The sequence below is a fragment of the Nannobrachium achirus genome (assembly GCF_963921795.1).
Source record: "Nannobrachium achirus genome assembly, chromosome: 5".
Taxonomy (NCBI): domain Eukaryota; kingdom Metazoa; phylum Chordata; class Actinopteri; order Myctophiformes; family Myctophidae; genus Nannobrachium; species Nannobrachium achirus.
In genome coordinates, this window is record NC_137814.1 from 68,370,344 (window position 1) to 68,442,432 (window position 72,089).

The window sequence follows — 72,089 nt, forward strand, 5'->3', positions numbered from 1 at the left end:
ATTTTTTATTTTTTTTAAGACAAGTTACTTTATTATTTTTAACATGTACTGAATAGAGTAACAAAACACCCTCTCTCCTTTATTCCAACAGTATTCCATTTGTGGATAATACAGTGTACTCAGCTGCATGTTTTCATTTTTCTCCTTTTTTAAAGATATACTACCCAGGGCAATAGTGTTGTTGTACTTCTTTCTACAACAATTGACAATGACAATAACAACAAATGTAAAAGCCTGACTGAGCAGCATTGGGGCCAAATAATACTGAACTGTAAACTGAATGACAGCAAATGATAACATTCCCTTAAATTAACAATTCAAGGAGGATAAATAAAACAAAGTGCACTAGGTACATAAGAAAGATAACAGCTGCTTACTGTACATTCAAATAAACATCCCTGAGAAGAGAAACAGAAGAAATAACAAGTCAATGTCATGTCTGTGCAGCAATAAGTGTAGATGCATCTTGTGCATTCAGTGCATACTGTAACAGGCAGCTCACTGCAACAACAAAAGACAACATAAAACTCGAGTTTCAATTGAACAGTTCTTTTTGAGAAAAATCTGCCTATCAGCCTTTTCTGGTAGTATAAGTGATCTTTCTGCGGAAATAGTGTCTCCAGCTGTGGAGAAGACTCTCTCACTAGGGGTTGAGGAGGCCTGCACGCACAAATAAGAAAAGGCCACCTCCGATAGTGCAGGATACGTGGCTCTGTTTTCCCACCACCATTTAGCAGGGTTATCAGACGACAGCAGTGGTCCCATCTGTTTGTACATCTTAAGCTCTGCCTCAATTTGGTGTTTGGGGGAAGTGGTCCTGCTTTGTTGGACTTTAATTTTCTGTTTGTCTTCATCAGCAAAAAGCACCTCTAGTGGAGACATGGCAGCCTTCTTGCAGGGAGGTGTCTGATTCTCCTCTTCCTCACTCTGCTCTCCTTCCTCTTCACTCTCTCTTTCTTCCTCCTCCTCTGGCTCTGACTGTGGCACACCATCTTCTCCCTGGTCATCTGCTGGCTGCTCAGACTCCATCTGCTTTCCTTCCATCATCTTCTCCATGACCCGATCCCATACAGTGCTGCTCTCCTCTACAGTGTCTTTAAAACGAGGGTCTAATGCAGTGGCCTCTTCAAGAAAGCTTCTGATGTCAACAAAGGTGTTGACATCAGGATTTTTAGCACTTTGGTACCGCTTTGACAAGTTTCCCCATACAGCCTGCTTAACATTAATTGCAAAGAGTGTGTCTCCCTCTTGAACAGTGTAAAGCTCCTCAAGCTTGTTAAGAATTGGCAAGATCTGACCACACGTAGGGCTCTTTTCTGATGACACACAGAGTGTGGAAGTGTACAACTTTCTCATCAGATGAATGAACTCCGGCCTCTTCCTTTCGGAAATCATCCCCTCAGTCAGTCTAGCAAGCCGGATACTGCTCGACAAATCGTTCCACCATCAGGTAGAGGGAATTCCAGCGGGTCCTCAAAAATAAAAGTAAAATATGTTTTGAGAAACACGGTTTAGTTGGATTTATCAGTGGAACCATGAATGAGAGTTAACCCATTTAGGCCTAGGATTATTGACTGCTTTAACTATTGAAACATAGCAGACTCACAGCGCGGCACCGAGTGCAGCGTTGTGAGCTTGTAGATCTGCTATTTTTGAAAAATCGTTAAAATTTGAATTTTGACCTGATTCTATAAGTGTCTTTTGAATCCTTCTAAGGTTTTTTGAAAAACCTATGTTTTTATGTCAGCAATCTGGCTTAGTCATTGTCAAAGAAAAGGTCCTTTTCACTTAACTGGAGCTCAGTTAGTCTGTTCTTGAGAGACTACTATGTCAGTGGTTCTCAAACCTTTTCATGTGAAAGACCCCTGTAAAAAAATACTCATATCTCAAAATATTATAGTTCCAAGGACCACCCAGAAGCAAAATCTGAGTTACAAACGTCCGCTCTAAAAATACATATATTCAAAGATTTGCACAAGCAGTCAATAATTCTAGGCCTAAGAGGCAGAGGCCATTTGGTCAGCGGTCTTTCCCCTGAGTGTCTGCTATCACTTCCACAAACTGTGCACACGCAGTGTCGTCAGAATATGTGGGGTTAACGTTCAGTCCGTTCTTCATCAGGATGATCTGTGATTTGAATTTGGTGAACGGGAGTTCCTCTTTCGCGATGTTGTAGGCAGTGTCAAACAGTGTTAATCACCATTTCAGCATTCTCCGCTGAGCGATTGCTCTCATCTATCCGATTAAATGAGGTGGGGAGGGGCTGGGTCCTTTGGGTGATGCAGTGGTCCCTGCACGTCTTGTGCTTTTGGCTTTCGTGGTGCAACTTTAACGACTGAACCTTAAACTCTGTCGACCCGATAACAACTTGTCTGCAACGGACAGGCCACATTTCCTGCAATACACACACACCATGGCTTGTCCCTCGTATCGCATCCAAGGGAACTGCGCCAGCCGTTGTTGCTGAAAAGAGTACTTTTTCTTTTCCCCCCAGTCTCTTTCGCCAACCTGTCACTGTCCTCTTCACTCTCACAATATGAGATTCTCGTCGGTTCCTCTCCACCTTCCTCATCTCCTTACGGCTAGGGGGAGGATTTCACTCATCCTCCTGCAAGTAGCACCGGAGCGACCTCGTTAAATTTTAACTTGCACTTTAAGAAATTAGGTAGCTAAGACACCGTGCATGGCCACAAGCTCTAGAATAGATTGTGGAGGGAATTTTGCTGGAAGAACGTTATCAGATAAATAATTCCAAAGATCAGAGCAGCAGAGAAACAATCATGCTGGAGGTTATGTGGATACATGGATGCTGACCATGAACACATATTTTGGAATTGCCCAAAAATTGACAAATATTGGGATGATATATGGTCAGTAATAAAGGAGATACTGAAATATGTAATGCCGAAAACAAGTGTGGTGCTGTATCTAGGAAACTTGACGCTGGAAAACACACGTGGAGAGGACATGTATCTGGTCAAGGTGCTGCTGGCAGCCAGCAAAAAAGCAATTACAAGATTGTGGTAGAAAATTGACCCTCCGAGTCGTGAGCAGTGGCTGTGCATTGTGGAGGAAATATATGTGATGGAGAGATTTACTAAAATACTAAAATGTGAATTTTGAAATGATGTAATAATGCAAATCCTGTGCTGTATGATTGCGACAATTTGCAAATAAAACTTAAGTTAAAAAAATTAAGAAATTAGGTAGCATATGCAACCTAATAGGTTGCACTCCTGAGCCCTGGATGCAGGTGATGCACTGATGCTCATCTGTCACCAGCCAATCTTTGCCTTGATGACTAAAGGCCCCCTGTTACTTTGGGTTCTTCTGCTGCTTCTTGAGGGGAGTCACCTTTCCCTTGCCTTTAAAAGCACTGGTACAGTCCTCCTCTGAAAAGACATAGAATCCCAGCAGTGTGCCACAGTATTCAGTGCCCAGAGACTCAGCCAGTTTGGACACATTAATTAGCCTGCTGTGCTTGCCAGTACCATGGTTGAGGTATATGGTGAGGTTTATCCTGCTGGCATGGTAGAGGATCATCAGAATGTCTGTGTCAGGTTCTCGTACCACGCTCATAGACTGTATAAAAGATATGGACAAAGTGAAGCCATTGGTTTCTATGCAGCGCAAATGACACAATATGGGTCCTTGGCATGGGTGTTGCCATCATAGATTGAAATGCAACCAGAGGATGCTATTGGCTGCCAACGGTCACGTGCAACCGCAGGGATACATGGGAGAATGTGGTCGGAGCCTCCCGAAATACAGCACACGAAGAAGAACACAGCCGGCTGGTATCAGTTAGTTGGCCACGCCCCCCCGCAACTTTATAATTTATTTTAAAATAAATTGGACCAAATTTCGACAAAACGAATATGATGGTGATTGAAAGGCAATTTTTAACTAGCGATAGAACCATAAAGTATTCATGAAAATGTTAATTAAGGTTAGAACACAAAAGGGGAAAATGAATGGGGTCCAATGGAGAACAATTCTTTTTGCGATCGGCCGGGAGGGAAAACAGCGCAACTAGCGGCCAATCATAGGAAGTTTGACTTCCGTATTGTTGTCATTTTAAATCGGCAGAACTATGCCCCTGACCACGCTGGACTTGTAGCCCCACTTGACAGCCTGGTGGAGGTACAGGACAACACAGCTGGCTGTCTCCTCCTGTTTTGACCGTAGGGCATGCATCTCAGAAGCCTGCACCTGGAACAAGTACAAAGGATTCCTAAAAATGTATTTATAATAATAATTATAATAATAATGACAAGCACTAATAAATACAGTATATTTACTTCTTGGTCAACTTACTTTTCCAGTTGCTGAAGTCAGGCTATAGGCTCTCCCATCAACACACACCACTGTCTTTTTGCATTTCTCAAGCAGAGTTGCTGCCTCATTGCTCCCCCAGACGCTCACAGAGCTGCTTCTTGTTAAGCTTATTCCCCAGGAAGGCTTTGAAGTCATAGGGCTTGCGGGTGAGTGGACCTCGTCTGAGCCTCTCCTGGGCTTTGATCGAGTCAAGCTGGTAACAATCTGTAGAGAACTTGAAGTCATGCTTGGCAACCGTAAGGACCAAGAACTGCATGCAGATCTCTCCACAGTTTGGAGCGAGGTTTGCCATCATATGGAACAGGGCATTGGCATCCTGTATATGAAGAGTGCATAATTAGGTTATGCCACGTCCTCATCCCTGTCCTTGAGCAGGTATTTAAGGTAGAGGCCTTGTTTGTCTTGGCAAAAAAGACATCAGGAGTGCCAAGTGCATGGGGAACCGGAGAGGGGTAATAATAATCTGTTCATCAAGGTTGATGGGCATATCCATCATCTGGGATTTAACAAGTAGCTGGAAGGTAAAGTTGCTCTGCTCCTGGTACATTAAATATAAATTAGTTATTAATTCATTATTGAAGCCTTGGCGTAGACTAAGAGTATGATATAGCAATTTGTGAATATGGTTGGTTACAAAGTTAATATCTACCTTTCCCTGTGCAGAAATGGGATTGACCTTCTTGCTGCAGTGATCCATGGTCTTTAGCTTGAGTTTCTTGAGGCGCTCAAAAAAACATCTTCTTTTTTGCTCATCAATAAACTGCTCTTAAGCAGCCCTGCCTGCAGCCTCGGCACACAGCACACCCACCTCGACCTCTGGAGCTATAGGAGCTCCAGATGCCTACGGTGAGTAGAGATGCTGTTTGTCAGGGATTGTCCAGGGGTTGGTGAAGCCACTGATGGCTGAGATGACTCTGCACTGCCTGCATGTCCCTGCTTCTTGATCAGGTTCCAACTCACGGTCCTTCCTTACCTGCCTTCGGGCAGTCAGGGTCATCAATCATGCCGCAGATCTCAAGAGTCAGCTCGTGCACGTGCAGAGGTTGTGCGGCACCACTTCTGGTATGCAATTTTGTATTTATTTGTTTGTATTTATTTATTAGCATATAGTTGAAATACAATTAACAATACATTTGTGTGACAATATTGTGCAGGAGAAGTTAAGAAGCCTGGTGGCTTAATGCAACATGTTAAATAGGCTAAGTAGACCACCTGCATTTTTAAAGAGGGACATATAGTTCATTTTGTTCATCATATGCAAAGAACACATCTGCCATGGCACCGTTGTAGTGATGGAAGAGCTCAAAGTTGTTGGGTTTCACTGCATAATCCATCATGAAAACCAACTTTACATGATCCATCAAAGAAAGCCAGATCATGCCTGTCTTTACCGCATTCGAATGCTATCAATGCACTCAATGGGAATTTTTCATATGTACTCAGACCATTGAATGGTGCTGTAGCTGAGATACTGACCTACCAAAGTAGCTTCATTGTCATCATTCAATGGCTTGATGGCAGCAGGTATTTGTCATCATTTAGTGGGTTGATAAAAGTTGCGTGGGTGATGATTTAGATTCTGGCCCCCAGAGCTGCATCAAGGTTCTCACGACTGCAGCAGTGGATAAGACTGACTAGGGTCTCCTGTGGTATCTCTAGATTCTCCTCATCCAGGAAAACATTAATCAGCATCCGTTCAAGTGCCTCTGTGGCCACCTTCAGATTGAAGAGAGCCTTTGCATATGCTTTACCACTCAAAATACTGGCTGTGGAGCTTTCCAGGGATGATAGCATGCTTCTTGAATTCCTCCTCATACTTCCAAACTATTGGACTTCCTTCATGACCACCCCCAGGTCAAACGTGTTGATGGTGTAGTGCTGCCCAACCTCCTCTGTTGCTGCCTCAGACCTCTTGAGTAGCTCATACACCACTGCATTTTCTGTAATGGGCTGGTTGATGGGGTTGTAGAAGTCAATAGTAGATTTCCAAGGAGGCACTTTTCCTGTGCTCAAAATAAAGCCACCAAATCCAGGCACTTGCTGCTTTCCCTTGCTGCTTAAATGTCTGCAGAGGAAATAGTCATAACACTTCAACATCGAGTGATCACCTTTGGTTTTTAGCAGGAGGGGTGAAGCTGGCATCTTTGGGGAATTTGGGACCAGCTCTCTTGAAAGCCAGCTGTGGTAGCGTCTCTGGAGGTGTGCACTCAAAGAGAGGAAGGGTCTTCTCACTGGTGCTGCAGTGGTGCTCTGATGGTCCTTCTTCACCTCTTGAATCATGATACCCGCAGCATTGTTTTTAACATTGGTTGTGATTCTGTTCAGGTTTTCTCACTCGCTGTAAAAAACAACATTTGCCTCACCAGTGATTATTCGAGGTGTCAGGTAGGTGGAAATCTCATCGAAAGCCTTGGCCATTGGCAAGCTCCATACCAAAGCCATATGCACAAGGATGGTAGTGAGCTGCAAAAAGGATTTTGCTTTATCAAAGATTTCATATAACAGTATCAAACCGTAAAAGACAGGATCTGTTAAGTGATTACTCACCGAGGTGTCGAACTGTGGCACAAAGAAAGCTGTGCTTTGGCTGATTCCACTGGCTGTTTGTTGCTGCACGACACACATCTTGTGCGATTGAATAGACCAGTCTCTGAGTCTTTTCAGACTTTTCTCCATCAAGCTCTGCTTTTCCTGACAGCACCCCATTTAAAAATGTTAAAAGATCATCTGGGAGCAGCTCTTCCATTTTTAAAGCCTTTAGTTCCTGTGTGTTCCTGCATCAACTCTTCAAATGCCTTTAGAAGAAGAGCATGGAGGGTGAGGGCTGCATCGTGGAGCCGGTCTGCTGTGCCGAGCTAGTAAGCAAATGAAACAGCTTAAGCTGTGGCAATGCTGGAATGTGCCTAGTTGTACCTTCAAGAAGGAAAGTGCAGAAGATAGGTCTTTGTCTCCTTGAAAATGTTTTCACTTAGTGGGAGAATTATGTGAAAAAGGTGTTCACTTCCGGAAAATTTGCACCTAAGGGTATTTTTGTGCGCTGAATTCAAAAATTGACGGATCCAAGCACTTTTCTCAAATTCACTTTTCTCTAATTCACTTACCATACAGGGAAAAAAGACCCCCCAAAAATCTTCTTAAAGTAGCATGTGAAGGGTCTATCTAGGCCGGGGGTTTTCATGATTCTGAATCCATTCCAAGCATTTGTTTTGCACAAAAAACATTCCTTGGGCTAGAAATGGACCCCACAAAACTATGGTTTAGTGATGAGTCATCACTTTTCACAGTTTTGTAGGGTCTATTTTTAGCCCAAGGAATGTTTTTCTTGCCAAACAAAGCTTGCAATGGATTCAGAATCATGAAAACCCCCTAGATAGACACACATGCTACTTAAAGAAGATTTTTTGGGGGGGTCGTTTTTCCCTAGTATGGTAAGTGAATTAGAGCCACCAGATCCCATGGGAAAAGTGCTTGGATCCGTCAATTTTTGAATTCTGCGCACAAAAATACCCCTAGGCGCACATTTTCACGCTTTCTGCCGGAAGTGAACACATTAGCCTATTTTTGTTACATATTTCTCCCACTAACTGTGGTAATCTGGATTTGGAAATGCTTGACTCTCTAGCTCCTTGATGTACAAGTTCTGCAGGATTCTCAGCTGGATAATCTCTTTGCCATCAATAACATGTCTAAGAACGTAGTCCTTTACCATCAAATAGGATTTACGACGTGCTTCCATCTTCTGGGCCTGCAGGCTGCCTGTTGTCTTCTCTGCCCTCTCTAGCTCACACATGTGATTTTGATAATCTGTATTGAAGGTGTTCCTGCATGATGGAGAGTACATGGCTTCCATTGCAAAGAGGTCCTTGCCCTGCACCTTGTGGTAAAGAGGCTCTTTGTGCAATTCCCATGCCCTAGGCTGAATAACTTTCCATGCTGACTCCTTGTGTTTCCAACGTCCAAACTTTGTAAGACATTCAGTGTTGCCCTTGACTTTTATATCTTCCTTGTCACAGAAAATGCATTCATTCAGATCGATCCGGTTTGTGCCATCGTAGGGATTACTTTATCGATGAGGCTGAAGACTCAACAGATGTAGAAGCCTTAGAAGCTTGTAAACCATCCAGTTTCCATGTGAATGTTTTGATGATAGCCTGTTGTATCCAAATCGGAGTTCCCAAAAGTATTTTTTTCCCCTGCCACAGTTGTATCCAAATCCAAGCTGTCCAATGTGAGTGGTATCTGGTCACACATTTCCTTCATTCGGTAGAGTTAAGTGACTTCTTCACAGAGTCTCATATTACAAATACTGTGTAGATGTGATACCTAGAATTGGAAGATATACAATACAGGTGGACTCTTCTTTCCAGAGGTTTCTGTAATGTTGCAACATTTTCTTTTTCTCATGATTTGTCTGTAAGATGTTTTTATGATGAAACTGACCTAAGCACTGGCCGAGTGTGTGAGGGGAGGACAGATTTGTCCTGTGTGCATCAATTCGATCAATGGACAACAGCTGTGCAGTGACAACTCAGGCCAGGCATGACTGCTTAAATCAGCTTCCGTTTTCAAAGCCTTTATTTCCTGTGTCGACTTCGAAGCTCCGACCATTGAGCTTGAGAGGATATTAATAAATAGGGAAGATAAACGATTCCATTTTGGAAGGATATACGATCTGAACATTGTTGGCTGTTTTCGTACATTAATAAAGTCAAGTTGTGGTCGAATCTTAATAATATCCATTTCAATGAATTTCTTGGGTCCAACTTGTATGGTAAAATGTGTTCATTTGTCTCTGTGAGAATTGTCAACTTGAAAGGTTATACATTTTCTTCATTTTCTTCCATTTTCAGGTTGGTGTAATGTGTAATAAAGGGTTAAAAAGGAACCCCATGGGACATTATTTTTTTTATTATTATTTTTTTAGTTTAGATGTGCTTGAATCTTAATAATAACCACTTGTATGGAACATAGGTTAATTTGTCTGAGTAGGTTGATTCCTTCAAATCAAAAGTTATGCTTGTTCCTATTCCATCTTGGGGTTCAGAGTCAAGAAAGGGTTAAAAATGAATCCCATGGGACAATATTTCAGCTTGGCACTTGGCAGAATCTTAAAATATACCTTTCAAGGATTAAGAAAAAACATGTGGCGAAAATAATGTATAATGTATGTATTGTGTGTATGTATGCACTGCAGTTAATTGTATGAATAATATTCTACAAATCGTTTTGTTTTGTCAGCTGGAGTTACAGAAGTTGAGGCTTTACTGCGACCCTGAACAAAGTGAGAAGGAGACTGCCTGTGAGATCTACTCTGTGGTATGCACTGTACCCGCACACATGAATCCACTTCAACCTTTATTGTATGCTTTAACTATTAAAAAATAGCAGATATACAAGTGCAAGGACCCCCTAAAATTATATGTATTTGGCCGCCGACCCCTTCTCAAAATATTTTTGTATCAGGGACCCCCCAGAAGCAAATATTTGAGTGACAAATGTTCACTTTAAAAATTAGATATTCAAAGATTTGCACAAATTTTCACGACTTTTTCAAAAATAGCAGATCTACAAGCTCGCAGCGCGGCACCGAGTGCCGCGCCGTGAGCTTGTATATCTGCTATTTTTCAATAGTTAAAGCATTCAATAATTCTAGGCCTAAATGGGTTAATGTCAACATCTAATACCATCATTCTGCTTTGTTTCCTACGCAGGATGATGAGCGGGTAAGAACCTTTTAACAACAATATTAATTATAGTTTTACAATCATAAGCTCTGTCGGGTGGAAACCTAGAATGTCCAAAACCAATGGAGCCAATATAGTTACCAGTGAGACGCCTGAAGGGCGAGTAGTGAGGTCACACTGAAACAACAGAGACTGACACAATATGTCCATATATGGGCATTCCCAGATATGGGCTTATATTGATGACTTCAGGGATCTCCATATATGAGCATAACAGGGATAAGGACGGAATTCAATTGCAAGTGTGACTTGCGTTGCGACAACCACACTGGTTATCATGAGACTGACACAATATGTCCATATAATATGGGCATTCCCAGATGGGGGCTTAATATTGATAACATCAGCGATCGTGCCCATATATGGAGCGTGACCTGAGACGTGACATGAGGTGTGACCGACGGACAGGACCTGCTGGTTTTCATACTAAATGCAAACTATACGGTCGCAATTATTTTAAAGGTATTATAATCAATATTTGAAGTTCTTCAGATTTAGGTCAGGATTTGGAAGGTGTTTTTAGGATCGGCCTCAGGTCTAAATGGGTGTTTTTGTTGCAACCATCAGGTCGCAGTTACTATCAAAACCTCCAACGGCTGTCCGTCTGTCCGTCAGTTTGTCAGTCAGTCTCTCCATCACGTTACACTTTTCCCCTACTCATATCTCCACCACCGTTGCCCCCGTTTCTCAAATGGCCCTCTTCTCCTAGCACCACCATCAGGCCGATTCTTGCAAGACACATTTTTGGACACTGCTCCTACAGATTTTGCCCTAAAATCACGCAAACTGGTACACAGTATCTCTACAGTCATGTCATCAAAATGCATCTGTCCCATCTAGCGCTACCATCTGGCCGATTTTTCAAAAACATATTTTTGGACACTGCTCCTACATAATTTTGCCCTAAAATCACGCAAAGCAGTACACAGTATCTCTAAAGTCATGTCATCAACATGGATCTGTCCCATTTCCCATATTCCCTCCTGATTGGCTACCATTGCCTTCTGTTACTGAATAAACACTCCATACTACAATGATTACTATCACAATATAAAGCTAACACTTACTTTAACAAAAACATATCACTTTCCCTGCCTATAACAGGGCTTTGATTTATGGAGGGAAAAAAAAGAAGGAAATACAAGGTTTCTGCCCGACAGCGACAATACATCCACATAATAATACAAATATATTGTATTTATATTTCACTTTACATTTGAAACACATCTCAAAGTGCTACAGTGCACACAAATGCAATAATAAAAACATATAATTATTAATATAATAATAATGTCATTATTGAAATACTGAAGAAACGGTATTCATAGGCTCTCGTCACAGGACTTATTGAGAGTTATACAACTGGTAGTTTCGACAAAGCAATCTGATTGGTTGAAACTATCATGTGACCGTGATGATAATTAGCATTATGTACCGCTCTCATAAAGCAAATAAATCAGCTGAGCTGAAGCTCTGCCCTCTCCCCAGGTTTCATGTGAAGTTAAGGGACATAGTAGCTAAATGTGGCATTAAAAGATTACAAATTCCTATCGAATATGTTAATTACAATAAAATGAAGTTGACGTGTTTTTTTTTTTAAGGACAACAGTTGTATAATAACTCGAGGGTGTGCAATATGTCAATATAATCACTTCTGCGCTTCCAACGGAACTCGCCCTTCGGGCTCTTTCCTGAGGCAACGCAGGCGTGATTATATTGACGATATTGCACACCCTCTCGTGTCATATTGCTTAATTATGTGGTCTATGTTGTCACCAGTGTCCCGTCGAGCGGCAGATGGCGACGGCAGCTGACAGCTGTAACTGTCCTGTGGGAAAACCCGGCCTCCCTGGATTACCTGGACCCATGGTATGTATAAATATATATATATGTATACTGTTATATGCATTCTTATATGCTTTAGCTGCTTTAACAAATAAAGTTAGTTGTCAGTTTGAGAACCACTGACATAGAAACATGGGTTTTTCAAAAACCTTAGAAGGATTTAGAAGACTTTATAGAATCGGGTAAAAAAATATTCAATTTTCATGATTTTTCAATAGCAGATCTACAAGCTCGCTGTGAGCTTGTAGATCTGCTATTTTTTTTTTTATAGTTAAAGCATAAAATAATGGTTAAATTAATAATGTGTTCCAGGTCTAAATGGCTTAATGGGGTGCAAGGGATAGGCTAATTGTCAGCACACTGGTCGTTGTTTAAAATTATACAACAGGTAGTTCCGACGAAGCAGTCTGATTGGTTGAAATAGCTATCTACCCGTGATGATAATGAGCATTATGGAACAGGTCTCATTAAACAAAGAAATGTATTACATTATTACGTGCCGAAATTTGCGGGAAGAATAGTAATTAAGTATTGCGGATTACAATAAGTGTTTTTCCATTAATAAATTGACCCGAAACTAACAAGAAAACAATGTATTTCCTTGCTCACGGTAATGAAAGTATTCTATAATACTTCTGGTCGGCTCGGAAAACAGGAGTGTTGATCAAATAGAATCAAATTTCAGTTACTGCATCGTCTGTTTTAGAAATGTTTAAGAAAACATTCTCGAGAGCAACGTTTAGTTGTAAAAGCCATTGGGTGTTTGTTTACATGGCTGTCATGTAGGATACAGCATAAAGTCCAAACAGTACAGCCTGGTGCAGTAAGTCTATGATTAGACATCGTATGTTATTGATATTGAGCGGAGCGGTCATTATCCAGAAATAACACTCCGCTGATCTCAGAGATTGACTAATCAGAATCAAGCATTAAACCAAGCTGTGTAATAAGTAGGGATGGCAATCGAGAACCGGTTCTTGTTGAGAACCGCTTCTCGTGGATCAATTCCTTGGAATCGTTAGCCAAAGTCCTTAACGATTCTGCTATCGTTGCCGCTGTACTGCACATGCGTAGGCTGCCTTGTTTTGTCTTGGCCGCAGCCATGGACGGACAAGTCTCCCCGTTGTGCAAGCCACCTGTATGTGCCGTCATTACTAACACAAACGAGGCGCAGCTGAGCATGTCCAATGTGATCCGTGTTGTTTTCAAAATGCTCCCCTATAAATCAGATGTCCAAGAAAGAAAAGCGTGTAAATCCGTTGATCCAAACTATAATAAGATAGCTGCCTGCCAACAACTGTTTAGCTGCACAGCAGCTCCGCAAGGAGCAGCCGACGTTGAATTGAGTACACTGTAAAAAAAATAACCGTGTGCCTTCACGTTGTGACTTTACCACAAAAACGGGACGTTGGATTGAGCACACTGTACAAAGTGGGAGGAGGTAGAAACACCATTGGCCAAGACACTAATTCTGACTAGCCCCAACATGGCTGCAGTCACTATACTAATAGCACAATAGATGACCACAGGGGCTGTGTATACTGTGCATCATCTAGTCAGAGAATATCATATGAAAGAAGATGTATGCTAAATGAACCCATTTGTACAGTTTATTCAATAAGATGAGAGAATCGATAAGGAATCGGATTGATAAACAGAATCAAAAATGGAATCGGAATCGTTAAAATCGTATCAATTCCCATCCCTAGTGATAATGAGAAATACACCCCGGCAGGGTGATTAAAAGTGATATCGGAGTGGTCTAATCATTCTGTAGGGGTTATTTGTCAATAATGACCCGCTCCCCATTGATTATCCCGCTTATTACACGGCTAATGACAACAAAACCGAGGAAAAGCAGTCCATTAATTTATGCCTAGGTGTGTCCAGTGCAACAAGTCGCCCTGGAAAACAAATGTTGATTAAATAGAATACATTTTCGGTTAGTGCATTATCTGCATTAGAAAAGGAGCATCTGTTGTTGTAAAGGGTGGCAGGACTGGCTGTTAATGGTGATGCTGTGTTAACGCAAGGCTGCGGAGAGGTTGTGTGTTAGTGTGACATTTTGTCATATTCTTTGCAGTGGTGAAAAAAGTACTGAAATGTTTAAGTCTAACTATCAATACTTCAATGTAGAAATACTTTGTTAACCCTTAAGTGCTGTTCGGGTCATTTTGACCCGTTTTACATTTTCATTTGGAAAAAAAAGGTAGAAGTTTAAATTGTTTCCACCTGAAACTCACTGGCCTTAAAGATTCTTCTGAGATGAACATGTAAAAAAAATATTTTTGCACTACACCCATGCTACACCCCCCTCATATTTTTTCATAAGTGCTGTTCGGGTCATTTTGACCCGGAAGCACAGATGCACAGAAATACACAGTATTATGCCAAAACAGAGACACACAGTCACCCCCACTTGTCACCCCCACTTCTAACACCCCCCTTCCGAAGCCCCATTCCGAACCCCCCCCCCCTTTTCTGCACCCCCCCCCCTCCCCACACTTAACCCCTGATGCACAGAAATGCAAGGAATCATGTACAAACACAGATACACAATCACCCCCTAACCCCTTCCACCCCTCCAACCCCCCTCACCTCGCCCTTATCCCCTCCCCTCCAAACCCCCCAACCCAACCCCCCCCCCCACCTCCCTCCCTCCCACCCCCCCCCCCCCCGCCACCCCAGATGCACAGAAATAAAAGAAAGCATGTATACTAACACAGACACACAGTCACACCTCGTTCCCCCCCTCCCTCCTCCTATTGCCCTCACCCCCCCACACCCTTCACCCCCTCTCCTCCTCACCCCTCCCCTCCTCACCCCCTCTCCTCCTCACCCCTCCCCTCACCCCTCCCCTCCTCACCCCTCACTTATCTGAAGTTTTCCTTGTGACTGTACTGTATCTTAGGGGAAATTTTACATTATTTTACATAAACATAAGGTGCTGTAAAGTAACACTGTATTTCAGGGGTGCTGTGGATGAAAATGTTGTTTACAGGGGTGCCCTGAGACCAAAGTGTTTGAAAACCTGTCCTAGTGTATACGTTCAAGTGTATATTCATATTATGTGACGTTCATGCGTGATTATGGGTCCAACTGGGAAAGATGGATAACCACGCCCCGGACTCATTTTTGAAGCTTGTGATTGGCTGAACCGGACGTAGGGAGCGCTCCGTTGTAGTCACTTGGACCGCGCGAGGTGCACCAAAACCAAATTATCATGGCGTTTATCGTGCGCATAAATATAACGATTGCATTCACCACGGCTTCGTAACTCGCGCGGCGCTCTATGCCGTTTCCATCCATCTTTCCCAGTTGGATCCATAATCACGCAACGTTCATGTGTGTTCACATGTGTGTTCAGCTCTATGTGAGAATGATGTCCTGTTGAACCACAAGTATTCAATTAATGGGCATGTTGTTCATAAAAATATTGTCTGATTTTCATTTTGTCCTATAAGCATGAGCAATATTGCCCAGTATTAAATAAAGTAGTTTTTTTACATGAATTTCAGCTAAATCATTAAAAACGCCTAGCTCTTTCAGTGTTTAATGTGATATAGCAAAGCAAGAATGCAAACATTTACCATATATATCATATGAATTGTTTGGTATTGAGTCAAAGTCAATGTATCATGATGATTTGTTAAGTTAAAATTTATATTAGTGTTGTTTTTTTTAAACCAAATACCCCCCGGGTCAAAATGACCCGAACAGAACGAAGGTGTAGTGAATCTGAACAGAACTTAAGGGTTAAAGTAAAAGTCTGGAATCCAAAATGTGCTTGAGTAAAAGTACAAAAGTAAAAGAAATCCTGTAAAGTAAAAGTACTCAAAATTGTACTTAAGTACAGTACTTGAGTACATGTAGTTAGTTACTTTACACTGGTTGTTTGTTTGCCTTCCTCAGGGTTTCAGAGGGGAGAAAGGCAGAGAAGGCCCTCCAGGACCCGATGGGAAACCTGTGAGTATAATCAATCAATCAATCAATCAATCAATCAATCAATCAATCAATCAATTAATCTTGAAACTAAACTTTTGACTCTTCTGGTCTCCACCTACAGGGTAAACCAGGCGTAGCAGGAATGCCAGGGGAACCAGGCAAGAATGGACACAAAGTGAGTACACACTTTTTTCTTTTTCTTTTTAGTTGAAAACATCTATAAAAATTAAATTTTGAACTGTTTTGTCTGAAAATAGACATTAATATTTTTTTTTTGTATACTTTATTGAGTAAAAAATCCTTACATGTAACATTTCCTTTGACGCGTTTTACAGTAAACTATACTGTACTGTAGCTACTGCACTTGGCTGCCGCGGTGATGAAACAAACTCCATTTCCCAACATGCAGCGCGCAATTACGTCATCCGGACGCGCTGTGTGTCTCGTTGACTTCCTGTCTAACGGCTGCACAAAAACGTGGTTTTCTCCTAATCTAGCTTTTAAATCACTTTCATTTCAAAACGGCAGCCTCTTCTACCTGCCATAACACAAACAATGTGGCTTAGAAATGATAAAAAAACGGTCCTGACTGAAAGAAAAGATTTTCGTGAAATAAACAGGACATACTCCGATTACATTTACTCGGATTACTTTTCTCGCCAGTACTCTCGCCGGTAGGTAGAATGACGCGTTGCCATGGGCACCAGCAACACACACACGTCATACATCCGGGCACTCGATGTGTTAAGGACATTTTGACCCATTTTTTTTTTCTTTTTTTAAATGTGCAGACCTTCACCTACATACAAAAACTAAAGACGAAAACATTACAAAGAAAAACAAAACTACATAAACTGGGTACACGCCCCTAGTCATTTCCTTTACACATTTGTTGTATTCATATTCCAAGACGGACCCACACATATACACCAGAAAAAAAGGGGGGAGGCTTTGTTATGTAATTGTTGTCATTTCATTAAAAAGAAAAAACTGCTATTGTTTAAATTAATATTTATATCTAGAATACTTTAGGTTGAATAAAAAGCAAAAGAAAAAAAACAAAAGTAAAAATTAACTAGAAAAATATTGTTCCTTCGAAACAATTGTGGGCTCGCATCAAGCCAGAAAACAATGGCTATAAAAGTACAAAATGTCAAGATCGCAGGCAGTGCTCTCTTTGACGTTACTGACGTCAAAGATTGGTCCATTTTGTTCCAAAAATGTGTTGTGCAAAAGTTGACCCGCTGGTGGCGCTATAACAGGCCAATGTGAGAAGGTTGGTATCTGTTCCTTGACCTATTGGGAATGTGCTTGCAAGATTTCACGCACATCCCAGGCTGTGTTCATGATTTGAGGTGTTTTTGGCTTTGGACACTTTATCGCTGCTTGCAGCTATATTTATTATTATTATTTTATAATTTTTTTGTGTGCACTTCATAGGCATGTTAGATAAAGGTCCTTAGATTGTGTGTAGAATGTTTCATGCAAATTGCAAAAAAAATCCTAGAATAAAAACGGGTTTAAGCGTTTTACAAACTGCTCAAAATTATATAGCGCCCCCCTTTGGCCATTTGGGGTAAGATTGGTTTCAGTGATATTTGAACTAACCCTCTACACTATTTTGTCATGAAAATGTGACTTTGCTTGTATGTTTTAGAGGCAGAAGAATAATTTGCATAAAAATGCAATATTGTTTGAATTATTTAAAAAAGCATGTTTCAATGTTAAAGAAATCCGATCTGACAGATCTTTAGATATCGGTCCAAAGTTCACGTAAAAAAAGTTTTGTGCACGTGACGCGAAAATTCCAGAATAAAAGCGGGTTTACGCGTTTTACAAACTGCTCAAAGTGGCGGAAAATCGAAGGGCGGAGCTTACTTAACAACGACACAGATGTCTTCCGCTTGAGTCAAAGCACGCGTGTAACAAGTTGCATGTCTTCAAACGAAACGAGTCATGACTTATCCCCGTTTGAAGTTTGAATTTTCAGACGCTTCGTATAGCGCCCCCCTTTGGCCGATTGGAATAAAATTGGTTTCAGTGATACCTTGACTAACCCTCTACATCTTTGCCAAATGCCATGAACGTGTAACTTTGCATGTATGATTTAGAGGCCGAAGAATAATTTGCATAAAACTGCAATATTTATTGAATTATTAAAAAATTATATTTCACTTTAAAAGAAATCCGCCGAGATTAGTTTGACCGTATTGGTCCAAAGTTCATGTGAAAAAAAACCAGGAGGAGATAGATTTTTACTGTTTTTCATATAATTCCGAATTGTGGGAGATCTAAAGGTCAGAGGTCAAAAGTCAGAGGCTAAAAGTTGTTCGGCATGAGGAGACGCATACGTGTATACAGGTTTCATGCCTGTACCTCAAACACAGCATGAGCTATACCTGTTCAAAGTTCGCACTTTCGAAGGCTTCGTGCAGCGCCACCATTTGGCCGATTGCTATAAAAAATAATAGCGCACTTCGCCACTGTAAACTGAACACATTGATGTTTTTATTTTCATTTTCTCACTAAGTATGTAGGAGTAGAAAGGAACCGAAGTTCCCGTCTACTGTCTGACTGACTGATAGATAAATAATGACAATATCTAAAGTGTGCTCGCCTTATAGGCGAGCCCACAAATAGACATGTCATCCTTATTTAAAAGATAAGAGGCCCACCTTTTTTCGAAAACATTTTCCTTGCCATTCATTTTATAGGTCACCTTCTCATGTCCTCCATTTTTTCCCGCCATTTCTCTACCCTGGGAGGTTCCAAACTTTTCCAACTCCTTGATATTTGTTTGAGCGCTGTAATTCTCAAGATCCAAAAAAGGTATAAGTCTCGACTTTGCAGACTTTGGGGACGTGTTCCAAGGAGTATATTGTGATTTTGTAAGTTTAAAGCTCTCCCAAATATTTGTTCTATTGTTTGTGTGACTCTTGACCAGAAAGTTTGTATTTTGGGGCATGTGAGGAAAATATGGGTGTGATCCGCATTACTCTCCCCACATTTCCTCCAGCAGCCAGAGTTTAAATTATACTTAGATATTGACAGAGGTGTTTGAAAGTATTTATTTTCCAAGCGTATTCCTGCCAGAATGGAAAAAATGTCTTTGAAACTCTGATTCCACTCGTTTCCATTTATAATTCTCAGTTCTTTAACCCACTTGTCCTTAATGTAAACTTTTATTTTCCTGAAATATTTTATAAAGTTGTCCAATTGTATTTCTGTATTAATTTCTTTGATGCGATGTTATTATATATCTCAAAAGAAAATAGACATTAATATTAATCCAACAAAGAAAGAAAGAAGAAAGAAAGAAAGAAAGAAAGAAAGAAAGAAAGAAAGAAGGAAGGAACACATTTCATTTACACACTACGTACTGATGAGTGGTGTAAAATCAAAATGTTACTGTCACTGGCAGTAAAAGAGTTAATGCAGTTATATTCCCGTAAGGGTCCTTTTTGTGTCTGTAAACTGGCCAGTTTAAATAGTAAGCTCTACACAGCAGCCATATTGGAAAGAAATGGGCCTCTTCCTTACTTGCTTAACAGGTGTTAATACTAAATTAATGAAAGCTCTGTTCCATCCTGGTCAAACAGAGTCAGGGTGCTGGTGTTGTGAGCTTGTAGATCGGCTATTTTTGGCAAAGAGGTTTTGTGTAGAGGGGAAAAAGAGCAGACCAAGTACAGAGTGATAGGTCAAGTTTATAGTATAGATCAAGTATTGACGGTTCAAGTGGTTAAATATCTGAAAACACAAATTGACATGAATCCAAAATACACTGATGATTGTGCTGTCAAACAATGACACTATATGGAATCTATGAACAGGTTGTGGGGGTCCCTGCTTCATCTCTCTCTCAACTAAGGGGTCCTTGGCCTGAAAACGTTGAAGACCCCAGTTATAGTTATTAACACCTGGGAGGTGTGAGTGGGATCCATAACAAGTGGGAAAGCGGCTCCATAGTTCAAAGACTCTGCATGGGGGAGAAGCCCCCGAGGGGAGACTTTGATTGAATATTTTACGAGACAGAAATGTAAAAACAGCTCGAGTACAGTCAAACACTTTAGGGCTCTACTTTGATTGTCTTAAAGGTGATACACCATGACATTTCACTTTTCCTATTTTAAAACCTTTTTTTGGGGTCCCACTAGCACCTTCTATCCTCACAAAGTCCCATTTCTGACCGTTTTCTCTTTCTCTGGTTTTGGGAAGGTGGAGGTTAAAAGTATCCCACGGGTTTTCAAAACAGGCTGTCCAGATTTGCTGCCGATTGTGATGTCATCTGCCGATTGTGACGTCATCACAAAAAAAAATCAAAACAATTTTTATTTTCATTTTTTTTTTTTTTTTTTTTTTTAAATTGTTTTTTTTCCAAAAGGATTTTGGGGGGGGTGGCGCAGTTCAGGCCAAAGGTGGTACTGCAGCTGAAATGCTCTGAGAGCCATTCAAAAATGAGAGAGGCTCTCTATTCAGGAGTGGTAATTTAGCCTCAAACCTTTTGAAAAACGTTTTTGGGACATAAACAATATGACATAAATACTTTTTAAATGCATGGTGTATCACCTTTAAAGTTATACCATGTAACTTTTTTATAAAACAAATCTTAAAATTGTCCTAACTGTTAAATCGCTAAAGTTTTAGAACACCCACTCCGTTATTTTCAGCTTCTAAAGCCTTCTCTTTATATGTTTTCTATGATCCTGGCCGGGGTCCGGTTTTCGCGGAAAAATAGCGTCATCTGCATCATCTGTATACGTTGGCCAATCACATTGCGGATCATACACACATGATACACTACCGGCCAATCACAGCTTATCTGCCATGGTCTTCAGGAAGTAGCCTCGCTCAGCTACAGTGTTTACCATGGTGAAGGATTCTTAACCTCTTAATCCCCAAATCCTGTACAGAAAATTACGTTCTACCATGCGTTCTACCCCTCCACGGATTTGTATCGGTCGCGGTGGTTTGCGGCGCCGCTCAGGTGGTCCGCGGCGGTGGTCCGCGACGACTCCGGGCGAAAAACGGCCGAAAAAAGCAATACCGCTACTGACCACTAGTTTAGCAACTTACACAGTATAGCTTTAAGTACCAGCTCTTATGCCTTAACTTATAGGCCTGTTCATACTGTCTCTGACCACAGAACCTTTCGTCTGAAAGGTCAACTACAAAATGACGTCACTCGCATCTTCTGAAAAGCTTTACCCCGAATTAGAGTTCGGAAAGCTGCACGCCGGAAAGTCGGGAACTCTCCAACGAAAGGTTTGGTGGTCGGAGACAGTATGGACAGGCCTTGAAGTTAAGGCATAAGAGCTGGTACTTAAGACAATCAAAATACAGCCCTTTGTCTAAAAGGATTGCACTGAAAAAGGCGTTGGTTGCAGTCTTTTTTTTTTTTCCATACAAACAAAGGACACAGGGGGGAAAAGGTCAATTTGAAGTGCACGTGTGGTAGGTTGACTTAATGCCGCCATGAGAGTGTTGAAATCTATTGTTAACAATCCGGGTTTTTCTTCTTTTCTTTTCTTTTCTTTTCTTTTCTTTTCTTTTCTTTTCTTTTCTTTTCTTTTCTTTTCTTTTCCCCCCAGGGAGAAGCAGGTGCACCCGGTGTAAAGGGAGAGTCTGGACTTAACGGGGCCAAAGTAAGAGCAACAACATTAGATGAACATAGCCTACTGTAGTAATAATAATAAATGTTCCTGTAAGGTACATACATAGATTTAATACAATGCTGCATCAGACATACATATTACAATTAAAATTTAAGGGCTGATCCTTGATGATAAATACATAAGAGGTTCACAGCATTGAATGATAATGTAGGCTATATGGCTTGTGTGTTGGAGCTCACTAACGAGCCTGGCTCTTTAGTTGAGAAGTAACGCACACGCCATCGGATATCGGGGCCCCGGGTTCGCCTCCTGGCCGAGGCTACAAAAATAGAGGTTCACAATTGTTGTTTAAAATTCCCTGTCCTCCCAAGATAAATCATTGTTCCATGTGTACACTCTCAGAGTTATGGAAGTCCTTAAAATTAAAACGTTTGAGAACTACTGTGCTACACTAAACGGAACAGAGCCTTTGGCTACACCTGTCAAGGAAGAAAGGAAGAGGCCTGATTGCTTTCCAATTTGGCTGCTGTGCATCAGTGTTAATTGTGTTGACTAAGACAAAAAAAAAGATTTTTTATATTTAGTCATAAGACTGAGACTGAACAACAATTCCAGAAGACTAGTCTAAGACTAAGACTAAATGGTGTGTTATTCAAAAGACTAAGACTAAATCAAAATTTGCTGAAAGAAATGAACACTATTGTGCATAGAGCCTGTACTCATTACTTAAAGATTGCACTTTACTGATTACTGTCCTCATTACAGGGGGAGGCGGGCTCTCCAGGGAGCCCTGGACCTCCAGGTCCACCTGGACCTATGGTGAGTTACACGCACACACACACACACACACACACACACACACACACACACACACACACACACACACACACACACACACACACACACTGGGTCAGGACCAATTTGTGGGTCGCGGGCACATTTTTATGGGTCCTTTTATTTTTGTTTCCTACAGTTTGTTTTTAATTATTATTATTTAAAAACATTTTCTTCAGTAATTTCATAAAGAAATCCAAGAGAAATCCAAGAAATGCCATAAATGGGAACACAAATGTTTAATAAGTAGTGAAAATAGCCGATCTACAAGCTCTCGACACGGCGAAAAGCGGTGCGTTGTGAGCTTGCAGAGATAACACAGCATAAAGCATAAATATAATTGTGTGACACAGCATAAATGAATTGTGTGATGCAGCATAAATGGGCTGTCTCTTTCACAGGGACCAGGACTTGGAAAACTCCAACTGAGGAACCAGGAGAAAGCAGGAGCTGAGGTAAGAGTCATCCATCCATCCATCCATCCATCCATCCATCCATCCATCCATCCACCATCCATCCATCCATCCATCCATCCATCCAGGCACATGCACACATAGACAGCAAAGGGGGCTTGAGCCCCTGCCCTTTTATCCGTCTATAAAAAGTGCACTCTCCAGACCATGAAAGCGTTTTTTTTCTATGGTGAAAGAAATGCAAATGCCCTCTCTTTCCATGCCATATCTGAAGGCAGCATTCAAGAGAATTGCCTTGTCCAAACTATCCTGAACTTGAATGCAGCATCTTATGTTGAAAGAAATGCCCTCTCTGGGTAGAAGTTCATGCTGTACGCTACGTCTCCAGTATTGACTTGTTTATGCTTAAGCCTCGAACAGAGTCGGGTCCGCGGTGTAGTGCGGTGTAGTCTTTTTGAGCGTTAACGTTGTAGTTTTATGACTCAAAAAGACTACACCGCACTAGCGCGGACCCGACTCTGTTCGAGGCTTTAGTTCAGTGTGGTATCATGCACCGAAAATAGCCGACCTCCATGCTCACAGCCCGTCGCAGCGTAACGCGTTGTGAGCTTGGACGTCTGCTATTTTACATTCTCTGCATGTCCCTGCATCCATCCATCCATCCATCCATCCATCCATCACCACAACATTCTCCACTCATATGTGTATCATTTTGTTTTTGATTCATAAAGGGTCATGCAGGTGAAATGGGATCCCAGGGACAACCGGGAGAGCCAGGGCCAAAGGTATGTAGGATCTATCTATCTATCTGTCTGTCTGTCTGTCTGTCTGTCTGTCTGTCTGTCTGTCTGTCTGTCTGTCTGTCTGTCTGTCTGTCTGTCTGTCTGTCAGTCTTGGAGTTACAGTTACCTGTAAGGGTTCCTATGAATAATGTGTCTGTAGCTCTAGCTGCCTTGAATGTGACAATGTGAAACATTCTCTTGTAATCTCCTCTGAAATGTGTGTCATGTGGTCTATTATGGTCTCAGGTGGAACTGGAAAGATGCAATTCTGGGAAATCGCAAGTGTGGTTGCCCTGTCGCGAGTCACAAGGAATCTGCTGGGAAATGTATTCCGTCATACCATTTGTCCCTTTCATGCCCATATATGGATATCTCTGTATTTAGTCACTTTAGTTACTCTTCTGGGGGTCCCTTGCTTAAAACATTTTTAGATGTTTATTTAGATGTTTATTTTGCCCACATGATTACCCCGGATAAGCTCTAAAAGTGTGAAAAACACATTTTTTATTTCACTGGGTCTTTAAATTGTCACTTTAGAAACGTGCATATACCTATACACTTAAACTTTATGTTGGTTTGTTTACTGTTGAGTGAGAATTTCTTTTATATTAAGTTAATCATCTATTTGGGGTCTCCCTGGGGGTCCTGACCCACATGTTGAGAATAGGGATGGAGCTTGTTCATTTCTATTGATAATGAGCACCTTATCGATCCTGCTTATTGAGCTGAGCTTTTGTCAAGCCCACTATTGAGCGTTTTCTAATGCTTTGTGGGAAAACGTGAGACAAATTCTGAACAGAACTGGTATCTTTTATTATTGGCCAGTTGTTGTGACTGTGAGTTTGTGGCTGACCACCATCTATGAACATGGCAATTGACAAAAGTAACAAAGATTATCATTAAATATCATTAAAACAGCCATTCATTAGTTTGCAATAAGTGTTAAATGGCTCTATATTATGAATAGTACTGTAATGATTTTTTTACGCAATAGTTTCTTGCCCAAAGCTTATTGATACCAGGTACTCAATAAATTTGTTATCAAGCGTACCCTTGTTTTTAGCTCCATCCCTAGTTGAGAACCACTGTGCTAGACCCCTGGGAGATGGATTGCTGAGGTGGAGCCCCACACTTACCATCAGCTCCCAGTACTTGCCACATGATCTTGTCACACACATGCCATGCTACTCATACACTGAATTGGCAGTGCCTGGGAACGTACCCATGACCTTGTGGGCCAAAGGCGAGAGCTCTACTGAGGTACCCAGATGAACTACTCCTTTAATGCGACTAATTCTGTCATTTCGGTCAGTGACGTTTTCCCACGGAGGCCATAATGCATCTCCTCTGTAAATGTGTCCATGTGTTTTACTTGTGTGTATGTACGGTACCACACATAGCCATGTGTTTGCGTGGAAACATAAAACCCATATCAGAAACATCAGAGTTATAGAACATCTGGATGGGTATTAGTTAGTGGTCTGACTTTCATTCCACTTTTAGCACTGAAAGACTACACACCTAAATCAGGGCGGCATTTTCTACACCACTTAAAGGTGCAGTAAGTGATTTTTCCTTGTTAAAATATTGTTTTAAATATCTGTATATTGTGATAGTAAGCGTTGCTATAGAGTGTTTGTTCAGTAACAGTGTTAGTAATCATTGTCTGTTCAGTTTAAGTGTTAAATAGCTCTATTGTGATAGTAATAATTGCTGTATAGAGCCTTTGTTCAGGAACAGTGTTAAATTCAGTTCAATTCAATTCACCTTAAATTCACCTCAATTCAATTCCCGCACGCACGCGTGCGGGACGCGTGCGTGCGTGCGGCGTGGAGGTGGAGGTGGGGGTGCTTGCGATGTGGTCGCACAGGGCCTATCTTCCCTTTGATCCGTCCCTGCTCACATCTCCATCACCGTTGCCCCTATCCATGCCAAACTTTGCACACACGCTCCTTGGCTGCCAAACCACAACCTCCACCCCTCATGTCTCACATGGCCCTCTGCTAGCGCCACCATGAGGCCGATTCTTGCAAAACACAATGCTCCTACAGATTTTGCCCTAAAATCACACAAAGCGGTACACGGTATCTCTAAAGTCACGTCATCAACATGGATCTGTCCCATTTCCCATATTCCCTCCTGATTGGCTACCATTGCGTTCTAAAGTTTGTGTATGCGACCTGGCGGTCGCTTATCTCCAGATCAGGGAGTCTTACTGGTTATAAAGATTATTTCTACATTGCCGTACTGATACTTTTTACCGTAAGTGAAACATTTCAAGTGCTTCTCTTCACCACTGGTGATTACAGAGAGTGAGAGCAGCACCAGGCCCAGTCCTTCCCCAGCCTTGCTGCTCTCATCTGGGCCGCCACATCAAACACAGTCCCCTGCTCCGCTAATCACCCCCCTGGCCTGCCTGCCAAGCCCCAGACCACAAGGCCACGGGCGTGTACGCACACACACGCACACACGCACGCACCCGCACATACTGGCAGGGGTGTCGCACCAAATTCTGGGCCCTGGGTACAAGGATTCACTTCAATTATGTTGTGCTTTAACTATTGAAAAATAGCAGATCTACAAGCTTGTAGCGAGCTTGTAGATCTGCTATTTTTGAAAATGTGTGAAGACTTGTGCAAGTCTTTAATATTTCAAATCCTTCTAAGGTTTTTTGAAAAACCTATGTTTCTATGTCAGTGGTGCTCAAACCTGGACCCCCAAAATGATATGTATTTGGCCACGGGACCCCCATCTCAAAATATTTAGTTCCAGAATCCAGGGACCCCCACCCCCAGATGAAAATTTGAGTTGCAAATGTATGCAAATATTCAAAGATTTGCACACATTTTCATGACTACAAAATAGCAGATCTACAAGCTCACAGCACGGTACTCGGTGCCTACTACTACTTTCAGGCCCTCAGTCCACCCCCCCCCCCCCCCCCTTGTGAGGCCCCTGCATGCATACTGGCAGTCAGGCAGACACGCGCGCACACAGCACAGGAGTAGCCTACACATGGGTAGAGTGAGGGGCTGAGTCGACCACAATGTCTATATTTGTACGTGTGTATGTTTATACTACAAGTGCCAGATGTCGGTGTGTGTGTGTGTGTGTGTGTACTTGTACTTGCATTACTAGCCCTTTGAAGGTCCCACCAAGAAAAAAGAAGTCAAAAACGTATTTCTTTCCCTTTAGGCAATAATAAAACATTTTTTTTCGTTCTTCTTTTTTACAATATATCCACCTGCTATTAAAATATAAGCCTCTACCAAACGGTAGACAATCATGTATGTTAATGTTAAAAGTTCAATGAATATGGTAAAATAATTAACTGATAGCTATAACAATGACACTTCTCCAGTTGATTACTTACATTAAAACAAAGATTATTTTTGTATTACAAGTTTTCTGAAATTATGTTTAAATATGCTAATTAGGTATTATGCACGAATAATGCCTAATTTGCATGTGTTTAGGGGACATAAATCTGAAGACTTGGATAAAGCCAGGTTCAAAACTATTGTTTCATTTTCTTGATATATTAGTGACAAAACAAAATACAGATGATAAACTTTAGAGAATATGTTGAACTTCGATAATTAGTGTTGATCAGGCCAACAGGTGTACTGTGTATTGTTGATTAGACACTACTCTTTTACCACTAACAGACAATTCAACCAACTAAGTAATCACGCCATGCATGCGTCACGTTCTCAACTTGTTTGCCCTGCTCAAGCTAAAGTGGCCACATTCCTTCTCTCCCCATTTTATTTCAACTCCACTACATCTCCAGAGGCAAATATTGTACTTTTACTCCAATGATATAACTTTAGTTACTAGTTAGTTTATAGACAACTATACAATTATAGGCCATTTGAAAATCTTGTATAAGATCTACTATTTTCAAAACATTTATACACAAAAAACAGTACTTTTTCCACCACTGCGTGTATGCGTCAGGAGTAGCAAGGTGTCACACTGAGAGGGCTGATTTACGATGGATTCCACCTGTGATTCCGAGCCCAGGTGTCCTGCATGCTTGACACATCAAAACACCCACCGCTCATCAAAGAGGGAATTCCCCACCTGGGCCTGAGGAGGTGTTACTGTGCGTATGAGCTACAGCCAGTACTACTTATCACAGGGGCGTCACAAGGGGGGAAAAGTGGGACTGAGTTACCAGGGCCCAAGGTGGAGGGGCCTTAATTATTTTATACTTTTGCAAAACACAATGCTCCTACAGATTTTGCCCTAAAATCACACAAAGCGGTACACGGTATCTCTGAAGGCATGTCATCAACATGGATCTGTCCCATTTCCCATATTCCCCCCTGATTGGCTACCATTGCTTGTAGATCTGCTTTTTTTAAGTTGTGTAAATCTTTGAATAGGCTATTATGTATTCTTTAAGCGAACATTTGTAACTCAAATGTTGCTTCTGGGGGGTACCTGGAACTAAATATTTTGATATGGGGGTCCGTGGCCAAATACATATCATTTTGGGGGTCCTTCACATGAAAAGGTTTGAGCACCGCTGACATAGAAACTTTTTTTTATTTTATTTTATTTTTTTAAACCTTAGAAGGATTTGAAATATTAAAAGATATTAAAGATATTAAAAATTTTCAAGATTTTTCAAAAATAGTAGATTTACAAGATCGTAGCATGGAACTCGCGGCGTGGCACACCTTGATAAGTCAAAAAAATTAAAACATAAATACACACACAAACACTGATGGCAGCACTGTTGAACTAGTCTATGACACTATCTGTGTAAAAGTTTAATCTGCACAGCACAGTTTTATACAGCACCTGCTTCATCTCTCTCTCAGCTAAGGGGTGAAAAACCATCGAGGACCCCTGGTTTAAAGGTCTAAATGCAGGGAGACCACGTCCAAATACTACAGTAGTTCACTTCACAAGCTCGCAATATAATATATGCATAGTTTCACTATTTCTCCTTCACATACATGAATGAATGAATGAATGAATGAATAGTACAATTAATAAATGAATGAAGTAATTATTGCATGAATGAATGAATGAATGAATGAATGAATGAATGAATGAATGGATGAATGAATGAATGAACCAGTAAGACTCCCTAATCGGGAGATAAGTAACCATCAGGTCACATGTTGTATACACAGCTTTGCGTGATTTTAGGGCAAAATCTGTAGGAGCAGTGTCCAAAAATGTTTAAAAAAAAAATTGGCCTGATGGTGGGGCTAAATGGGACAGATCCATGTTGATGACAGGATTGTGTACAGCTTTGCGTGATTTTAGGGTGACGTGTGACGTGACTGACAGACAGACTGACAGCCGGGGAAGGTTTTGATAGTAACTGCGACCTGACGATCGCAATAAATGGATACATATTTCAATAAAGGAATGGACAAATGACTGAAAGAATGAAGAAAACAAATAAACAAATAAGTTAATACATACAAACATGAATGTATTATAAATAAATGGATGAACGAGTGAATGAATCCATAAATCAATACACAACACAATGACAATATGAACGAGCGTGAATGCGTTTGCCTCGCCGAAATAGCATCATCCCCTCCCCTCCCCTCCCCTCTGTCCCCTCCCCTCCCCGCCCTCCTTCCAAACACACCCAGGTGGAGCCTCTGAGGACTAATTACACCGTACGGTGGAATTCCATAGTGGCGAACTTAGAACACAAAACGTATACGTTACGGAACCCCCCTCCTCCTCCCCCTCCACGCAGTGAGAACATGAATGGAGGGAGGGAAGGAGGGAGGGCCCGTGACGGTCTGGGGCTTACAACCTCCACTGAAGCCACCGTAAAGATATCAGGATGCTAATTACTATCCTCGCTGCGCGAGGGAGGAGGAATCGCTGCCGTTTCCGAACGGAGGGGAATAATTTCAGAGTGCGGCGCATACCGCGCGCACGTGTGAGGTCCGCTGTCAAAGACGGGGATTTCACGCAGACAGACGGGCAGGCAGGCAGACAGACATACAGACAGTTCTCAATCTTTTTTCCATGGATCTCTATTCCATGGAGCACACACGCACATGTATTTTTCAAACATACTGTATAACCACTAACACCCATATAGCCTGTCATATAGTCCCAAATTATTTTGGGGGGTCCCCAGATGATTAGCTTAATGTGAAACATTGTTTTTTCACCCAACAGTAAACAAACCCACATAAAGCTGAAGTGTATAGAGGGTATCTGCAGATTTCTAAAGTGACAATTTAAGGACTTTTTAATACCATTAAAATGACAAATTAAACCTTGGCCAAATTGTCAAATATTAGAGGCAAACATTTTGAAAATAGCAGATCTACACACTCACAACAGAACCCTGTTATACAAAATGTAATTTTCGCGGCCTGAAAAGGTTGAGAACCACGGATATAGCATAATACAGTATGACTGTATGTCATACTGTATTATGGCGGATATATTTACATATTCACATACCTTAATAAGACACAAATGTGATGTAAAGTAACAATGTCATTCAATTCAAATTCAAAATGTATCATTTCTCATTTTAGAGGTATTAAAAAGTCCTTAAATTGTCACTTTAGAAATGTGCAGATACCCTTGAAACTCTGTTGGTTCATTTACCAGTTGTTGTTGTTTGAGTGAGAAAACAACGTCGCACATTAAGTTAATCATCTGGGGACCCCCCAACATAATTTGGGGACCCCCCTAGGGGTCCCGACCCACAGGTTGAGAAGCACTGCTTTACACCACTGCCAAAAATGTCTGAGAACCACGACGGTGCCCACGTTGAGAAACCCTGCTCCGTTATATTGTTTTCTTGTGGGATGGAAACCTCGTATGTCCAAAACTGTTTTGTATTTATCAATCTTTAAAAGCGATTTAAACTAGTGAAAATAGCCGATCTACAAGCACACTACGCGGTGCGAGGCGTTGTGTGCTTGTAGATCGGCTATATTCACTAGTTTTTTTGCGACTGTCTTGTGTGATTAAGAAGGGCTGGTTGCACACTGCTGCGTTTTGTCGTTGCGTTCTGAAAATCAGAAATCCGCTAAAATGTTTTTCATGCAAAGGTGAGAGAGAGAGAGCAAGGGAGTTGCAAAAATCGAAAAAAAAAATCAACCCTGGTTCGAAAATAAATATGAAACGGGCGGCAGTGTGCAAACGTGATTGACATAAACGTGCTCCGAAAATTCGGGCAGATATTCCCGCTGAAACAACGCAGAAGTGTGCAAAGACATTTACAAAAAAATGTACACATTTGAAACTTGGAGATACGAGATTTCTGCCCGACAGTAACAATATTTGTGTCTGCGTAAACACAATGTGACTTTTAATTATCCCATGGCCTCTCACACCCTCGTCTCTGATGAGGTGACACCAGTGTCATTGTCAGTGATGTTTGGGGAGTCATTTATAGATGGGGAACAGTCGTGTTCTCATCCAGTGAACAACTAGTCATTGTTCAGAGGGTGGATGGAGGCAGCTCCCCTTTAACCCTGTGGTTCCTAAACATTTTTAGCATGTAACCCAAAAGCTGTGGTGTAAAGTAACTGTAAAGTAAGTAGCCTACATTTACTTAAGTACTGTACTTGTTGAGATATTTGTACTTTACTTGAGCATTTCCAATTTCCCATACTTTTACTTCTACTCCACTACATCTCAGATCCAAATATTGTACTTTTACTCCACAACATGTATTGGAAAACTTGAGTTACTAGTTACTTTGCAGATAAACATTATAATGTTAGCCCATGTTTTATACATTGGCTATTTGAACATAGCTGATCAAGCTCACAACGTGTCGCATCGCAACGCGTTGTGAGTTTGTAGATCTGCTATTTACATTTTTGTACTTTTACTTTGGGTACTGAAGTATAGTTGATGCCAATACTTTTGGACTTTTACCCGAGAACATTTTGAATTTTGGACTTTTACTTGTAACAGAGTACTTCTACATTGCAGTATTGATACTTTTACTTAAGTAAAACATTTGAGTACGTTTTCCACCACTGTTGGCATGTGACCCGAAAGAGAAATAAATGAGACGTTTGCCCCTGGGACCCCAACTAGTGACAGCAGATCTACAAGCGCGCTTCGCGTCGCGTTGTGAGCTTGTAGGTTGGCTGTTTTCACTACTTCTTAAACATTTGTGTTCTAAATTCATGGAATTTCTTTGATTTTTCTTTGATTTCTTCATGCAATGACTGAATGAATATAACTAGAAATGCTGTTCCTACGAAACAGTGTGGGCTCGCATGGAACACCATGTATGGGCACAAAGATCTACCCTTTGCATTTCTTTTACCATAATAAAAACTGCGTTCATGGTCTGGGGAGGGCACTTTTTACAGGCGGATAAAAGGGCAGGGGCTCAAGCCCCCTTTGATGACTATGTGTGCACGTGCTTGCAGTGTAACGTGAGTTAACTTTGTGTTTCAGGGGGAGAAGGGAGCCAGTGGAGAGCCAGGAGCAGACGGACCGACGGGAGAGCCGGTGAGTTGTACAATATATTTTTTGATCATGGTGGGATGTGATATGATATAGTCCTTTATTGTCAGTTCACACTGAAATTTGTCTTGCGACACAGCAGCCATGTATGCGAAACATATATACAAACATTTGACACAGGGAACAAAAACAAGACAGGTTTACATACATAAGGATAATACAGACATGAGCAATGTCCACCGCTAAGCCTATATGGCCAAACTCCTGATTAAGCCTTAAAGTCGACTGATGGACAAAGGACCTTTTCAGTCTGACCTTATTGTATTCTGGAACACTGTATCTCCTTCCTGAAGGCAGCAACCTATATTCATAAGTTGACCAATCACAGTGCGGTGTTCTAGGCTAGAACGTCACGGTCAAGATGGACATTCTTGGTACTAAGCCGTTGCAGAGGTTTAAATCAGTGGTTCTCAACCTTTGTAGGCCGCGACCCCCAGAATAATCACATTTATCGATAGACCAAGAGTAGCTATATGGAATGGAATTATTAATAATATGAATATGTCCATATGTCCATATTAGGGGTGTAACGATATAGTAATGATCTACTATATTGATATGCAAAAGCAAAATATCGTACCGTTTTGTATCGTATCGTTTTACAATGCAGATAATCGGTATCGAATTGTTTTGCCATGCAAATAATCGATTGTATGGAAACTAAATATTTTGCCTTGTATTTAGCCATTTTCTGCTGCCATTTAACAATACCTTCGTACTCCCACCTGCCATAAGTCTCCATAGACTTCCATGTAATTCATAGTGCACGGATCATGCACACCCATGCCTAGATCATGCACCACGTGTGTCCACATTGCTCACAGCTTTCAAACAAAAAAATCCGAATGGAAATCCGTTCAGGCATTCATGAGATAACAGCCATTATGTTTTCCTAAAATGTAAACAAAGATGGCTGCCATGCTTGAAAGATGGGGTTGCTATGGGGGTTAAACATGCGATTTCGCGATTGCTATCATGCCTAGAACATTTTTTGGGGTCAAAATAAAAAAAAAAAAAAAAAAAAAAAATGTTTTTTTTTTTTTTTTTTTTTTTTAATTTTCGGGATTTACGGGCTTGGCAGGGAGGTACAATGGGATTTTTTCGGGAATTTCGGGCTTGGCAGCAAATGAGTTAAGAGGGAAAATAAAAAAGAGGCGTCAAATTACTTTTTTTTTTTTTATTAATTCCATTCCATATAGCTACTCTTGGTCTATAAGATAAATGTGTGTAATCTCTGTGTTCATGTCAAGGTGCAGGTTTGAACTTTAGAGAAAACTGCTTTGTCCTTTGTCTTGGTTTAGCTGCAGGTGCGGAGGTCTGGAGGAAATGAAGGAATGCTGGTAGAAAAGACTCGCTCACTGCATTGAATTTTAAGGAATACTTATACTCCTGAGACTTGAGAAAATATAAATGTATTTTATTTTTAGATGCCCATAAAGTGCTCTGTGCTCAGTGAAAACAAGGTGTAGGTTTGTCCATACTGTATGTGTTGAAATATAATGTCCTTGAATTCTCTAGAGAATCACAGCATTTACTTATTTATTTCCTTAATAATAGACTTTCCCTTAAAAAAAACTGCACTATTGGCACGTTTCACACATTTAATGTCTTTACTAAATGTTACTATATCGATTTTAAATCATTGAATCGAATCGTATCGTATCACCATGAATGAACCAATATCATGTATCGTATAGTCAACCATGTATCGTGATGAGTATCATATCGCTATTAAATGTATCGTATCGCTACACCCCTAGTCCTGTATGAGCACGGCCTCAAAGGCTGCAACGGCACTGGGTGACCTATACCTTCAAGTGGCACTGTTGAGCAGCCTACGGCACCGCTCACTTCACACTGGGTGTGATTTGTATTATGACGAAACAAGCCTGGCGGCAAAGGTTCTGTGAAGCCAGGCGGCCTGGAAAGGTTGAGAATAACTTGTTTGAAGGGCACAAGTGCTCACAAAATACTCACATGAATGGAAAGTCCATAACATCCTGTATGGAGACACCTGAAAGCCACGCTGCCTTTCAACCATGCTCCAGAAATAACCTCCACTGGGCCATGCAGCCACAATGTTTAACTGCTACACATATCCGGGTATAAATACATTCACGTACACACACATGCACATCAATGTTTAACTGCTATAAATGCATTCACACACGTAAACATCAATGGATGCAGCGGTGGGACATTTCCAGTCAGGCATGTGCACACATAGATATACATCAAAGGGGGCTTGAGCCCCTGCCCTTTTATCCGTCTCCAGAATGCAGTTTTTACTGGTGAAAGAAATGCAAATGCCCTCTTTCCATGCCATACCCTGAAGGCAGCATTCGAGAGAATTGCCTTGTTCAAACTCTCCTGAACTTGAATGCAGCGTATTATGTTGAAAGAATTGCCCTCTCTGTGTAGAAATCCATGCCGTTACGCCACATCTCCAGTATTCACTTGATTATGCTTAGTTCAATGTGGTATCAAGCACCGAAAATAGCCGACCAACGTGTCGCAGTGCGACGCGTTGTGAGCTTTGAGGTCTGCTATTTTCAGTATTTCCACCCAAAGTCCCTTTTAGAAATGTCAGCCCCTGCCTCTCTAACATTCTCTGCACGTCCCTGTTTCCAGTGGTGGAAAAAGTTTTTTTTTTCTCCCTTCATTTAAAAAAAATGTAAGTAAAAGTATCAATACTGCAGTATAGAGATACGCTGGACTCTGGAGAAATAGTCCGGAATTCAAAATGCACTTGAGTAAAAAAGTACAGAAGTATTGGCATCAAAATGTATTTAAAGTATCGAAACTAGAAAGTTCTTATTATGCAGAATGTCCAATTTCAAATTTATACAATTACTTTGAAAATAGCAGATCTACAAGCTCACACTGCGAATTGTGAGCTTGTATAGAATGTAGATTGGCTATTTTCAAGTGGCTGAAATGAATATAGGGTTGAAGTGGGTAATGTATTTTTTGTAATAATTATCCAAATCTACAAAGTAACTAGTAACTAAAGTTGTCATATAATTGTAGTGGAGTAAAAGTACAATATTTGCCTCCGAGATGTAATGGAGAAGAAGTAAAAGTATTGGAAATTGGAAATACTCAAAGGGGAAGACCACCCATTTTCAATATTGAACTATATCATTAATATACCTTAGAGGAGTTGTGTGGAAATAGAAAAAAGTTCCCCCTCTTCTGTGTTGTCTAGAACTGGAAGATTGATTTGGGGGTTTGTATTGTAAAGTACAATGTGTGATGTCATCAAGTTGTACTTTACAATACAAACCCCAAAATCAATCCTCCAGTTCTAGGCAACACAGAAGAGGGGGAACTTTTTATTTATTTCCACACAACTCCTCCAAGGTATATTAATGACACAGTTCAATATTGAAAATGGGTGGTCTTCCCCTTCAAGCAAAGTACAAATACCTCAACATTTTACTGACGTACAGTACAGCAGATTAACTGCTACGGCTATTTTATGCTATTTATTTTCGTGTTTATTTACAAGCCACGTTGCGCGCTTGTAGATCTGCTTTTTTTGTGTGCAAGTCTTGGAATATTTTTGACCCGATTCTATAAAGGTCTTCTAAAGTTGTTTTTCGTTTGTTTTGAAAAACGCATGTTTCTACGTCAGTGGTTCTCAGACTTTTTCATGTCAAGGACCCCTAGAATTATATGTAATTGGCGGCAGACCCCCATCTCGAAATATGATTTATCAGGGACCCCTGGTCTAGAGACATAATGCATGTTGAAGTCTCTCTAAACTCTCCTATGCAAATAAGGCAAAAAATAACCAACTTCTACCGTCCACACACATGGCAAACATTCCAAATGCATCCGTTTAAACCCATTAAACTCTTTAAGCACACACGTGCTTGGCCTTTAAATAAACGGTTGACATATGCATTTACATTCAACTATTTACAGCAGGTAGTGGGCTTTAGCTAAGAGCTGCTGTCATTTACTACAGCGGGGGTTCTATGAGTGCTGTCCGGGGACCCCCAGAGGTCCTTGTGGGGGTTCTGGGATTTTAATCTTTTCTCTTGTAAGCATTGGGCATTCGTGGAATGAGTATCACAGCCAAACACGAGGGTAGCAAAATGGCCTGCAATGAATGTTCTGTTGGGATTCACCTTTTGTCCCTTCACTGTCATCTGGGAACTCCCCCTACCATTTTGGAAAGCCACAATCGATCACCAATTACTAGGGGTATAACGTCACATTATAACTGCGATATGCATCAAAATACATGGTTAACGATACAATACATGGACGATATTGGTTAATTCATGGCGATACGATACGATTCGTTTCAATGATTTAATGCATGTAGAAAATTAAGGGAATACCACAGAACGTGGAGTCCTTTAACGCCAAGATTAACTGTCTTCCATTTGTTGCAATAAATGGTTAAATCTACTTTAGACATGAGTTTTCCTGTCATTTGCGACTGAACAATTATCAGCGATAAGTATTTCTGAGCGGTGCTAGTAAAAGACATCACAGGTGACATCATAGTGATGTCAGATACTCAGAGCAGGTATCTCCATAATGGGCATAAACTGGTGACATCACAGTGACGTCAGATACTCAGAGCAGGGTGTTAAATATAATCTTTTTATACTAAAAATCCTAACTAAATATAAATAAAATAATACAGAACCTTTCTAAAATATAAAGAATAGAATCCGAGAACGATGATGAAGTAGAAGTTTCCAGCAGCTTTATTCAGGAGGCATCACAGAACAAGTCCAAAGATAACATACTATCAAGTATACAGGATTCAGGATACAAGATAGAGTCCTAGAGCACTGAACCACCACCTCACGGCAGTGTCAGGCGACTACCACTGAGTCCTTTCTTCATTTTACAGTGACCTTAAATACAATGTCCAATAAACATGTCATGGCCTACAGACATACAGCTTTTCAGTCAGGAAGACCAAAATGACATACTTGACACCCCTTGATCAAGGAACAGGACATTCATTTGTAAAGAAAAGGACCATTGACCTACAACAGGGGTCCTCAAATACAAATCTTGAAGGTCCAGAAATATTATTTTGAAACAGGTCCGGGTCCGGAGAAAAAAACAATATATATATATATATATCTTTTAAACATATATATATATATATATATATATATATATATATATATATATATATATATATATATATATATTTATTTATATTTATATCCGCTTATTTTTATTATGTCGGTCAATCTTAAATAGTAGGCTAAGATACAAAAAAAGTACCAACCAGGGGTTGACACTATGGTCTCAGAGGCACTTGTCCGTCTGGAAAGTACAGGTCATGTACTTGCCCTCAGTCATGGCCACTTGCCCTCATTATTGTTCATCTTACATAATTAGGGATCCCTTTTTTATTGGCCAATGTTTTTTTTTTTAGTAGTTTGTTGATGCAGTAATGGTCTTTTTCCGTTTCTTTCTTTATTAAAAGGGTCCTTAAATTATGACTTAACTGTCATCTGGGCTGGGGACTCCTCCAAAATAATTTGGGGGCCTTACTTGATTGAAGAGAAACAACCCATTGGGAGAACAGAATGTAGAAAATCAAAGTGGAGCAGAGATATTTTGCGCTAGTGCTCTGGTTTCTTTTAACACAACGGAAGCCAAGGTTTCTAACATTTCTAGCTGTTACTGGTGCCACCATTCACTTACGCTTTATTTTGAAGTGCCCCGGAAGCTTTGTGCGTGTGCATGTGGGTGTCCGTTGACGATTGAGGAAGATAATCCCTTTGTTTACAAAAGCTCGCGAAACTATAATCCAAAACGGGGCCGACCATCGCGGTAAAGTGTCGCCGTGAAAACAATCAGATCTCTGCTTCCCTGGCGCTTTTTTCAGCTTTTTTCAAGATAAAGCCCTTCTTATGTTTCAAAGTAGAATGTAAAGCAATAAACTGCCTCGCATTTTCTTCCCCTGTCTTCCTGCCTGCAGCTGGGGGGTGACGTAATGGACTCAGGTCATTCAAAGGGCAGCCACAGCCTGTACAGTTAACTCTTTGTTGCCTCGTCTCTCAACAAGATTGGCAGGGGGACACCTAGTGGCCATAACTCGTCCCTGAACGAGTTTGGCTCCCAAGTTGTTAACAAACTGGGATAATCTTCGAATAATTTATGCTTGTGTCGCAACGTGAATATCGATATGAAAACAAGGTGTCGCGCGCGCGTCAGAGACGAAGCGTACCGAGTACTGCGTGGCTGCGTGCGGCTCGCTGTCGCTGCATATCCATGCAGAAAGAGAGAGGCAGCCGTCACGGGCCGTCCGGCCGTGGCACGTCGCGACAAACTCTGGAGAGAAGATTACAATCCTGCAAACGTGTGGTAACAGCGTATCAGCGCATCGTTGTCATAGAGATGACAACCCATAATAATCTGTTGCCCGGCATCAGCCAATCAGCGCGCCGTTCTCTCTCTCTCTCTCTCTCTCTCACACACACACACTCAGCGCATGAACGAGAAGTGGAAACAAAACGTGGAGATATTTTTCTCCTTTTTTTTTATTTTTTTTTTTTACTATAATTCATCCTGGGTCCGGTCGGCGGTGCCTCGCGGTCCGGACATGGACCGCGGTCCGCCTATTGAGGACCCCTGACCTACAATCAACATCACTCATACAGAGGATATGCCACCTCTGAATATAGTTTTAAGGTTGAGACATACAGTACCCTGTGTAGCCTACTGGTATAAACAAAATAATACACATGCTTAAACATCAAAAATCATTCTCATCACAGGGATCTCCATATATGGGCATAATAGGGATTCTGTTAGGGATCCCCATATGGGCATGAAAGGGATTGTATCCCATATGATGCCTTGTTAGGAAAACCACACAACAGAATGCATATATGGCCAAGACGAAGAAGATGGTGCGACCTCGCCCTTTGTCTCAGGTTATGAAGGCCAGTTTTGTTTATTATTATGATGATGCATGCGTTGTGTGTATTTTGTATTTTATTTACAAAAGAAAAGCATTCCATTGAATGTCATCATCATGTATTTATCAGATTGCAGTAATACAATTAATTGGGGGTTATACAGTGAGACCTTAGGCTTGGTGCATGTTTGCTTGAGTTTAGTTTATTTATTTTTTTATAGCGTGGACATAAGACAATTCATCGTTCAATCTTTCATATCAGCTTGGTGGCAACAGATGAAAGTGAAATATTCATGTTGTGTTGAGGACATAAATAACTTGGCACTTCGAACCGCCTCACTCACTCGTATGTCCCTTTCCTGATAGGACAATATAATGATGAGCACATATCTATACATCATCATCATACTGAACTTTGCGTGCTACACAATTGTGATTTTTGAAGCGGTGAAAGCCGTTTCCAAGGAGTGGCTTTGTCTGTCCCGTACATGTTTTTTGAGGATTCCCATAGATTCTCAAGGAGTGGCTTTGTCTGTCCCGTACATGTCCCGTGCATGCAGAATTGAGGATTGGTCAAGCTTCACATGATAATTTGGCCCTCCAGACAAAATCATTCATTCATTCAGAATTCATAAAAATATAGAACTAAAGCACATAGAAAGTATAGATCTAGAACAAAGAATGTATAGATCTAGAACACAGATTTCATAGCTCTAGAACACATAGAATAAAAATTCACCGCTTCACTTCGAACCGAGGTTTGATTTTTTATAAAATTATTGTGGGCTCGCCTGAAAGGCGAGAACACTATGTTATCTTCGTTATTTATTTACCAAGTTCCGCCACGACAGTACAAAGGCAGGGCCCTTAGCCAATGAGGTGCAATTGAGGTGCGGAAATTCTGGGAGTGGTGTTAGCTGGAGTATTGGTTGAGCTTCACATGACAGTTAGCACGCTGCAGGATATAGTCACGAGCGAGCCCACACTGTCTCATAGGAACAGTATTTCTAGTTGTGGACTCGCTGATGGCGAGTCCACCTTGTTCTACCCCAGTTTATATTTGTGGGCTCGCTGAAGGCGAGTCCACGTTGTTCTACCTCAGTTTATATTTATTGTGGGCTCGCTCAAGGCAGTGGCGGCTGGTCATTTATTTTCAGCCACGCTATAAAAAAAAAAATAAACTAAACTCAAGCAAACATGCACCAAGCCTAAGGTCTCACTGTATAACCCCCAATTAATTGTATTACTGCAATCTGATAAATACATGATGATGACATTCAATGGAATGCTTTTCTTTTGTAAATAAAATACAAAATACACACAACGCATGCATCATCATAATAATAAACAAAACTGGCCTTCATAACCTGAGACAACGGCAGAAGATTAACCCTCATATTCTCTTGCTCTCTCTCTCTGTCAGTCACACATACACTCTCCCTCACACCTGCACGCACGCACTCACACACACAGTGTGGTGAGTCAGGTGGGTGTTGTTTTGGGGGTGGTGGGTCAGTGGTCAGTGGGGTGTTTGGTCTGGGTCTGTATTTAGATCCTCTGTCGGGTTCCTTCGCCTCATCCGATTGGTCCCTCCCTGCAGGTCAACGGTCATCCTGTCATCCCGACGCCATAGGAATTCATAGTCGTATTGAGACAAATAGCGTTGTTGTCGGGTGAAAACCTTGTATGTCCAAAACCCTTGTTATTATTTTAAAAATGATTTAAAATAGTGAAAATAGCCGATCTACAAGCACACACCGCCTCGCCATGCGGGGCGTTGTGTGCTTGTAGATCGGCTGTTTTCTGTGTGAGACACTTTTGTATGATGAAGCAGGGCTTCAATTTTATGAAAAAGCATACACATTTGAAACTTGGAGGTAGGAGGTTCCTGCCTGACAGTGACGATATAATAACTTATATTATCATCCCTCGTCCCTATTGGGTGGAAACCAAAATAGTTGCTTTTCAGGAATGTCAAAATGTTTTTCAGAAGCTGTGAAAATTGCCAATCTATAACCCTGTGGTAGCCGAGTTAAGGGCTTTGCAGACAGGCACGATTTGCCGCACGAAAAAAACTGCCAATTTCATTTTCTTTTTAACTCATATGCTGCCAACCCCGAAAATCCCGGAAATATCCCTTTGTAACTCCCTGCCAAGCCCGTAGATCCCGGAAATTAAAAAAAGAAAAAAATCTTAAAATTTTTACCCCAAAAAATGTAGTAGGCATGATAGCAATCGCGAAATCGCATGTTTAACCCCCATAGCAACCCCATCTTTCAAGCATGGCAGCCATCTTTGTTTACATTTTAGGAAAACATAATGGCTGTTACCTCATGAATGCCTGAACGGATTTCCATTCGGATTTTTTTGTTTGAAAGCTTTGAGCAATGTGGACACACGTGGTGCATGATCTAGGCATGGGTGTGCATGATCCGTGCACTATGAATTACATGGAAGTCTATGGAGACGAATGGCATCTGAGAGTACGAAGGTATTGTTAAATGGCAGCAGTTGAGTTAAGAAACCAATGATTCTCTATGACCTCATGCACACCTGCTCCGAATTTGCCGTGCGGCAAGTGACTGCGGCACTGCGTTTTTTTCCCGATCTAACCCAGCTCGATTCGTCTTTTCGCATGTGGTAAAAACTCAATGACTCCTTTTATGACTCCTTTTCAATCATGCCGCAAACGGAAAAAATGCGACGGGCCTGTGTGCAAAGCCCTTTAAGGTCGTTGCACACTGCTGCGTTCTTTCGGCTGAATATAAGAGCGAATTTCGGAGCACGGAAATATAGAAATCAACCTCGTATTATGTTAATCACGTTGGCACACTGCCGCCCGTTTCGTATTTATTTTCAGACCACTGGTTATCCTCTCCTCTCTCTCTTACCTTGCCCTGAAAAATGCATTTCGCAGAGAAAAATTGGATCATCTGGACCAAAGCTTCAATATTTAGAAGCCGTTCTGGGGGCTTGGTGCAACCAGCTTTACCGATCTACAACCTCGCGATGCCATGCCACGCATTGTGAGGTTGTAGATCGGCTATTTCATCTCCTCTCCTCTCCTCTCCTCTCCTCTCCTCTCTCCTGGGTTGTAAAAGACAGACGTCTTGTCTTTTGAGAACCACATGGTGTTTACTGAATGGAAGGAGGGTTTAATGTAACAGCAATGACCTGTGGTGGACAGTCTGGACACTAACTGAGCACTCAAGTTTAAGTACTGGAATACTATATACTAAATCCACTACATCTCAGAGGCAAATTGTAGTTTAGTCCACTACAATTATTCAGTCCACTACAAGTCCCTCTCCCACACCTGGTAAAAGTACATTTACTTAGTAATTTTTTTTTTAGGTATTTGTACTTTACTTGAATATTTCCAATTTCCAATAATTTTACTTCTACTCCACTACATCTTGGATCCAAATATTGTACTTTTACTCCGCTACATTTATTTGAAAACTTTAGTTATTAATTACTTTGCAGATATAAATGATTATATTATAAAACATAAATTAATCCACTAGCCCTATTTTATAGCGTGGCTATTTGAAAATAGCAGATCTACAGTTGCTGTTGTGAGCTTGTAGATCTGCTATTTTCAAACATTTCGTACTTTTACTTTTGGTACTTTAGGTACATTTTGAGGCCAGTACTTTCATACTTTTACCCAAGTACATTTTGAAATCTGGACTTTTACTTGTAAGGGTGCCCACACACCAAAATACCTAGAGTGGAATCCGCCAATGCGTTCCAATGAGAATGGAGCGTTTTTTTGCAGAAATCCTCTACTGGCAAAAAAACGCTCCATTCTCATTGAAATGCATTGGCGGATTCCACTCTAGGTATTTTGGTGTGAGGGCACCCTAAAGGAGCACTTCTACATTGCGGTATTGATACTTTTACTTAAGTAAAAAAAATTTAGTACTTTTTTCCGCCACTGAGACAAAGGAGGACAGACGTCAGAGTGGTCAGTGAATGAAAGGAGTGTTTCTTGTAGAGTTAATGACTCATACACGTGACCCTCACACCAGTTTACCTTCACACCAGACTGTGTGGCAACACTGGTTCTCAAAACCTTTCAGACCGTGACCCCCAGAATGCCCACCCTAGCCGGTAACCGGTAGGCCATTTAAAAAAAAAAAAGTGGGAATATCCCTTGAAGATTAGGAATAAGGTTAGGTTTAGGTCTAGTTTTACTGAGGTTAAAATTAGGAATAAGTTTAGGTTTAGACATAGTTTTACTGAGGTTAAAATTAGGAATAAGGTTAGGTTTAGACATAGTTTTACTGAGGTTAAAATTAGGAATAAGGTTAGGTTTAGACATGGTTTAACTGAGGTTAAAATTAGGAATAAGGTTAGGTTTAGACATAGTTTTACTGAGGTTAAAATTAGGAATAAGGTTAGGTTTAGACATGGTTTAACTGAGGTTAAAATTAGGAATAAGGTTAGGTTTAGACATGGTTTAACTGAGGTTAAAATTAGGAATAAGGTTAGGTTTAGACATGGTTTAACTGAGGTTAAAATTAGGAATAAGGTTAGGTTTAGGCATAGTTTTACTGAGGTTAAAATTAGGAATAAGGTTAGGTTTAGTCTAAACCTAACCTTATTCCTAATTTTAACCTCAGTTAAACCATGTCTAAACCTAACCTTATTCCTAATTTTAACCTCAGTTAAACCATGTCTAAACCGTTTAGACATAGTTTTACTGAGGTTAAAATTAGGAATAAGGTTAGGTTTAGACATAGTTTTACTGAGGTTAAAATTAGGAATAAGGTTAGGTTTAGACATGGTTTAACTGAGGTTAAAATTAGGAATAAGGTTAGGTTTAGACATAGTTTTACTGAGGTTAAAATTAGGAATAAGGTTAGGTTTAGACATGGTTTAACTGAGGTTAAAATTAGGAATAAGGTTAGGTTTAGACATAGTTTTACTGAGGTTAAAATTAGGAATAAGGTTAGGTTTAGACATGGTTTAACTGAGGTTAAAATTAGGAATAAGGTTAGGTTTAGGCATAGTTTTACTGAGGTTAAGATTAGGAATAATGTCAGGTGAAGGCAAAGTTTTACTGAGGTTTACCTGCACCCTAATACGCACTTGGAATCGTAGGCATTGAGGAATTACATTTAGTTTGACTCGGTTCCACAGACAAATATTGTGGAAAAATAGCAGATCGCCTTTGTGAGCTTCTACAGTAGAAGTGCTATATTTGACGATGTGGCCAATGTTTGGCCATTTTTGTTGTATTGTTTGTTTTTTACTTGATTTCATCTTTATTTTATTTAAGATAAGCTCTACCGTTTACAGTTTAGGCATTTAGCAGACGCTTATAATCCAAAGAGATTTACAATACGCATTACATCAATATAATAAGCAAGATGATATGGCAGTACATCAACAACAATACAACAAATGCATAGGAATATCAATCTAGAAAAAAATATAATAACATAGGTAGACCACGCACCTAATCAGTAAAACAACGTCTAAAACCTAAAAATGCTATCTAGCTTCATGTGTGGTCATTGAGGGAAGGGGAGTGTTACAGTAGTGCTATGGGTTTAGGTGGAGTCTGAAGAGGTGAGTCTTCAGGCCACGGCAGAAGCTAGGGAGTGAGTCTGTAGTTCTAAGTGCGACAGGGAGTTTATTCTACAGTTTGGGGGCCATGAGGGCAAATTGTCTAGGACGAGTGGATTTTTGTCCTGCTCTCTTAGTTCTTTCTACTGGATTTCTTCTAATCATAGCTACGTTTTTATCCAGTTTTCATTTAGCTTTTGTCTGTGAAAAAAGGTTGTCGACTAACATAAACACTGATTAACAAATTCAAGTACAATCACAAAAGAAATTACCTGCAATAAATCAATACCCCAAAACAGAAAGCTAAAATCCAAAACACAACATATAACACAACTGTGTTGGCTGACTTCTGCTGAGTCTTAGATTATGTGGTCAAGTAGGACACCTACTGGTGGACACGGGTTACTGCATGAAAGTCTGATAGCAAGTATCCTCTTGCAGCTGAACATTAAAATGAGTGATCATATGAAGGGGTCTGGGTTCAAATCCCTGGTAGGAAGAGAGTGGATATGTACTCACAATCAGGGACGTGCTGGGCCCCTGATTCAGCCCGGGAAAAAGAGTTGTAGGCCCTCATTGCGCGCTATAAGAGAGAGATCTCTCTCTATAGCGCTGCTGATTTGCCATTTCAGATCATGACAAGTGACAAGCCAGTGGGCCAATTACATGAGTTAGATTTTGTCGTTGTCGGGTGGAAACCTTGTATGTCCCAAACCGTTTGTTTTGTATTTATCATTTAAAAAATGATTTAAACTAGTGAAAACAGCTGATCTACAAGCACACAACGCCTCGTGGTGCGAGGCGTTGTGTGCTTGTATATCTGCTGTTTTTACTACTTTTGTGCAACAGCCTTGTATGATGAAGCTAGGGTTTTGCTTTGCGAAAAAAATGTACACATTTGAAACTTGGAGATACGAGGTTTCTGCCCGACAGTGACGATTTACTTTGTTGGCCGCCCAGCCCCCGAAATGGAACGAAGGCCGACATTTTATTTGTATTTTTTTCCAAATGCCGGCCTGGACCGGCCGGGAATGAACCGGCCGTTCGGGAGTTGTCCCGCTTTTCCCAATGGCCAGCAAGTCCCTGCTCACAATTAAGCACAATATTGATTGATTGATATTTTATACTTTAATGACCATGCACATGCACACATAGACATCAAAGGGGGCTTGAGCCACTGCCCCTTTATCTGTCTTTAAAAAGTGCCCTCTCCAGACCATGAATGCAGTTTTTACTATGGTGAAAGAAATGCAAATGTCCTCTCTCCATGCCATACCTGAAGGCAGCATTCAGACAATTGCCTTGTCCCAACTCTCCTGAACTTGAATGCAGCATCTTATGTTGAAAGAATTGCCCTCTCTGTGTAGAAATCCATGCCATTACGCCACACTTGATTATGCTTAATTCAGTGTGGTATCAAGCACAGAAAATAGTTGACCGCTTGGAGGTTGGCTATTTTAGATATTTTCAACAAAAAGCCCTTTTGAGAGAGAGAGAGAGATGAAGTCCCCACTACATACTGTACTGTATAAACTGTTGTTGCAGATGAAACCTTTTCATAGATTTGACAGCATGCTTTTTGATATGTTGGATTCATGTTTGTTAGCAACTCATAATGTAATAACGGCTCATAATGTAATAATTAGCCCATAATGTAAAACAAAAATTAGTGCATAACGTAATAAGGGATAATGTAATAATGTAATACAATATGTTGTGGTGGTTCGTTCAGACACCGCCCGCCAGGTAGGCCCCGCACGTCGGAGAAGCGCACCCTGGATGGGAGAGCGAGGCCCAGCAGATCGGCGCATGCTATGGGCCAAGTCATTGAAGGGCGTTACCTGCCGGCCCACATGCTTCATCAAGCACAAGCATAACTAGAAATACTGTTCCTTCGAAACAGTGTGGGCTCGATTCCAACCCAAAACAATAATAGTAAAAGTGTCAAGTTCCCAGGCAATGCTCTCTTTCATTTTACTGACGTAAAATGGTAATGCAAATACAATGTAGACAAGCAGTGTTATTACATGAACTTAAAGGACCAGGTCACCTTTGGGACAACCAGATCTTATTTTATTGTTGTGTGGGGACACGATCAACACAATGTTGAGTTATTTTTTGTGTTCAATCTGTGTTTTTAGATATTTTAGTATTTCAGTATGCTACAACTGGTCATATGATGCATTTTGCATCATATGATGCATGAGATGATGCAATATCATGCTACAAAGCATCATATGACCAGTTGTAGCATGCTGAAATAATAAAATATCTAAGAACACAGATTGAACACAAGAAATTACAGGATTGTGTTGATCGTGTCCCACACAACAATAAAATAAGATCTGGTTGTCCCAGAGGTGACCTGGTCCTTTAAAGGTATGGACAATTAAATCAAAATAAAATTAAAATATAATGTGGACGGGTAACCAACAACAAAAGTTCGAGACCAGTAGCATGTTGGGAACTGAAGTTATGGCTGTTTAAAGCCTGGGAAGAAAGATGGGGAACCTGTGTGTGTGTGTGTGTGTGTGTGTGTGTGTGTGTGTGTGTGTGTGTGTGTGTGTGTGTGTGTGTGTGTGTGTGTGTGTGTGTCTGTCCTAGGGGTCCCTGAACTACACTTTGCAAACCAGCAAACCACATCAAAGTAATAGTACGCAGATGGTCCTAATATTGACAAGCTTTTTAAAAACAGCAGATCTACAAGATCACAACATGTCGCAATGTCACATTGTAGATCAGCTTCTACGTGATTCATCTACCGTATGTTTTGTATTAATAATAAAATCTGCAAAGTAACAAGTAACTAAAGCTGCCAAATGCAATTGCAGTGGAGTATAAGTAACAAAAGTGTAAAGTAAAAGTTGGTATACAGTACGGGACATGCTGATCCAAATGCATATGGGATATACTAGGATTCAAATGCAGACAGGCTGAAATTCATGGCTTTTAAAGTGTTTGGGGTGTGGTTTTGCCAGGTGGGTCCACTTCGGTTGATCGTCTGATTTGGAAATGCATTGGTTGTGATATCTCCCTGACAACCAACAACAACCACACAGAGTGCCCCTGCGGGTTCTAGGATATATACTGTAAAGCCCATCGCCCGGGAACCTTATTCTTTTTAAGTTAAATTTCTAAAACACTACAAAACATGTGTCAAAGACAAATACAAGCAAACGTTTCCACAGTAACACAGTAACAGTTGTTTGTGTGTCAGTGTGTGTGTATGCGTGTGTGTGTGTGCGTGTGTGCGTGCGTGCGTGCGTGCGTGTTAATAATTATTATTATTATTATTAATAATAAAATCTGCTAAATAAAAAGTAACTGAAGCTGTCAAATGCTATATTTATAGTAGAGTATAAGTAACAAAAATGGAGTAAAAGTACCTAAAAATTGTACTGTAGGTACAAGTACTTGTTTGTATATACTTGAGTAAATGTACTTGGTTACTTTGCAGCACCACTAGCCTTACATTAAGATATCTCTGCCGAGACTTTCGCATTGTCACTGCAGGGCCGACTTATGTAAGGCTACATCACCACAGAACAGCCAATGACAGCCAAGCCTTTAATCACAGCTGTGTCAATCAGTAGAGTGGAGAGGGACATTTATTTATAGTTTTAACTATAACTATAGTTTTATACATCACACAGCTTAGACATTTGGATCAAATCAGACAGCAGACCTGTGTGAACGCATTGATATAAATAGCATATCTGAAGTGTGAATATTGCAGCCACAGCGACTTAATATAAACATGGGTCCCTTTCCTCTGTCTCACTCTCTCCCCACTCACTAAACCCATTGGAAATGCATTGGGTGCTTAAAGTTAAACATTTTTATTTTTTTATAATTAAACTACAAAACATTTCAAAACCAAAAGTACAAGCACACGTGTCCTCAGTAAGCTGAACACATAAAAATGTGAATGGTGTTGAAAGGTGTAAGCGTTTAAGAGATGAAGCGCGCCAAAGTTTTGAGGAGATACTGACTAGTATATAAACTAGAAAGACTGTTCCTTCGAAACAGTGTGGGCTCGCTTCCAACCCAAAACAATAATAGTAAAAGTGTCAAGTTCCCAGGCAATGCTCTCTTTCATTTTACTGACGTAAAATGGTAATGCAAATACAATGTAGACAAGCAGTGTTATTACATGAACTTAAAGGACCAGGTCACCTTTGGGACAACCAGATCTTATTTTATTGTTGTGTGGGGACACGATCAACACAATGTTGAGTTATTTTTTGTGTTCAATCTGTGTTTTTAGATATTTTAGTATTTCAGTATGCTACAACTGGTCATATGATGCATTTTGCATCATATGATGCATGAGATGATGCAATATCATGCTACAAAGCATCATATGACCATGTTGTAGCATGCTGAAATACTAAAATATCTAAAAACACAGATTGAACACAAGAAATTACAGAATTGTGTTGATCGTGTCCCACACAACAATAAAATAAGATCTGGTTGTTGTCCCAGAGGTGACCTGGTCCTTTAACGGTATGGGGGGGGGGGGGGGGGGGGGGTACGTTTTAGCATGAAAATATCCACCTGTTTCCGCGAGAATTTACTGTAGCATTATGTGTGGGACACATCCGGAGAACAGCAGACATACAACCTCACACCACCTGCACAATGCACGATGGGACGTTGGAAACGTGTGGATACTACCATGTTAAGTGCCAAGCAGGAGGCACATGCTCAGCAAGGTTTACTTAACTTACCGAATAAAATGTATTCTCATTTTCTGAAAATAGCACATCTACAAGCTCATAACGTGTCACATTGTATGTCAGATGCACAGTGTGTGGTTACTGTATGTTTTGTATTAATAAAATCTGCAGGAGATACTACTATGATAGATAAATAAAGAAATAATTAAGATAACAATAAAAACAATGTGGACGGGTAAACAAACAAGTTCGAGACCAGTAGCATGTTGAGAACTGAAGTTATGGCTCTTTAAAGCCCGGCCATTTGGGAATTCGCAATGCTCCCCCTGGAAACAGCTCAGGGACCCACCAGAGGTCCCCGAACCACACTTTGGCAACCAGCCATGGACCCCCTGGAAACCTTTCAGGGACCCTCGGGGGTAACCGAACCACACTTTGGGAACCAGCAATGGACCCTCAAGGACCTCCAGGTTTCCCTATGTTTTGTATTAATTCTAAAATCTGCAAAGTAACAAGTAACTGAAGCAGTCAAATACTGTAATTGTAGTGGAGTATAAGTAACAAAAATGGAAAGTAAGATATGATGAAAACATAATAAAAATGGTGTCATTCTTTAGTGCTGAATTGTGCCGTAAATTTTATAATTTGTGCTGCTATCATTATTGAGATATTCTACACCACTGTTCTGCTGCTATCTTCTACAATGAAATACTGCTGCACCGGCAATCAGTATACTGCTGCTAAATCTGCTAATTCATAACCATATAAATATTTATATATATAAATATATATAAAAGCACAATTGATGATTTCAACTGCACAAATTAGAGCACATCCAGCACAAAAAATGTAGACCATTTTTCCCGATTTGTAGCCAAACAATTGGGGTGCAAGCCTAAGCAAAACTATAACTTAGAATAATCCCTTATTCTTTTTAAGTAAAATTTCTAAAACACTACAAAACATGTCTCAAAGACAAATACAAGCAAACGTCTCCACAGTAACAGTTGTTTGTGTGTGTGTGTGTGTGTGTGTGTGTGTGTGTGTGTGTGTGTGTGTGTGTGTGTGTGTGTGTGTGTGTGTGCGTGCGTGCGTGCGTGCGTGCGTGCGTGCGTGCGTGCGTGCGTGCGTGCGTGCGTGCGTGCGTGCACATTGTAGATCAACTTCATAGCAGTATTAAGTGGTCCATCTATGTTTTTTTATTAATAATAAAATCTGCAAAATAACAAGTAACTGAAGCTGTCAAATGCTGTATTTATAGTAGAGTATATGTAACAAAAATGGAAAGTAGAGTAAAAGTACCTCAAAATTGTACTGTAGGTACAAGTACTTGTATATACTTGAGTAAATGTACTTGGTTACTTTGCAGCACCACTAGCCTTACATTAAGACGTCTCTGCCGAGACTTTCGCATTGTCACTGCAGGGCCGACTTATGTAAGGCTACATCACCACAGAACAGCCAATGACAGCCAAGCCTTTAATCACAGCTGTGTCAATCAGTAGAGTGTAGAGGGACATTTATTTATAGTTTTAACTATAACTATAGTTTTATACATCACACAGCTTAGACATTTGGATCAAATCAGACAGCAGACCTGTGTGAACACATTGATATAAATAGCATATCTGAAGTGTGAATATTGCAGCCACAGCGACTTAATATAAACATGGGTCCCTTTCCCCTGTCTCACTCTCTCCCCACTCACTAAACCCATTAGAAATGCATTGGGTGCTTAAAGTTAAACATTTTTATTTTTTTATAATTAAACTACAAAACATTTCAAAACCAAAAGTACAAGCACACGTGTCCTCAGTAAGCTGAACACATAAAAATTTGAATGGTGTCGAAAGGTGTAAGCGTTTAGGAGATGAATCGCGCCAAAGTTTTGAGGATACTGACTAGTATAGTATAGAAATAAATAATGAAGATAACATACGTGTGCTCGCCTTCCAGGCGAGCCCACAATAATGAAGATAACATACGTGTGCTCGCCTTCCAGGCGAGCCCACAATTATGCACCTGTGGGCTACTCCAAACACAGGGTGCATAAGTAGAAGCCTCGCTCTCTCCCCCAGTCTGTGCTGGATCTCCGACGAGCGAACACATGGGCAAACAGGCGGCTGGACCGGGAGCGGACCGACACTGAGGAGTGTGTACCTTTTCACTGAGGAGTGTGCACCTTTTCACTGAGGAGTGTGTACCTTTCACTGAGGAGTGTGTACCTTTCACTGAGGAGTGTGTACCTTTCACTGAGGAGTGTGTACCTTTCACTGAGGAGTGTGTACCTTTCACTGAGGAGTGTGTACCTACCACTGGAGAGTGAGTACTCGGCGACCTGAGGAGATGGACCTGGAAAAGGACAAAGCAGCCTTACCAACCGGACCCCCAGGGAGCCAACACCATTCCTATTTTGTTGAGTAGATCTCACTTCCCTTTAAAACTTACCTTGTAACCAACCATTCTCTGGCCCTAGGTCCCTTAATCCCCGTGTTCATTTTATTTAGAAGATAGAGAATCGGTTGGTTTTAATTGAGAGCGGGCATCGTACCTACCTGTCACCTGTAGAGAGAAATACTCACCTATTACCTGTGGGAAAGAAATACTTTACCTGTCACCTGTGGAGAAGAATACTCATCTATACCCTGTGGGAAAGAGATACTTTACCTGTCACCTGTAGAGAGAAATACTCACGTATACCCTGTGGGAAAGAAAGACTTTGCTGGAACCATACTCACCTATTACCTGTGGGCAGCCCCCGTCCGGGGAAGAACCTAAGTTGAACTGTTAATGACAATTTGAGTTATTCATATTTCTGTTGCACATTCATGCCACGTTGCATGATTCTGCTGTTGTAAAAATAAGAATTGTTTAATAAATGCCCGAGTTGGCAACACTGTCCACGCTCTCTTGTGTCTGGTTTGGGTTCAGTCACCACACATGGTGTGCAGAATACGGGTACTGAACCTCACCTAGATGCAATATGACAACCACACCGGCTTTAAATGCTCTGTTACAGAGCCAGGCCGAATTACAACAAGCGGTGACTAAATTGATAGAGAAAATCCCACACGTCCGCCCGGGGAAGTTTTAACAAAAATATCCCCCGAAGATGATATTGAAGCGTTCCTGGAGGTGTTCGAGCGCACCGCTGCCCGAGAGCGGTGGCCCGTCCCCGACTGGGGCGGGATCATTGCCCCCTTTCTTTCTGGAGAAGCTCAACGAGTTCCCACGAAGAGAAGAGACGGCAGCCCCCGTCCGGGGAAGAACCTAAGTTGAACTGTTAATGACAATTTGAGTTATTCATATTTCTGTTGCACATTCATGCCACGTTGCATGATTCTGCTGTTGTAAAAATAAGAATTGTTTAATAAATGCCCGAGTTGGCAACACTGTCCACGCTCTCTTGTGTCTGGTTTGGGTTCAGTCACCACAATGTGTTCCATTAAGAACCACACGTATAGCCGCTCATAATGTAATACAAGTTCATCATGTAACAATGGCCCATATTGTGGAGAAAAGTCTTACAGGTACATTGTCAATTGTTTTACCTCTGTTGACAAATGTAGCAACTCATAATGTAATAATGTCTCAAATCATTTAACATGGTCAGTATTGCCAGTATCATGCAGACATGATAAGGTCAGTATCATGGTAAAGTATCATGGCAATATCATGGCCAGTATCATGGTCAGTATCGTGATCAGTTTCATGTCAGTTTACTGTATGTGAAACTGTGTTCAAAGTAAATACGGTAGTGTACAGTGTACATATATAAAGTTAACTTCGCGCCTTAGCAACTTTTCAAAGTAGCCTAACAAATGATTCTTAATCTTAACAGAGGCAGGTACCGGTGTGTACTGAGCGAGCGCGGTGCGTTGCGACGTGCTGTGAGCTTGTAGATTTGCTGTTTTCGGCGCACAACGCTAAAGTTAAAATACATTTCAAATAATCACCCAGGCGCTAAACGAACCTGGCGGTTATTTGAGACAGGCGCTTAATTCAGGCTACTAATTGGTAAAATACAGTAACTCATACATAGCACCCCTATTGTTTTTATTTCTATGCTTAGACCATGTTGTTTTATTTTATTTTATTTAATGTAGTGGGCTCACTGTGTGTGTGTGTGTGTGTGTGTGTGTGTGTGTGTGTGTGTGTGTGTGTGTGTGTGTGTGTGTGTGTGTGTGTGTGTGTGTGTGTGTGTGTGTGTCACACATATTAAAAATCTTGGTGTACTATTTGACCCCTCCCTGAAATTTGACAAGCAAATCAATTCTGGGGTAAGGGGTAGCTTCTTTCATATTAAGCAAATCGCACAAATCAAATCTTTTCTTTCACCCCACAATCTAGAGATAGTAATCCATGCCCTCGTAACATCAAGGCTGGATTACTGCAACTCCCTTTACATAGGGGTTGCTTACTCCTCCCTTTCCCGCCTTCAGCTTGTGCAAAATGCGGCCGCCAGGCTGCTGACTGGCACCCGGAGACGGGACCACATCACGCCTGTTTTGGCCTCTCTCCACTGGCTACCAGTCAGGTTCAGAACCATTTTTTAAATCCTTTTATTTGTTTTTAAAGCCTTAAATGGGCTAGCACCACCCTACATCACAGAACTATTGCCCCCCCCCCAACAACACCAGGACACTGATCTTCTGGCCAGAGGTTTCTCAAAGTTCCAACGGCCAATCTAAGGCAAAAGGGTGATAGAGCGTTCTCTGTGGCTGGCCCTACTCTCTGGAACAGCCTGCCTCCCACTGTTAGACTCGCCCCATCCCTGGACACTTTCAAGTCCCGATGTAAAACACACCTCTTCACCCTAGCATTTGAGCCCTAGACCCCTCCCTCCCTGTGCCTTTTTACCTCTCATTGTTTTATATCTTAAATGTTTTGTTTTTATAGTTGTAAGGTTTTAAATGTTTACAAACGTTTCTATTGTTTTTGCCTTGTATTGTATTTGTTTTACTGAGTTCTCATGATGTACAGCACTTTGGTCAACCTGGTTGTTTTTAAATGTGCTTTATAAATAAATTGACTTGACTTGACTTGACTTGACTTGACTTGTGTGTGCGTGCGTGCGTGCGTGCGTGCGTGCATGCGTGCGTGCGTGCGCGTGCGTGCGCGCGTGTGCGCGCTGTCATTTTCTTTTGCTGCTGTTGGTAGTCATGGTTGCCAGTTCCCATCTGATGTCATGTGGGAGATCAGACTGCTCCAGACCATAATGAATAACTGATAGCTTGCTTAACATCTTCAGGCTAGGATTCAAGTCTAGGATGTACAGGTCACCAGAAGTGTGGTTGTTTTCTTTGTCTCCTCCGTGGATGATGATACGATCTCCCACCATGCAACAGATCATCCCATTCAGCCTACAGGGGTCTTTCCCCTTGGGCTCAACCTTCTTCCAGGAAAAGGTCTCCGGACTGAATTTCCACAGATCATTCAAGCACTGGTTCTTATTACAGCCACCAAATATGTACAGCTCTCCATTGTAGGCAAAGGATGAATGACAGTAACGTTCTTCCGGGAGAAGGTGTTCAGGCTTGTTCAGCCAGCACTTTGTCTCTGTGTCAAACACTGAGACCTTGTTGTAGGCGTATTCATACTGGCTCGGACTGCCCCCAAATACAAACATCTTTGTTCCAATGATGGTGGCAGAGTGACCTTCTGAAGCAGGTGGTGGAGTTCCTCTGGCGTTAATTAAAGACCAGGCCATTATGGTGGTGTCCAACTTGTACATGTCATTAGTATCAGTATCAGTATTAGTCAGCTGGATGTTTCCTCCATACACATAAATGACCTTCCCCAGGACACAGGTTGAGTGGAAGCTCCTTGCTTCTGGAATAGACCCAGTAATATTGGGTTTGAACCAGCTGTGGGTGTCAACATCAAAGGCATAAAGCACATTGCAGTAATCATATCCTCCCCAGATGAAGACAGCTGCTTCTACCAGCACAGCTGTGTGGCCAAAACGCCCGAAGGGAACCTCCATTGGACTTTGTCCTCTTCCATTTGTCACTGAGGGCAACTTCCTCCAACGCAAAGACAATGTGTTGAAGATGTGGACTTCAATCTGGTCCTTGTTGTTCTTGTGGTTGAAGTATCCTCCAAATGAGTACAGCTTGTGTCCGACTACCACAGCAGCATGGTAGCACTCTTTAGGTCCTCCTTTCAGATGTGTCGTCCAGTGAATCATTTCACACTCCAGCACCGCTGTGAATCAGTAGAGCTAATGTTTGGGATATGTTGTTAAATAACAGTTCAATTAGTTGGAATAGTCGTTGAATGACATCTGGTTTATTGGACGTATACTTTTAAAGACCAGTACACTGGTTGTGACGACAATGCAGTGATGTCATTGCGTGATGACATAGTATTTGGAATTTGGAAGTGTCTAAACTGTCACGATTACACACACACACAATGTGAATATATACAGCGTTGAAGTGACCTAACACCTGAGGCAGATGTCTTCTAAATCCTAATCGTTTTCTGAAAAATCTATGTTGCTATATAAGTGGTGCTCACACCAAAATTATAACTAGAAGATATGCAATTGGAAATTGCAAGTGTGGTTGCTGACGGTTGCTGACATGACTATTCTGCAGTAAGCTAACTGTCATGTGAAGCTCGACCAATTGATTCCCTATTGATTCCCACTCCCATTGATTCCCTACTGATTCCCACTCCCATTGATTCCCTATTGATTCCCACTCCCATTGATTCCCTATTGATTCCCACTCACATTGATTCCCTATTGATTCCCACTCCCATTGATTCCCTATTGATTCCCTATCCCTGACAGATGTCTGTCTGTCAATTTCCAATGGCGGCAGAAAGGTTACCCTAGAAATAAAGATTCTCCAGGACTATAATGTGTTGCCCTGTTGGGCAACCACACTAATTATATATTTGGCAGTGGACCCCCATCTGAAAAGTATATGGCATCTAAGTGGGCCAATGAGACACTCCTCCGAGTTTTGTGTAGTTCAGAAAACGCTAAGGTATGGCAACATGATTGGTGTCTTGCACGCGCGCCTTCGTCATGTTGCCATACCTTAGCATGATACATTTATTTTAAGAAGTACATTTGATTTTTTCCCCCCGGTTTCTACGTCTGGATATGGCAGCCTGGAACGGTTGTTCAAGTGCAGCTAAACTTGGCATGTTAGTAAACGTGCTACAGTTAACACTAATGCATTGCACCTGTGCAGCTGACCTGCGGAACCTGGGAATATACCATTTTGTCAAGCTGGGGAGAAAACAAGTGTGGAGAATATAATTACCAGTAAGACTCCCTAATCGGGAGATAAGCGACCATTTGGCACTGGATAAAAAAAAGGTGGTATTGCATCATGCATTTATGCTAGTGAAAAAATCAAGAAGCATGGCCTACATCTGGCCTAGATATGGCCTACTTCTTTGCACAAACGTCTCAAAGATTGATTTGTACAGGATGCGCTATGATTGTTTAGCGGGACGATTGGCAAAATTAACTCATAAATAGCACCACCACTTTTTTATTTCTATGCTTAGACCATGTTGTTTACTTTTTTATTTATATTTATGTATTTGTTTATTTAATGTAGTGTGTGTGTGTGTGTGTGTGTGTGTGTGTGTGTGTGTGTGTGTGTGTGTTGTTTGTGTGCGTGCGTGTGTGCGTGCGTGCGTGCGCGTGTGTGCTCATCCAGACCATAATGAATAACTGATAGCTTGCATAACGTCTTCAGGCTAGGATTCAAGTCTAGGATGTACAGGTCATCCTAGACTTGATGTCTAGACTTTGATGGGTTCCTTTGTCTCCTCCATGGATGATGATACAATCTCCCACCATGCAACAGATCATCCCATTCATCCTACAGGGGTCTTTCCCCTTGGGCTCAACCTGCCTCCAGGAAAAGGTCTCAAGACTGAATTTCCACAGATCATTTAAGTCCCGGTATCCATTCCAGCCACCAAATATGTGTCCGGGGCTGGTAGAACCGTCCTAATGTCGGCACTTTTAAAACGGTAGAAAAGTGAGAAAATGAAGTCAATGTCGTTTTTTTTATTTTTCGTTTTTTTCCAATTCATACAAGTTCGAATTTATAACAAAGGTTTTGTGTCAAAAGATAGTTGTTTTAATGTACTACAATGGCTAGTTTTATTTGTTAAACTAGGCTGCTTTTGGAAGGAATTGTACGTGTTTTTTGGGGGAGGAGAGATAGCGCTCTGAAAAGTCAATGTCTCGAATTTCACGCTCTGACCACCGCCCCATACAGTGGTTTATCTGGTTGTAGTGTGTACACACATCTCAGTGACTAACTTCATCTCGCTAAGGTTATTGGTTTGCAGAAGACAGTATTCTGGAAGGATTTATTTTTTTGATTTATACGTCGTGATCTGACTCTCTGAGTCGCTCTCGGGCACACAAAGAAAGACGCAGCGATGATGTCTTCTCACAATGGAACAGCCGGCGCTAATGGGAAGCTAACGCTATACAGCGTATCTCACAACTCAGCCTCGTCTGTGGTAAAAAAATAAAGCCCCGCCGCTCACGAACGCTTCTTACCTTTTGTGAACATTCTGTCCCAAAAGTAAAGGTCCTATACACTTCTCTCAACTGTTTACTTTTCAAGCGTGGAAGAAAATCCAATCAGCGTGTTGAAATAAATAATTTATATCACTCATTTTGTCAGCCGGTGCATTATTTTCCCCTCTATTATTCGTTGTGTCTATACCACGTGACCAGGGTAGGTAGCGTGTCTAAAAACAAAGGACCGGCTGACAAAATGAGCGATATAAACTGTATTTTAACAAGCTGCTTCGATTTTCTTCCACGCTTATGAAGTAAACAGATGAGAGACCGGCATAGGACCTTTACTTTTTGGATATAATGTTCACAAAAGGCAAGAAGCGTTCGAACGGCGGGGCTTTATGTTATACTACAGACTAGTGGCCGATCTGCGAGATACGCTATAGCGTTAGCTTCACGCTAGCGCTGGCTGTATGAGAAGCAGTGGCTAACGGCTAACGCTAACGTTAGCTAGCGCTAGCTGCAGGCTAACGCAGGCATGAAGGCATCGTATACACAACTGGAATTGTTGCTCTATTGTTGCTCTTCTACGAGCTCACAACGCGAGGCGGTTAAGCCTGTCAGAACCGTCAGATTATCCTTCTGACTGAAGTTACACAAACACTGATTATGCTACATGGTATGCTACAGGGCTAACTAGCACAGTTAGCCCTGTTGCGCACGTAATAAATTCACTTCAACCTCGTGTTGAGCAGTTAAACCTATTTGCTACGTACGTCTACAAAAACCTTCATATTTCAAAGATAAAGTGCTTACTGAAGTCTCACAGATGTCACAGTATGGTACGCTCAAGCAGAATTACCCGTATCTTTCGTATTGTTTAATAAACAGCATTTTAATCCGATAAGATGCCATTTTCTGTTGTTTTTCAGCCATGCGACCCCATCGGTTGCGAGGTGTACTGCACTTAGATACATTAATACCTTTCTAAGGAAACGACGACCGATCGGATTAAAACGCTCCTCGTTAAATAATACGATCATTACGGGACATTCTGCTGGAGCGTACCCTATTGTGACACCCGTGAGCCTTCACTAAGCAATTTATCTTTGTAATCTGACCGTTTGTGTAGACGTACGTAGCAAATTGGTTAAACTGCTCAACAGCAGATTGTGTTGAATTCACGGTTGGCGCAGCGTAGCGTCTTTACATTTAGCCCAATAATGCTAATCTGCAAAGCAATAACTAAAGTTTTAAACATACATAAACCACTTTAGCCCTATGTTATACCAAGGCTATTTGAAAATAGCCGATCTACAAGCTCACAACGCATTGCGGTGCGACGCGTTGTGAGCTTGTAGATCTGCTATTTTCAAACATTTTGTACTTTTACTTTTGGTACTTTAAGTACATTTGGATACCAATACTTTTGTACTTTTACTCAAGTACATTTTTTAATTCTGGACTTTTACTTGTAACAGAGTGATTCTACATTGCAGTATTGATACTTTTACTTAATTATAAAATGTAGATACTTTTGTAATACACTATTTTAGTGAAAAATAAAAACTACAAAAAGAAGAAAATGACAGGATGAGCATATAAGGAGGGGAGGAGGTAGAAAAGACCACTGGCCACTATTTCTGACATGGCTGCAAGCACTATAGCACAATATATTACCACAGTTCTACTACTAAATAGTAGTTTTAAATAATTGTAGTAAATAAAAGTAAATTTGAAGTTGACAGCTACCACTGTGGGTGTGGTTTGACTTGGGGGAGTGATTTAGGGGTGTAGGTAAGTACCTATTGTCCCTCCCATTGTCACACCCACTTCTGGCGACCTAGAGGTGTAAAATTTTTCCTGGCATTCAAATGGCTTTTTAAGCACTTTGGGGTTTATGGTGCAGCAAGTTTAAAATGTCCATAACTTCTTCAAATATGCTCCAATTCCAACAAATGATACATCATATGAAAGCTTAGATTCTGTACTTGGATAATCTGTAAAAAAAAAAGAAAAATGACCAATGCAGACATAAGGAACAAAGTACCAGACCTAGTCACATATGTACAGCTCTCCATTGAAGGCAAAGGCTGAATGACAGTAACGTTCTTCCGGGAGAAGGTGTCCAGGCTTGTTCAGCCAGCACTTTGTCTCTGTGTCAAACACTGTGACCTTGTTGTAGACGTAGTCGTCCTGGCACTGACTGCCCCCAAATACAAACATCTTTGTTCCAAAGATGGTGGCAGAGTGACCTGCTGAAGCAGGTGGTGGGGTTCCTCTGGCGTTAATTAAAGTCCAGGCCATTATGGTGGTGTCCAACTTGTACATGTCATTAGTATCCCCAGTCAGCTGGGCGACTCCTCCATACACATAAATTACCTTCTCCAGGACACAGGCTGAGTGGAAGCTCCTTGCTTCTGGAATAGACCCAGTAATATCGGGTTTGAACCAGCTGTGAGTGTCAACATCAAAGGCATAAAGCACATTGCAGTAAGCATGCCCTCCCCAGTTGTAGACTATTTCTTCTACCAGCACAGATGTGTGGCCATAACGCCCGGAGGGAACCTCAATGGGACTTTGTCCTCTTCTATTTGTCACTGGGGGCAACTTCCTCCAACGCAAAGACAATGTGGGCCTCATTCATCAAGCACTTAAGACCAAAAATACGATCATATTTTGTTCTTACCGGCATTTAGGATGATTCTCAAGTTGGGGGTCAAATTCATCATTGTATTTTGGTCTTGGATTTGTGCTGGAAATACGATGGAAAATACACCACCTCCGACCATGGTGTAAATCTTTGCTCATATTTAGGATGCTTTTTTCGGTCTGGAAATAAGCCATCAGCCCACGGTGCATATTTAGAATGCTTTTTTCTTCATGCAAAATCAATTTTAAATTGTGCCAAACATCAAATAAAATATTTATTAGTCCATTTTGCCCAACATGTGCCAACACATGTATTTAAAAAATAAAAGAATATGTCAATTGTCAAACAATTACATATTCAGTCGTGGATTAGCTGTCACTGAGTTTGTAACCAAATGGACCCGCCGATGGGGGACCACTCATGCACTGCATGATGACTGCCTGCACTCGTCCATTTGGTTTCATTTTAAAGAGTTAAGGATCTATAAAGGCCCAAGGGTCTGTTTGGTTACCAACTCTCCTTCATTTAGCAAGAGACCACCAGACCACTTGTAACCCCCAGCACAGCACTGTGGTCCCTGGACCACTGGTTGAGACCCACTGCACTACCTAGGCCTATACTGTATTTGCCACTAGCCTATATTCTTACCTCTGATGAAGAATAGCAGTGTTTCACTTTGTGGATATTTCCACATAATTTTTTAGTGTATTATTCCGTGATGGATTGAACCTCGTAAACCACTTTATTCTATTATAGTCTACATTAGAGCATTACGTTCAGCATCCATTTTGTAATCTGCGGGATCAGAACAGTTTTAATTCATATCCTATGTTGTCAATGTGATGCCGATATGTTTTTCTTTCCTTTTTTTCCTTTGTTTTTTGACGAGACAAGTTGAAGTTTTTATATGCAGCAAGTCCAAGTTCAAGTTCCTCTGCTGGCGAGAAGGTGGGGGGCGTCGCGACCCTCCACTGATTAGGCTTTAATTTATAATAGACTAGGCTACTGTATGCCTATTGATCACATCAACACATAACGCTACACACAAAAGCAAAATAACTCTTACCTTCGGTCTGATAAGAATACATGTGGCTTTACAGGACAGTGTTGAAATATTAATTTAAAAAAAGAATTTCCCCTCAGTATATAGCCTACATATAGGATAAATAATCAATAAAGCTCGCGACCTGGTCTGGTCCATATCGGAAAGCAGCCGTGTCACAGCTCATGCTGTATATTCCTTCAACATTATCTTTTTGGCAATGTTCAGTAGAAAAGGATTATAATATCCATCCCATGTTTATTATTTTGTGATTGAAGACTAATCGTAGCCTTGTAAATGTGCCGATCTATAGAGAAGAAAAAATAGGCAGCCTATTCTTTTTTTTTCTCTCTCTTTTTTTTTCTTTTTCTTTTTTTTTTTTGACAAGACACAATTAAGTTCAACAGCATAGCCAAGTTTAAGTTGTGATTAATTTCTAGTAGCCTATAGTGTGGTTCCCAGAGCAGAAAATGCTTAGTCATGCTCTCTCTACCATATATGGTTCTGCCGTAAGTACTATGGAAGCTGCTCTCTCGTTTTTACCCTTGTTTTTGCACTTAAATTTACGTCCAAATTCATCATGACATACACCTGTGGATAAGCACAAAATGGGATATACACACTGCTTGATGAATTTGACTGACGTTTGGACTTACTGAAATTTAAGATGAAATTTAAGGAAAAAAATACACCCTATTTACGACCATATTGATGAATGATGTGTTGAAGATGTGGACTTCAATCTGATCACTGTTGTTCAGAAAGTTGTTGTATCCTCCAAATGAGTACAGCTTGTGTCTGACTACCACAGCAGCATGGTAGCACTCTTCAGGTCCTCCTTTCAGATCTATTGTCCAGTGAAACATTTCACACAGCAGCACCACCGTGAACCAGTTAAACTAATGCACAAGATATGCTGTTAACTAACAGTTTAATTAGTTGGAACAGTTGTTGAATAACATTTTGTTTATTGGACGTTTACTTTTAAAGACCAGTACATTGGTTGTGACGACAATGCAGTGATGTCATTGCGTGATGACATAGTATTTGGAATTTGGAAGTGTCTAAACTGTCACGATTACACCCACACACAATGTGAATATACAGCGTAGAAGTGACCTAACACCTGAGGCAGATTATGTCTTCTAAATCCTAATCGTTTTCTGAAAAATCTATGTTGCTATATGAGTGGTGCTCACACCAAAATTATAACTAGAAGATATGCAATTGGAAATTGCAAGTGTGGTTGCTGACGGTTGCTGACATGACTATTCTGCAGAAGCTAACTGTCATGTGAAGCTTGACCAATTGTTTCCCCACTGATTCCCACTCCCATTGATTCCCCACTGATTCCCACTCCCATTGATTCCACACTGATTCCCACTCCCATTGATTCCCTATCCCTGACAGATGTAACGTTAACGAGCTAAAATCTCTAGTCTGGTGACGAAAACATGACGAGACGAATGTGTGTTTTCGTTGACTAGACAAGACTAAACGAAAATGTTAGTGTGTGGACGAAGTCAAAATGCATGACTATTTTCTTCCAACTGTGCGTGCAATTTGTCAGTCAAATAAGATATTATCCTCCTGTATATCTTGTTAGTTACGCAAACAACTCACTCACAGAAGTTGAACACACTACCGGTCAGTTGATGGACCATGGCGTCAGCGCCAAACGTGGCGTGGGGGTTGTTAGTGGTCGGAGAAGAAGAGAAGACATACGGACATAATTATTTCCCATATCTTCCAACTGAAGCACGAAGGGAAAACCGAGTGCTTTGTAGCTGTAGCGGGAGACAGAGGCAGGCGCTCGCTGCGGCCAGAGTGTGAATAAGTTTAGCACACATGGCTGTTGTTATAGCTTCACATTTAGGCAATATATGGGACTGGCCTTGGAGAATCGTAAATCGGCACGTTGCGATGTGCTTATGATTATCGGGTTCACTTGTCATGTGCGTTGTTATTATTGCACGTCGAGTCTGCTAGCTTTTAGGCTAAAGCCACAAGGGTACGTCAGTGACGTCACACAGCTCAAGCCCCATATCAAGCCACAAACTGTCTTCCGCATGAACGTGACGTCACTTGTGAGTCCTTAGTTCAGTGGTTCTCAACCTGTCGTCCCCAAATGATTAACTTAATGTGCAACATTGTTTTACTCAACTGTTAACACAACAACATACATTGTATTGAGGGTTTATGTACATGTCTAAAGTGACAACGTAAGGACTTTTTTAACCTCTGTAGCACGGTAGTACTCTTTAGGTCCTCCTTTCAGATGTATTGTCCGGTGAATCATTTCACACAGCAGCACCACCGTGAACCAGTACAACTAATGTGTTGGATATGTTTTTAAATAACAGTTCAATTAGTTGGAACAGTTGTTGAATGACATTTGGTTTATTGGACGTTTACTTTTAAAGACCAGTACATTGGTTGTGACGACAATGCAGTGATGTCATTGTGTGATGACATAGTATTTGGAATTTGGAAGTGTCACGTGTAAACTGTCACGATTACACCCACCACGATGTGAATATACAGCGCCGAAGTGACTTAACACCTCCCACTGCATAACTCCACCCCCGGTAGCGAAAAGTGAATGTTATTTCTGGTTGGCCAGTCAGGGAGTCTCAGGGACCAATCAGAAGGCTGACAAACGGTGAATTGGGAGATTTCAAAAGACAAATGCAAAAAAGCTGGCTAAATACTGTTCTGTCTCAGCTATAATGGGCAGTCTGTCTATCGGGAGAAGGTGATGTTTCGTTTATCCCTGAGTGGCTAAAGGTAAAAAAAAGAAAGAAAATAAAAATAATCTGTATACATTTCTGTATACTGTAGTATGTCATCAATGTGATATCTTTTTTCCTCTGTGTGTTAAGCATGTGCAGCAGCTGTATCTCGCATGACCATGTATGCAACCTTTCTTCTGATCAGTGTTTGGACCTATCTGTATTGCGCTTTCTGTGCACATCCAAATAAAATATTTCAAATGTGTGTGTGTGTGTGTGTGTGTGTGTGTGTGTGTGTGTGTGTGTGTGTGTGTGTGTGTGTGTGTGTGTGTGTGTGTGTGTGTGTTTGTGTGCGCGCACGCGTGTGCGCTGTCATTTTGCTTTGTTGCTGTTGGTAGTCATGGTTGCCAGTTCCCACCTGATGTCATGTGGGAGTTCAGACTCATCCAGACCATAATGAATAACTGATAGCTTGCATAACATCTTCAGGCTAGGATTCAAGTCAAGGATATACAGGTCACCAGAAGTGTGGTTGTTTTCTTCGTCTACTCCATGGATGATGATACGATCTCCCACCATGCAACAGATCATCCCATACATCCCACAGGGGTCTTTCCCCTTGGGCTCAACCTGCTTCCAGGAAAAGGTCTCCGGACTGAATTTCCACAGATCATTGAAGGACTGGTACAAATTAGAGCCACCAAATATGTACAGCTCTCCATTGAAGGCAAAGGCTGAATGACTGTGATGACGTTCTTCTGGGAGAAGGTGTCCAGGCTTGTTCAGCCAGCAATTTGTCTCTGTGTCAAACACTGTGACCTTGTTGTAGACGTAGTCGTCCCCCTGATAGCCCCCAAATACAAACATCTTTGTTCCAATGATGGTGGCAGAGTGACATAATGAAGCAGGTGGTGGAGTTCCTCTGGTGTTAATTAAAGACCAGACCATTATGGTGGTGTCCAACTTGTACATGTCATTAGTACATCCAGTCAGCTGGGTGACTCCTCCATACACATAAATGACATTCTCCAGGACACAGGCTGAGTGGTGGCTCCTTGCTTCTGGAATAAACCCAGCAATATTGGGTTTGAACCAGCTGTGAGTGTCAGCATCAAAGGCATAAAGCTCATTGCAGAAAGGACGCCCTCCCCAGATGAAGACAACTTCTTCTACCAGCACAGCTGTGTGGCCCCAGCGCCCGGAGGGAACCTCAATAGGACTTTGTCCTCTTCCATTTGTCACTGAGGGCAACTTCCTCCAACGCAAAGACAATGTGTTGAAGATGTGGACTTCAATCTGATCCCTGTTGTTCAGGTAGCTGTTGTATCCTCCAAATGAGTACAGCTTGTGTCTGACTACCACAGCAGCATGGTAGTACCCTTTAGGTCCTCCTTTCAGATGTGTCGTCCAGTGAATCATTTCACACTCCAGCACCGCTGTGAATCAGTAGAGCTAATGTTTGGGATATGTTGTTAAATAATTAGTTGGAATAGTTGTTGCAAATGACATTTGGTTTATTGGACGTATACTTTTAAAGACCAGTACATTGGTTGTGACGACAATGCAGTGATGTCATTGCGTGATGACACAGTATTTGGAATTTGGAAGTGTCTAAACTGTCATGATTACACCCACACACAATGTGAATATACAGCGTAGAAGTGACCTAACACCTGAGGCAGATTATGTTATATTTCTAAATCCTAATCCTTTTCTGAAAAATCTATGTCGCTATATGAGTGGTGCTCACACCCAAATTATAACTAGACAATATGCAATTGGAAATTGCAAGTGTGTTTGCTGACGGTTGCTGATATGACTATTCTGTAGTAAGCTAACTGTCATGTGAAGCTCAACCAATTGATTCCCTATTGATTCCCACTCCCATTGATTCCCTACTGATTCACACTCCCATTGATTCCCTATTGATTCCCTGACAGATGTCTGTCTGTCAATTTCCAATGGCGGCAGAAAGGTTACCCTAGAAATAAAGATTCCCCAGGCCCTGTTGGGCAACCACACTAATTATATATTTGGCAGTGGACTCCCATCTGAAAAGTATATGGCATCTAAGTGGGCCAATGAGACACTCCTCCAAGTTTTGTGTTGTTTGGTCTGGTAGTTTTTCAGTGGCCTCAGTCCAGAAAACGCTAAGTATATTTGATTTTTTCCCCACGTTTCTATGGTTTCTTGGGCTGGATATGGCAGCCTGGAACGGTTGTTCAAGTGCAGCTAAACTTGGCAATGTTAGTAAACGTGCTACAGTTAACACTAATGCATTGCACCTGTGCAGCTGACCTGCGGAACCTGGGAATATAACATTTTGTCAAGCTGGGGAGAAAACAAGTGTGGAGAATATAGTTATAATACCTTGTTAAAGTGACCATTTTGTTAAAAGTAACATTTATTTTGCCCCCTGGACCCAGGGTATCACAGCTGCATACCCTTGCCATACCCAATAACGCCCCTGCCTTCCTCCTCTGTATGGGACAGATATCCTTTGTCAACAGAGGTAACCAGTAAGAAGCCCTAAGGGACATTATGTCCATATATGGGCTTAAAATTGATGACATCAGGCCAGGGATCTCCATATATGGGCATAAAAGGGACAAGGACAGAATTAATTTGCCTGTGTGGTTGCTGTGACGCAAGTCACACTTGCAAATGAATTCTGCATGACATGAGGCGTGACTAACGAACATGAGCTGAGGGTTTTCATAGTAAATGTGACCTACGGTCGCAATAAATATGACACTGTAAGCCTTTTCCCCACACCATGGACCACCAGTAAGACTCCCTAATCGGGAGATAAGCGACCGTCAGGTCACAGCGTGATTTTAGGGCAAAATGTGTAGGAGCAGTGTCCAAAAAATGTGTTTGAAAAAATATATGGGACAGATCCATGTTGATGACATGAGTGTAGACATACTGTGTACCGATTTGCGTAATTTTAGGGCAAAATCTGTAGGGGCAGTGTCCAAAAATATGTTTGAAAAAGTCGGCCTGATGGTGGCGCTATATGGGACAGATCAATATTGATGGCATGAGTGTAGACATACTGTGTACCGATTTGCGTGATTTTAGGGCAAAATCTGTAGGAGCAGTGTCCAAAAATGTGTTTGAAAAAATGGGCCTGATGGTGGCGCTATATGGGACAGATCCATGTTGATGACATGAGTGTAGACATACTGTGTACCGATTTGCGTGATTTTAGGGAAAAATCTGTAGGAGCAGTGTCCAAAAATGTGTTTGAAAAAATGGGCCTGATGGTGGTGCTATATGGGACAGATCCATGTTGATGACATGAGTGTAGACATACTGTGTACCGATTTGCGTGATTTTAGGGCAAAATATGTAGGAGCAGTGTCCAAAAATGTGTTTGAAAAAATGGGCCTGATGGTGGCGCTATATGGGACAGATTCATGCCTCTCCAGCATCATGTTGACGGCTCTCTTGGCGCGACCGAGGTGGGTGCGTGGGTACCGGCCCCGGCTCTCCCGGTCGCTCCTAGCCCGAGTTACGGCATTTTATGTGCGCTGCAGTGGCAGGGGTCCTCCACTAGGGGTGCGACCACTTTTGCATCCATTCTGGAGCACCAGGAGTCGGTGGTCCCTAGGAATTCCCCGTGAACAGCCCCGTTGGGGTGTTCATTGGTCATTTTAGCACTTTTTGGCGTGGCGACAGGGGGTCCCTGGGGGTCCTTGGAGCTCCGGGGGTCCCGGGAGGGGTGGAGGTTGTGGATTGGCAGGCAAGGAGTGTTTGTGCAAAGTTTGGCATGGATTGGGGCAACGGTGGTGGAGATATGAGTTGGGGAAAAGTGTGACGTGACGGGCAGACTGACAGACGGACAGACGGACAGACTGACAGACAGCCTGTCGAGGTTTTGGTAGTAACTGCGACCTGACGGTCGCAATTATTGTCTCTACCAGCCGAAGGCATGGGGGAGAGTATGTTTTCGTCTCCTTCCGTGTGTGCATCCGTCCGTCCGTCCGTCCGTCCGTCCCTGCGTCCCTGCGTCCCTCCAGTTTGTTACCAGCTAATCTCCGGCGCTATTGGCCCGGTCGCTGCCAAAATGAGCACACACACTCCCTGGATGCCAATTAAGAACCTCTGAGCCACAATTTTCAAATGGCCCTGTTCTAGCGCCACCATGAGGCCGATGTTTGCAAAACACATTTCTGTACACTACAGATTTTGTCCAAAAATCCTACAAATCGGTAGGAAGTATTTCGACAGTCATGTGATCTAAATGGATCTGTCCGATTTTGCATATTCCATCCTGATTGGCTAAGATTGGCTTCCAAAGTATGTAGGATTGAGCCGTTATGAACAAAATGCCTCAAATCACAAACGCAAAGTGCAATTATCATGAAATCGCACACACATTCCCACTAGGCCGAGGAAGAAATGCCACTTTTTAAAAAAAGAAATCATGTGGCTGATTTCTTTTTTTAAAAAGTGGCATTTCTTCCTGGCGCTATAAAAGGCCGATTTGTGGTTTTACCTATAACTCCACCGATCAGCGCACTTCCTAGAGGGCAAGGAAAAACCCTTTCCCTGCATGCATTTTTCACATCAGACTTTTATAGCGCCACAATGAGGCTGTTTTTTTACAAACACATCTTTTGACAGTACTTCTACAGATTTTGTCCAAAAATCAAGCATATAGGTAGACAGTATCTCTACAGTCATGTTATTGACACAGATCTGTCTGATTTTCCATATTCCATCCACCAATGCACACCCACAACCAACATACCACACCTGGTGGAGACCTGTGCTCGGAAGAGCACTGCTTCTACTTACATTATGATCTTGTATTGTCTCCGCCAGGCCAAAAGGCATGGCCGAGATTATGTTTTGCACCCTGCAACGTCCTTTCACACGTGTGTGTGTGTGTGTGTGTGTGTGTGTGTGTGTGTGTGTGTGTCCATGAGTGTGTGTGTCCGTCCGTCTGTTACCAGCTAAGAGTTGCCACATTTGTCAAGAGAGGTAACACATATTAGTATATGAGTATATGTAAGACGTTTCTCCACAATATGGGCCATTGTTACATGATGAACTGTCATTACATTACGTGTGGTTCACCCCAATTTTTTTTTTATTATTGATTACTCATGCCATGGAGACTTGAATTCAATAATCTATTTTTTTTTGGGTCACATTCCTAAGACAATAATTTAATTACAAAAATATTAACCCCATTGATTCCGGATGGGGACCCAAATGCATTTGAGTCCCCATCCGGAATCAATGGGAGTACATTTACTATAATTAATTTTTTGTCTAGCGAAAAATACAAACAAATATTATTGAACTCAAGTCTCCATGGCATGAGCCTTTAGACATTAGACATATAGCCTATTAGACGTCTAATAGACCGTAAAATGTTTAGGGGGAATTTTTAGACATTCAACAACTAGGGCTGACTTCTAAAAAAAGACAAATCGACGAGTCGTTTTAAGCTTGTAAGTAGACATAAAAACAAAACCAGTTAACGTGACTTGAATGTTGCCTTGATCATATTACAGGCAGCTCTTATTTTGAAGTTAACCTATTTGAGAGGAAATACGTCAACGTGTTGTCAAGCGACTACAAGTCAATTTATTGATAGAATCGCTCAATTTGTGATACAAGCACCACATTTGGTATGAACAATGCCTAGGACCTACTTGTTGAGAAAAGCAAATTAGCCACTCAATTAAAACAAATAGGGTTGGGGTCCACCACAAAACTATGGGTTAGTGATGAGTCATCACTTTTCACCGTGGTTTTCACACTTTTGTGGGGGCCTTTCTAGCCCAAGGAATGTTTTTTGTGCAAAACAATTGCTTGCATTGGATTTAGGCTCATGAAAACCCCCTAGTTTGACCCCTCACTTGCTACTTAACACAACGGAAGCCAAGGTTTCTAACATTTCTAGCTGTAGCTGCTGCCGTCGTTCACTTACGCTTTATTTTGAAGAGCCTGGGAAGCTTCGTGCATGTGCACGTGAGTGTCCACTGACGATTGGGGAGGATAATCCATTTGTTTACAAACGCTCACGAAACTAAAATCAAACAGGGGCCGACCATCGCGGTAAAGTGTCGCCGTGAAAACAATCAGATCTCTGCTTCTCTGGCTGTGTTTTCATCTCATTCACAGATAAAGCCCTTCTTATGTTTCAAAGTAGAATGTAAAGCAATGTAAACTGCCTCCGCATTTCTCCCCCTGACTCCTTGCCTGCAGCTGCCGGGTGACGTAATGGACTCAGGTCATTCAGAGGGAAGCTGCAGGCTCGTACAGTTAACTCTTCGTTGCCTCGTCTCTCAACGAGATAACTCCTTTTGGCAGGGGGACACCTAGTGGCCATAACTCGTCACTGAACGAGTTTGGCTCCATGGGTGTTAAAGCAGATTTATTTTGTTGTATTATTTTACTGTATAGAAAGTCAATGGGACCCCAACCCTATTTGTTTTAGTGGCTAACTCGCTTTTTGGAAAAAGTAGGTCCAGAGGACACTTTGTGCAAAATTTGGTGCTTGTATCACAAATCTCAGTAGAGGCCGGGCTAATTATACTTGTTGCAAGAAGACAGCCACTTTCACTCACTCACTGCCTGCTGCTGAGTGTGGTCTCAGCCTCAGGCTGAGCAATGGGGGAAGAGTTATGTATTGCCTCGCACCAGCGACGACTTGATCGGCAACATAGCTCTTTTGATACAGCAGCGCTGCGCTCTGAGAAAATACAACCTGTGGAAATAATAAACTATGCGCAATTGTGTTGTCAGAGAGATGCGTCATTCTCATCCCCGTCTTTCTACTTCTGATCCACCATTCACAATTATGCCGTCTCAACAACTGTGTGAGCGTTGGTTTCCATCTGACTGAGTTTTTTTCTCTTTCAGGGATTGAGAGGTTTGCCTGGACCAATGGGACCCGTCGGGCCTCAGGTACAATGCTACTGTACAAGCACTCTACTGTATACAACAGGGGAGTCTCGCAACGTTTTTTCAGCCCAAGGACCCCTTTAGCTGAGAGAGAGAAATGGAGAACTTTTGGTACTTTGAAGGGTTAGGGTTAGGGTTAGGCTTCAAGTCAAGGGTCTTCAACGTTTTCAGGCCGAGGACCCCTTAGTTGAGAGAGAGATGAAGCAGGGACCCCCACAACCTGTTCATAGATTCCATATAGTTTCATTGTTTGAAAGCACAATTATCAGTGTATTTTGGATTCATGTCAATTGTGTTTTCAGATGTAAAACCACTTGAACCGTCAATACTTAATAAACTTAACCTTTCATTCTGTACTTAGTCTGTTCATTTCCCCTCTGAACCAAACCTCTTTGCCGAAAATAGCCGATCTACAAGCTCACAACGCCTCGCAGCGCGAGGCGTTGTGAGCTTGTAGATCTGGTATTTTTGGCTAAAGTTCTCAGAATATGGACCTTAGGGTTCAAGTGGTTAATATAAAAAAGGAGAAAAAAAATGTTCTATCACACAAAGATTTGGAGGACCCCCTGTAGTAACTCTGAGGACCCCCTAGGGGTCCCGGACCCCCTGTTGAAGACCCCTGCTTTAAGTAAATGCGCCATTCATTGTAACATGGTGGTGTAATGATGTGTTTCAGGGGATAATGGGTCTTCCAGGACCTTCAGGTGTGACTGGACTACCAGGACCACTGGTGAGTGTGTGTGTGTGTGTGTGTGTGTGTGTGTGTGTGTGTGTGTGTGTGTGTGTGTGTGTGTGTGTGTGCGTGCGTGCGTGCGTGCGTGCGTGCGTGCGTGCGTGCGTGCGTGCGTGCGTGCGTGCGTGCGTGCGTGCGTGCGTGCGTGCGTGTGTGTATGTGTGTGTGTGCGTGCCTGCATTGTCCCGGGTTGTCAGAGAACTTTACAATTGAATAATTCCTTTCACTGACCCAATGAACCCATGAGGTCCGCATGCAGACCATAGATTTGTATTATCGTGAGAACAATGGCTTCCACTTTAACATTGCAACTTT